Raw genomic sequence first — 72,089 nt, forward strand, 5'->3', positions numbered from 1 at the left:
AAATTAAATATGTTGAGGAATGGCCAACGGTAATGGATAAATGAGACTTGGTATGGTACAGAACACGGGTAGGAGAGTTTTGGACAAGTTGGAGTTTATGAAGCGATAGGAGGCCAGCGATGAAGTGCCAAAAGTGTGTTAAGGATTTCAGGAGAGTGTCTGAGGCAAGGAAGGAGGTGGGCCTTGCTGATTAGGTGAAAGTATGCCATCTTGGTGATGGATAGAAAGTGGGATTTTAAACTTACCTGAGGATCAAATATTCCAACAAAATTATGGTACAATCTACTCAAAGGAGGATGTTGTACTGTGATGGTATTATTCATATAATTTAAATAATGTTCATGTTTTTGATCACTATCAGGAAAAAACATATGGCCAAGTTTGATTCCTTGAAGGACACCACCACTTTGACAATTCTTCCATCCATTTCTATTTGCTGTATTTTATTTATTAAAAAAGGGCCTCGTTCACCAGAAGTGGTTTGGATCGATACTCATATGCCTTTTGTTTTATCCAGGAGGGGTATAATGCTTGATTTGTTGTATATTATCCAGTGATCTTTATAATATATGGATCTGATTGTGTGATCTTGATCAGCACCATGTTTACATCAATGAATATGGAAAAAGTAAACTGCCTGCCCTCAACCAAGGAAAGACCCTAGCAGATCAAATAACTGTCTTTGGGAAAATATTTGCATACTTTAATATATCTTGCAGAAAGATTGGGTCCACTATGCAACTCTTCAGGATTTGAGATGACATTCGTAATTTGTCAATCATTGGGTACATATCTTCCGTCACTGATTTGTTTGCCCTCCCTCCATAATCAAAATTTTACTCAGAGTGTGGTGAGAATGTGGAATTTGCTACCACATGGTTGAGGCGAACAGCATAGATGCATTTAAGGGGAAATTAGATAAGTAAATGAGGGAAAAAGGAATAGAAAGATATGTTGATAGGGTAAGATGAAGGTGGAAAGAAGCTCATGTGCAGCATAAACACCAGCATAGACCAGTTGGGCAGAATGGCCTGTTTCTGTGCTATAAATTCTATGTAATTTTATGCAAGTTGGTCATGATTCCCATATGTCCATCATTGTATCTATAACAGTTTTTAAAAACAGAAATAAAATGGAGGGAAAACAAGACAAGAAGCAGAAAGCACAATAACAAAGTGAAAGAGAAATACAAATAAATATTATTCAAAATCTTGGATTCAAATTTATCCTGGGACTGTACACAGACATGCCAATAGGCCAGTCAAACTGAGTCCATAAATATTCTTGAGTTGTTCGCATTCATGTACAGGAGAGTTGTACAATGTAATGGGAAAGTACAACACAAGAGGTGGTTACTATTCAGCTTCAGCTCAAACATGATTTGCCCACAAAGTTGTTGGAAGTGCGAGCTGATAACAACAGGGCATCTGGGACCTTGGTGAACAATGGAACAAACAATGTATCTCCTTAACCAATGAGATTTAAGGATTGAGAAGTAAACAGAGGAAGGACTGAGAAGGAGGATGAATTAGAGTGGGTGAATTCAGGTACAGACAGAGAAATAAAGAGAGGGAAAGAAAGATCGGATTAAGAGAGAGAGAAAAAAAGTGACAGAAAGGAAAACAAAATTACATTTTAAAATTTGACATTTTTAAAATCGCCATCAACAACCTGAAGGAATGAGACTGCACAATTTTAATTGTTCACTTTCGGGGCTAGAGAGCTTGATTGGCAGTCATGAAGAATTATCACGTCAATAAAAGGGTGCTCTCGCTATTAATTACTAGATTTAATTCTGTGGTGAGTTTAATGGGCAATTAATGTGCAAATATAGCAAATTCATGAAAAACAGGGAGGTTAAGGGCGAGATACCATTTATGCAAAGCTAATGGTGGAGCAGCACAAATCGGCCAGCAACTTATGGCAATTCGCAATTCACGGGGTGTCTCTTCCTCGCCACAAGCTGCTGATGATTTGCACATTGACAAGGGTCTGTCCTCGGCCCCCTCCTATATCTCATCTACATGCTGCCCCTTGGCGACATCATCCGAAAACACAATGTCGGGTTTCGCATGTACGCTGACAACACCCAGCTCTACCTCACCACCTCTCTCAACCCTTCTACTGCCTCTGATTTGTCACAACGCTTGTCCGACATTCAGTACTGGGTGAGCAGAAATTTCCTCCAACTAAATATTGGGAAAACCATTGTCTTTGTTCCCCGCCACAAACTCCGTTCCCTAGCCACTGATTCCATCCCTCTACCTGGCCACTATCCGAGGCTGAACCAGACCGTTCACACCCTTGGTGTCCTGTTTTACCTTCTTTTGACCCCATATATGCACCATCACCAAGACCGCCTACTTCCAACTCCATAACATAGCCCATCTCCGCCCTTGCCTCAGCTCATCTGCTGCTGAAACCCTCATCCATGCCATTGCTACCTCTAGACTTGATTATTCCAATACTCTCCTGGCTGGCCTGCCAACTTGCACCCTCCGTAAACATGAGCTTATCCAAAGCTCTGCAGCCGTATCCAAGCTTGCATCTTCCGATTAGGCACTCTGCAGCCTTCCGGACTCAATATCGAGTTCAACAATTTCAGATCATAACCTCGGCCCCCATTTCATTTTTTCTTGTAATTTTTCCACTCCTTTCCCCCCCCCCTCCTTTCCTTTAGTTTCTCTCTCACACCTGGCAGCTATCTCTTGCCCTGCCAGTACACTTTACACCTAATCTTAGCCTATTACCATCTCGTCTAGCTTCTAATCTCTTTTACTTCTTTTGTTTCTTTTATCCGATCGCAGCCCTGCCTTCGATCTAGTTTCTTTTCTTTCCAGTTTTGAAGAAGGGTTCGACCCGAAACGTCAACTCAAATTTCTCTCCACGGATGTTGCCTGACCTGCTGAGTTTTTCCAGCATTTTCTGTTGTTATTTCGGATTTCCAACATCTGCAGTATTTTGCTATTGCACCAAGTCCTGTTCGCTCACCTATCGCCGCTGTGTTTGCTGACCTACATTGGCACTCGGTTCAACAATGCCTCAATTTTAAAATTCTCGCTTGATTTTAAATCCCTCCCCTCCCCATTATCTCTGCAACCTCCTACAGCCCTCGATCACTGTGCTCCTCCGATTCTGGCCTCTTTCAGCTGCCCGGACCCTAAGGCTCTGGACATCCCTCCCTAAACCTCTCCCCTTTGCTCTCCTCGTTTAAGAGGCCCCTTAAAACCTACCTCTGACCAAGCTATTGGCCACCTGTCCTAATAGCTATAATGTGGCTCGTTTTGTTTGATAACCCTCCTGTGAAGCACCTTGGGACGTTATTGTTGTTCGGATGTTATATTTTCAGCAAACACAGTGCACAGGGGGGGGGGGGGTGGTGTCCCAGGCTGGAAGGGAAAATCACCACATTCAACAGTAACACATTTAGCTGATTTGGAGTTAAATGTTCCGATCTGTGTTTCCCGTTTCAGTGTTTCGCCTGCCATCTTCTCCCCTGATGATGGGACTGTAAGATGACGATGCAAATCACATTTTGCGTGACGGCTCTGGAAAAAAAAATCCATCTCGAGATTTTTGCTGTTAAGAAATTCAACGTTAAAATAATAAAACTAGCTTTTTTTTCTCTTCAGACGAGCAGCCCCTTCCATCAGCCTTTCCCCTACCCTAAATGTGCCGGTTATCCAGCCGCCCCACCCCACCCCACCCCGTTCAGCCGAATCTCTCCACCGGGGGCAGCGAGTGAAGGCGCCTCGGAAAACCCCGGCCAGCGGAATTGCGGCGGAACTCAGCCTGAGCGCCGCAGACAGCGAGCGCCGCCCAGCCCGGCTCACACCGCCAGCTTCCTGCTGCCAGGCCAGCTGCTTGATCCAAGATTTGAAGCTTTTAAAAAACCTGCATCATAAAAATAATACTTTAAAAAAAAATAATGAAACCTGACCGCTTCCGACTTGTCTCCCTGAGCTGGCTGTGTGCGGCCGTCCTACTTGTCGCGTCTTTCACTCTGTTTCTCGTCGCCAAGAAGCAAACCCCAGTTAAACTCCTCTTGGCAAGTTAACCCAGTTTGATCACGTTTTTAAAAAATAATGTTTGCTTATATATATATTTTAAAATATCTTTTATGTAAGGTGCAATGGTTTTTGATGTGTTGAAACAATGGCCTGTTCTCTCTCGCTCTTTTCAGGAAGAGGGAGAAGTCGAAGGCTCGGTTCTGAAAGGTAAGATTTTACTTGAACCGTTTTACATGATCTTGAAATACGTGTTCCTGCTGAAGATCTCCCCAGAAAAGGTTAAAAAGTGTGTTTTGATGATGAGAGGAACGTCTCTTATCACCAAATAACCTTGGAAGAATAAAACATTCTTTCTCGTTGTTGATTTAATAACTTGCTGGGAGGGTGGACACATTTGGGTTTTTTTTCCAAATGGGGGTGGGATGAAAACCAGCTTAAAATTGATTAAGCTGCAGCCGGATTCTGAGCCCCATAAGATGGGCATTTTCTTTGTTGTTTAAATCATAGCTAAGGAGCCAAGGCCCAAAGCGCAGGGCTTCACCAAGAATGGAAAGATAGGGAAGCAAATCAGGAAGTAGAAATGAGGTGATGCCAAACTTTGGTTTTAAAGCCTTTGGATTGTAAGAGTGAGGTAAGGAATGTGAGCGTACTGAGCTCCTGGAAAGGGATAAATTAGGGTAGAAAACAAGAAATGGCTTTCGTTTACATAGTGCCTTTATAGATCAAACAAAAAGATGCTTCACAATGGAAATAGATGTGGGAACAGCTGGCAAACCATGGTGAGATTATGTAGGATAGCAAAATACTGCAGATGTTGGAAATCCGAAATAACAACAGAAAATGCTGGAAAAACTCAGCAGGTCAGGCAACATCCGTGGAGAGAAATTTGAGTTGACGTTTCGGGTTTGACCCTTCTTCAAAACTGGAGAGAAAAGGAACTAGATCGAAGGCAGGGCTGCGATCGGACAAAAGAATAAAAGAACCAAAAGAAGTAAAAGAGATTAGAAGCTAGACGAGATGGTAATAGGCTGGGATTAGGTGTAAAGTGTACTGGCAGGGCAAAAGATAGCTGCCAGGTGTGAGAGAGAAACAAAAGGAAAGGGGGGGGGAGGAAAGGAGTGGAAAAATATAAGTAAAAATGAAATAGGGGCCGAGGTTATGATCTGAAATTGTTGAACTCGATATTGAGACCGGAAGGCTGCAGAGTGCCTAATCGGAAGATGAGGTGCTGTTCCTCGAGTTTACGTTGAGCTTCCGTGGAACAGTACAAGAGGCCAAGGACGGTGAGGTCCGAGTGGGAATGGAGCGGTGAATTGAAATGACAGGCGACCGGAAGCTCGGGGTCACCCTTACGGACTGAACGGAGGTGTTCCGCAAAGCGGTCACCCAATCTGCGTTTGGTCTCCCCAATGTAGAGGAGACCGCATCGTGAGCAGCGAATACAGTATACTAGATTGCGAGAAGTACAAGTAAATCGCTGTTTCACCTGGAAGGGGTGTTTGGGGCCCTGGACAGTGGGGAGGGGGGAGGTATAGGGGCAGGTGTTACACCTCCTCCGCTTGCACGGGAAGGTGCCAGGCGAAGGGGAAGGGCTGTTTGGGGTGATAGAGGAGTGGACTAGGGTGTCTCGGAGAGAGCGGTCCCTGCGGAATGCTGAAAGGGGAGGGGAAGATACGTTTGGTGGTGGGATCACTTTGGAGGTAGCGGAAATGCCGGAGGATGATCCGTTGAATGTGGAGGCTGGTGGGGTGAAAGGTGAGGACAAGGGGAACCCTATCGTGGTTCCGGGAGGGAGGGGCAGGGGTGAGGGCAGAGGTGCGGGAGATAGAACTGACACGGTCATTATGTAGGGTAATCTAAGAGTTGGCTTTTTAAAGGTGGTGAGGCAGAGAAGTTCAGAAGGAGGGAACTCCAGACAGTGGGGCTAATGCAGCAGAGGTCCTGCCACCAATGGTGCAGGGGTGCACAAAAGGTCAGAGTCGAGTCGGGTGCTGAGGGCTGATGTAAGGCTGGAAAAGGTTTCAGAGGTAGGGTGAGAGAGGCGGTGGGGGAATTTGAGGGCAAAGAAAAGGATTTTAAATGTAATTTGTTGAAGGACAGGAAGCCAATATTGGTCAGTGAGGAGGGGGCTGGGTGCTGAATAAGTAGGACTCCTTGAGGGACAGGATAGGATGTGGCAATGAATATTGATTTCAGCAGTGAGGAGAAAATTATTCAGGAGGGAGTATTTGCAGTTTAGAAGAAACAGGAAAAGTAGTTCAGAGCTGCATTGACCGTAATTATATTGCTAAATAAAGATTGTGATAGAGGGGGATTGGAATTGAAAGCAAAATCATCCATCATATGGATAGATCCCTAGATTGGCAAGGAATATGGAGGCATTCCCACACCACTAAACAACTAGGAAAATGGGCAGCAATACTCAGGTCTGCACACACAGGGGTCACTAAGTATGTCACTGTATGATATATCTGCTCTCGTTCAAAGGAATTCATGTAAGCTTTGTGAACAAGTCGTCATATTCTAAAAAAGCTGGAGTTACAAAGATGGTGAATTGTTGATATCAATAATGAATATTTTTCATTATATATAGCTTCAGATCCCATTCAATATCACGCTGAAAGACCTGTGGCCCATCTTACCGGTAAGTGTATCATCCAGACATAAGCAGGACAGAAACATATCTAAGAAAGTATCTAAAATGTGCTGGTATCATTGCATTGAGAAATTGTTTTATGTATTAAAAAGGAAAATTCATATACATGTAACAGTAGAGTATCTTTCTGATATTAAGAATCTTGCATCTGTGTGCACTTCCCGTCAACTTTTTATATTATAAATTTCTATGTCCATATGCTTATGTAACTGCTTATGTAAACTTGTCACACTGTAATTACACCCTCCCACCAGCGGCTGTGCTGTAGAGCCTTGGGTTTGCATCTCTTCGCTCCTCAACCTGTACTGCAAAGAAACTTCTGTGCTCCGATCAACTCTTAACACTTCTTCACAAATTGCTGTATTATTGTTTATTTAACTATAAATATAAAATCAAGTATTATAAAATTAAGGACAGAATGTATGAAGGTGACTGAATTACGTCTGTATGCCCTGGTCCAATTATCTTAGAATCAGAATCATAGAAATTTACAGCACAGAAGGAGGCCATTTGATCCATTGTGGTCAATTTTCCCAAAGCTGTCGGGAAGAAGGCGGGACTACAACTTTTGGGTTTTAGACCTGCCTACTTCGACGTCCGGCCAATCCGCGCGATTTTCCCTTGATTGACCTTGTTGAGCCCGCCCAGCGGGCTCAGCAGGCCAATTAAGGGCCACCCGGCAACAGGTGATGTCACAGACTGCAATTTAATCTGTCAAGAGTTCTTGACAGATGAAATATCAGCGTTTCTCAGCTGTTTGAAGCTGTGAAACACTGACAGTCCGAGTTCTAACATGAGTCCTTCTGCACAGACTCAGTTAGAACTCACACCGGCACTCAAAGCTGAAGGCTGTCACTTTTCACAGATCGCAGCCGTTCAGCTTTAAGTTCCGGCTGAGTGATGGGCTCCCGACGGCTACAGGAAGAAAGGCTGTTAAGGTAAGTACAGGTAAGTAAAAGTTCTTTACACACTTTAGACACACCAAAAACACTTACCTTTGCACTCATGCACCCATCACTCACCTGAACACCGACATCGCTACCCCTCCAACTCCTTCAACCCGACAGCCCGCCTGCTCTAACCTGGCATGGTTTGGAGCCATCGGGAATCCCACACGACACCCCTCAAAATAGGGATTAGGCTAAAAACTGCCTGTTAACTACCTGTTAACAGGCAGTTAATTGGCACTAATCCCTTCCCGCCTGGTTTCGGCGGGTCCCAGTGCAGGGCGGGTACCCGCCGCCTCTGAAAGTTGCGGGATTTTGGGCGGGATGGTGTCGGGACCTCCGAATTCGGGATTTCCCCCCCCCCACATGCCTGAAACCCTGCCTGACGGCTCCACGAAAATCTAGCCCATTGTGTCTGTGGCAGCCGAAAAAGAGCTATCCAGCCTAATCCCAATTTCCAGCTCTTAATCCATAACCTTGTAGGTTATGGCACTTCAAGTGCATATCCAAGTACTTTTTAAATGTGGTGAGGGTTTCTGCCTCTATCACCCTTTCAGACAGTAAGTTCCAGACCCCCACCACCCTCTGGGTGAAAAACGTTCTCCTCAACTCCCCTCTAATCCTTCTACCAATTACTTTAAACCTATGCCCCCTGGTTATTGAACTCTCTGTTAGGGGAAATAGGTCCTTCCTATTCACTATATCTAGGCCCCTCAGAATTTTATACACCTCAATTAAATCTCCCCTCAGCTTCCTCTATGCCAAAGAAAACAACCCCAGCCTATCCAATCTTTTCTCATAGCTAAAATTCTCCAGTCCTGGCAACATCCTCGTGAATCTCCTCTGTACCCTCGCTAGTGCAATCACATCTTTCCTGTAATGTGGTGACCAGAACTGTACGCAGCACTCTAGCTGTGGCCGAATTAGTGTTTTATACAGTTCAAGCATAACCTCCCTGCTCTTATATTCTGTGCCTTGGCTAATAAAGGAAAGTATCCCGTATGCCTTCTTAACTACCTGTCCTGCTATCGTCAGGGATCTGTGGACATGCACTCCAAGGTCCTTCTGTTCCTCTACACTTCAGTATCCTACCATTTATTGTGTATTCCCTTGCCTTGTTAGCCCTCCCCAAATGCATTACCTCACACTTCTCCAGGTTGAATTCTATTTGCCACTTTTCTGCCCACCTGACCAGTCCATTGATATCTTCCTGCAGTCAAAAGCTTTCTTCCTCACCATCAACCACACGGCCAGTTTTTGTATCATCTGAAAACTTCTTAATCATGTCCCATACATTGAAGTCTAAATCATTGATATATACCACAAAAAGCAAAGGGCCTAGTACTGAGCTGTGCAGAACCCCACTGGAAACAACTTTCCAGCTACATAAACATCTGTCGACCATTACCCTTTGCTTCCTGCCACTGAGCCAATTTTGGATCCACCTCGCCACTTTCCCTTGCCATGTGGGACCTTGTCAAAAGCCTTGCTAAAATCCATGTAGACTACATCAAATGCACTACCCTCATCAACCCTCCTTGTTACCTCCTCAAAAAATGTAATCAAGTTAGTCAGACATGCACTTCCCTTAACAAATCCATGCTGACTGTCCTCGATTAATCCGATCCTTTCTAAATGACGATTAATACTGTCACGCAGAATTTTTTCCAACAATTTGCCCACCACTGAGGTTAGGCTGACTGGCCTGTAATTATTCGGTCTATCCCTTTCTCCCTTTTTAAACAACAGTACAACGTTAACAGTCCTCCAGTTCTTCGGCACCACACCTGCAGCCAGAGAGGATTGAAAAATGATGGTCAGAGCTTCCGCTATTTCCTCCCTTGCTTCTCTTAACAGCCTGGGATACATTTCATCCGGGCTTGGTGATTTATCTACTTTCAAAGATGCTAAATCCCTTAATACTTCCTCTCTCACTATATCTTCTGTTGTCTAATCCCCACTTCACATGAGGATTGCAATTGGTCTTGATCCCCCACTTTAATTGCAAGGGGATTGACCAGTTACACAGGAAATACACATTTTCAGTCACAGCTGCAATTCTGTGGAGCAAAATGACGGTCTAACAGAGCATTGTTATACAGTAACTTATCTTGCAAAACAACTTGTATATGGTTAAACAGATTGCTCTGTCAGATGTAAAGTGCTTGAGCACTGGAATGAACTATTATTTTTGAGGCATTGCTTAATGGACCAGCATTTTAAAGTAGTACAGTTTCTCACCACAAATCTATGTGATGATCTGGTTATTTTCAGCATCAGCTTGGCTCAATAGTAGCATTCTCACTTCAGAGTCCGAAGGTTATGAATCCAAGTTCCACTTGAGGACGTGAGCAAATAATCAAGGCTGATACTTCAGTGGAGTACTGCAATGTTGGAGGTGTTGTCTTTCAGATGAGACCTTAAACTGAGGCCCCATCCGCCTGCTCAGGTGGACATAAAAGATCCCAAGGCACTGTTCGTTGAAGAGGAAGGGAGCCCCCCGCCCCCCCCCCCCACCCCATGTCCTAGACAACTTTATCCCTTAAACAACATCACCAAAACAGTTTCACTGTTGGTTTATCTCATTGCTGTTTGTGGGACCTTGCTGTGTGCAAATTGACTGCTGCATTTCTCTACATAAGTGTTTTTGAAAGGAAAACAAAATTCTGTCTGGAGAAGCCATCTTAGCATCACCTCTAGCAATAATGCAATCACCCAGACTAGATTCTGTATAGGGTAACTATTAGATCCGTTCCATATGTAATTGTTGCAGGTTTTACTGTATTTAAAAAAAAAAGTAACTAACACTCACAGCAAATAGATTGATGGAAACATATTTGCCAACGAACTTGTTTTTTTTGTACAGGAATACAATCAAGTGATGGGCATCTCCGATATATGGAATGGGAAACTGAGAAGGGCCTGGCATTCATCAAAAATGGATTCATTTACCAAAATGGCAGTTTGATTGTACCTGTCACTGGGCAGTACTTTGTGCACTCTCAGGTTTACTTACGTGGCATAGACTGTGTGGAAAGTAACTACTTCATCACGTATACAGTCAACAAAAGAACACAAACAGATTCAGCCCCCATGACACTAATCAGCAAGAATGTCCAGTGCCAACCGAACAAAGATCGTATATGGTTTCAAACAAACTATGTAGGAGGAAAATTTACATTGAACAAAGGAGATGAACTGTTTGCCAATATTTCTGATTTGACAGTAGTGGGTTTTGAAGAAAATAAAACATTCTTCGGAGCGCTTTTACTATAAATCAGAAGTGTGCGCAGCTAGACAAAACCACATTGTCAGTGCTATAGCATTGTAAACCAAAACATCTTTTTTATTATTCAGAAGCATTAAACAGTGTTACACATATTGGTTAAGACCCTGAAATCTATGTAATTGAGAAGATTATTATTAGAATGGTTGTTGCGTTTTGTCTTAATTCCTATACCATTTCAAATATTGGTAATTGTATTCTTGGTGATCGCCTGTTGTAAATTTGGTGTAGTGGACTGAAGGAGAAAGCATTTTCAAAATGCCCTGGAGAAGAGGCCTGCACCTAGTGTCCCAAGACAACAGACTGAAAAAACCCCAGAAGATTAAATCACAGTATAGAAATAATGACTGTATTTAGGGGTATAACGTTAAACTGTTTCCCTGACAATTACAGACATAGGCAGCAGCAAGTACTGATCCAAAGGATAGATTTTCTAAGTCCTCACACACAGGCCAGAATTTTAATTGAGAGGCGAATTGGGAGTGCAGTGGGGGGCGGGGGTGGGGGAGCGGCTAGGAAGCGGTTGGGAAACCTGGGAGAATCGGTTTCCTGCAGGCCCTGCCGAATTTAATGACAGACCCTGACTTGCATTTCAAACCTCTGTTTCCCAGCTGCAGCCAGCCAGATGGAGAGGCTGGCTGGCTTCAGGCAGGTAGGCCTGTGGCACTAGGCCGCAGAGAGGAGGGAGAGATCAGGTGGGTGGTCGGGGGACAGAGGAGGATCGGTGGGGAGGGAGAGAAGATCGGGGCCGGAGCATTGGGGCCGGATGATTATTGGGGCTGGAGGGGGGAGTCCGGGAAGGTGATCGGAGGCCTCATGGGGGGGGCATCAGAGGCCGTGGGGGTAGTGTCTGATCGCGGGAGGTGGGCGAGGCAGGAACATTGGATCCAGCAGTCCTTGCCTTACATTAGCCGGCGGGTTCTCCAAGGCCTGCGAAACACGCCCAGCCACAGTTAAATTTTAAATGCTGGTTAAATCTGAGGCATGCCAGCCTCATTTTAATATTTAAATGGGCGACCCACCTCCTGGGAGCGGGTTGGCTGCCCGCTCTCTCTCTCTCTCCCACCACCCCACCCCCCGCCACCCCGGTCCGGCCCCTCTCAAAACCGAAAGTGGGCGGGTTGGGGTTGGGATTCAGTTTTTTTAACACTTTAACCTCCCGCCCGACCCCAACCCACCTGTTTCTTGGGGGTTTAAAAATTCCATCCACAGCGAGGTACCTCGTCTGCTGTGAATGTAGATTGGAACATCACGAGTAGCATGCTCACAGTTTTTAAAGTGGTGGCCGAGGTACCTCGTCACATGTGAGGAGTCAGAAAATCTATCCTCAAAACTTGTAACAGTCAATGAAATGGTTCACCTGTTATAGCCCAAACATTGCTGGCAGAAAACTATTGTAAAGTACTCGTGAGCTACATTTATTGTAAAATATGGGAGACATCTGTGCCTATTTTGGTGAGTACCCATGGAGCATAATCTTTGTAATGAAGCACTCCTGGATTGGCAGGGTTTTCTGAATTTAGCGGGGTCCCTTGGTGCAATACAGATATAGATGGAAAAACAAATCCTGTTAATCGGTGGGGTTTTGTGTTGCGAGGTTACTATTTTAAACTAAGATTCTCAGGATGTGAAATCAAGTACTTTCTGATAATCCTGCCATTCGTATTTAGATAATTAATTCAGATGATTGAAAAAGGACAAAGCGCAAGGAAAATAAAAGGGAACATAGAATCCAGGATAGGGCGCACCCCCATTGATGGATTGATCAATGACCTCAGTCATGTTGCTCATTAATGTCCACGACTTTTTAAACTGTTGTGGCTCATCAGCCAATCAAACCGTTTTTGGCCCAAGAGTGTAATAAATTTACCTTTCAGTATATTATATATAATACATGCATCTATAAAAAAAATTTGAAGTATGTGCTCAAATGTATTTAGAATTTGCTTGTTACAGTACCAGAATTGAAAGCAGTATGTCTTTATATGGGACAATGCTGCACATACAACCATATTTAAAAGCATTTGGATTCCTTTGAACCAATAAATAAAAAATGTATTGTTTCTAAAAGGAAGCTTTCTTTAGCATTGTGGGTGTTTGAAAGAAATATATTTGACAGATAAGTTTTGGGTCAATCTGCTGGTAAAAAATCTCCATATTCCATCCTGATGCTGCTTCTTACACATTAACAAATATTGCATTCAGTATTATTTAGCAATTATTTTCTTGACCATTATTAGTTCCATTATATCTTGTGGATGGGGAAATAGTGATTTGATTGGTGTAGCATGTGTGTAAATATGAAAAGTATTTTCATTTTTGTGGAACAGCTATGTAAATGACAGGTTCCCACATGAATAAAAGTTGTGATCAAAATATTTTTGCTCATGAGAGCAATGGCATTCCATACAAGAGTTGCTATTACAGTGAACCACAGTATTAAAATATTGTCTGAAACCTCTTTAAACAATTCCTGCAACAAAGTGCAGATTTGAAAATTATGCCAAATAAGCTGATCATAAAATTCTGCCTATTATTTTGCACATTTTTTGGTAAGATTTCCAATGCTTAGTTACATAAATTAGCTTGGGTATTTCAAGGTACATTATTGTTCAAAAACTATAATATCATGGATACTACTGTACTTTGTTAATACTACAGACTCTCAAAGTTTGAGAAGAACAAAGTGATTCCAGCAAATATATTTCTTACCATGTTCATAATAAACATTTTAAAATTACTTCTGTATTGGCTGGAGATTTAATTCTCATTAAATAAAAAGTAGCCAAGTTGAGCTTTCTGAACTGCAGTCTGGGAATTAGGCCAATCATAATCAACTTTATTGTCATTGTTAGTGCACAAGTGCAGTACAACGAAATGTAGGCTTGCGGCTCCCGAGAGTGTACATTTAGATTAAGACATTTAAACATTCAACATACATAAGAACATAAGAAATAGGAGCAGGAGTAGGCCAATCGGCCCCTCGAGCCTGCTCCGCCGTTCAATAAGATCATGGCTGATCTGATCCTAACCGCCAATCTACTATCGCAGAACCATCTCCTGAATCTAACAGAATTAGACACACGAAATCGGAGCAGGATCAGGCTACACGGCCCTGGGCCCGCTCCGCTACCCACAGGGTCATGACCGATCCGAACCTAGACTCATGTCCAAATTCCTGCCCGCTCCCCATAACCCTTTATTCCCTTCTAGGAAACTGTCTATTTCTGTTTTAAATTTATGTAATGATGTAGCTTCTACAGCTTTTTGGGGCAGCATATTCCATGGACCTACCACCCTCTGAGTGAAGTAGTTCCTCCTCATCTCAGTTTTGAAAGAGCAGCCCCTTATTCTAAGACTATGCCCCCTAGTTCTAGTTTCACCCATCATCGGGAACATCCTCCCCGCATCCACCCGATCCAACCCCTTCACAATCTTATATGTTTCAATAAGATCGCCTCTCATTCTTCTGAACTCCAATGAGTAGAGTCCCAATCTACTCAACCTCTCCTCATATGTCCATCCCCTCATCCCCGGGATTAACCGAGTGAACCTTCTTTGTACTGACTCGAGAGCAAGTATGTCTTTTCTTAAGTATGGACACCAAAACTGTATGCAGTATTCCATGTGCGGTCTCACCAATACCTTGTACAACTGAAGCAATACCTCCCTATTTTTATATTCTATCCCCCTAGCAATGAAAGCCAACATTCCATTGGCCTTCTTATAAATCTAAATACATTTGGCTTGTAATACATTAACATAAACATAACCATAATAAAGTGCATTGGCAGATGTGCAGGCTTTAGAGTTTATTTGTGGAGTTCAGTAGGATGACAGCCCTGGGAAAGAAGCTGTTCCTAAATCTGGTCGTACGGGTGCGAATGCATCTGTAGCGTCTCCCAGATGGCAGGAGGGCGAACAGACTGTGGCTGGGGTGGGCTAGGGTCTTTGATGATGGACCGTGACCTCCGTAAACAGCGTTTCTGGTATATGTGCTCTATGGTCGGTAGCCGGGTGCCGGTAATGCGTTGGGCAGTTTTGACTACCCGCTGCAGGGCTTTCCGGTCATAGTAGCTACAGCTGCCATACCATACTGTGATACAGTTCGTCAGGATGAAAGTTTATACTGACATTTGGAAATGATAGATTGTGATATCACACAATTTAGCAGAAGGTGATCATTAGATTTTATTTCAAATTCTATATTTATCACAAACTCTCATAAGGAATATGGATACTTTGCCAACTCTTCAGTTGGACCTACATAATGTCACCAATTAGCCAACACAAATATTTACTCACTGTGCTACTTTCTTTGCTAATGATCAGCTACAGATTGTCAGTCAATAAACCTGCAGTGACTCCCATCTGAAACATTAATCACACATCAACTATACATGTGATAAATGCCCATGGTGGATATAAATGACCATCACAAGATCTGACAGGCGTCGAATGCTTTCAATTTAAAGAGATTTTTTTTAAAAAAGCAATAAAGGTAAGCAAGAGGAGTGGGTGGAGGATTCACAAGAGGCTGGAGTCTGAAGAACTGGGAGTTTCGAGGGGATTGTAGAGCTGAAGGAGGTTACCATGGCAGGGTTAAGGCCATGGAAGGATTTAAAGAATTGGACCAGAACCTTAAATCTGCGATATTGGTGGACCAGGAACCAAGGTAGATACGGGAGGATGGGCGGGTTGGGGGAGGAGGGATGGGAGAACAAGGCCCGGTGCAGAACATGATTGGAGCAGCAGAGTTTTGGATGAGTTACAGTTTGTGGAGAGAATGTGATCGGAAGGCAGCAAGGAGAGCATTGGATTAGTCCATTACGGAGGTGACAAAAGTATGAATGAGAGTTTCAGCAGCAGAAGGACTGAGGTAAAGTTCGAGGCGTGCAATGTTACAGAGGTGAAAGTAGACGGCCTTTGTGATGGAGAGGATATAGGGATAGAAACTCAGCTTGGGGACGAACAGGAGTCCGAGGCTTTGAACAGTTTGGTTAAGCCTGAGACAATGGCCAGGGATGGAGCAAGTGTTGAGGAGGTGGCATCTGCCAGATGTTTCAATCTTCCCAGTGTTTAGCTAGAGAAAGTTAAGAGTCATCCAAGATTAGGTGGTAGTTTTACATCTTCACTGCTTGGGCAGTAATCTGGTATCACCCAACCTTTATAGGATCTGCCTGATATTCATTACATTGATTTAATTGGAGTGAAAATTGGGTGGGTTCTGTAAAGGGCGGGCAATCTGCTCCACCAGATTACAACTCAAGTGGTGAAGACAAATATCTAACCTTGGATGCCAGACAAGAAGTCTAACAGCACAGAGGAGAAAAGTGGAGGGACTGTGACAGGCAGGCAGGTAGACCTAGATATCAACATAATGTCGAAGCTGACCCGATATCTGCAGATTAAGTTGCCGAGGGGCAGCATTTAGATGAGGAAGAGGAGAGATTCCAGAGGTGACAGTGTGGGGATCGGAAGAGAAGCCATTGCTAGAGATGATTTGTTTATGATGGGATAGTTATGATTGGAATCAAGCAAGGGCAGACCCACTGAGATGGACAGTGGAGGAAAGGCTTCAATTTTTGCCTCCCCTCCATCCTAGTATTACACTTGAGAATGTCCAAATTGTGATCCATTGGGGAGTAATTTTGGACTAACTCAATTTATTTTAGACCCCAATAGCAAACAAAGAGAGGAAACATTTATCCAGCTTTTCTTAACCTGATTCAAACTTGGTTCATTGCACTACCCAGATCTTTTCTAAATTTTATAATTTATTCTTACTGTATGTATGATTACTGACCATCAATGCAAGCAATATCATCACAGCGCAATTAAAAAGAGTTTTTTTTAAATTATTCGTTCATGGGATGTGGGCATCGATGGTAAGGCCAGCATTTATTGCCCATCCCTAATTGCCCTTGAGAAGGTGGTGGTGAGCCGCCTTCTTGAATCGCTGCAGTCTGTGTGGTGAAGGTACTCCCACAGTGCTGTTAGAGAGGGAATTGCAGGATTTTGGCCCAGCGACGATGAAGGATCGGCGATATGCTTCCAAGTCAGGATGGTGTGTGACTTGGAGGGAAACTTGGAGGTGGTGGTGTTCCCATGCACTTGCTGCCCTTGTCCTCCTCGGTGCTAGGTCACAGGTTTGGGAGGTGCTGCCGAAGAAGCCTTGGCAAGTTGCTGCAGTGCATTTTGTAGATGGTACACACTGCAGACATGGTACGCCAGTGGTTCAGGGAGTGAATGTTTAAGGTGGTGGATGGGGTGCCAATTAAGCGGGCTGCTTTGTCCTGGATGCTGTCGAACCTCTTAAGTGTTGTTGGAACTGCACTCATCCAGGCAAGTGGAGAGTATGCCATCACACTCTTTACTTGAGCCTTGTAGACGGTGGAAAGGTTTTGGGGAGTAAGGAGGTGAGACACTCGCCACTGAATACCTAGCCTCTGACCTGCTCTTGTTGCCACAGTATTTATGTGGCTGGTCCAGTTGAGTTTCTGGTCAATGGTGACCCCCAGGATGTTGATGGTGGGGGATTCGGCGATGGTAATGCCGTTGAATGTCAAGGGGCGGTGGTTAGACTCTCGCTTGTTGGAGATTGACATTGCCTGGCACTTGTGTGGTGCGAATGTTACCTGTCACTTATCAGCCCAAGCCTGAATGTCATCCAAGTCTTGTTACATGTGGGCATGGACTGCTTCATTATCTGAGGAGTTGTGAATGGCACTGAACACTGTGCAGTCATCAGCGAACATCCATATTTATGACCTTATGTTGGAGGGAAGGACATTGATGAAGCAGCTGAAGATGGTTGGGCCTAGGACACTGCTTTGAGGAACTCCTGCAGCAATGTCCTGGGGCTGTGATGATTGACCTTCAATCACCACAACCATCTTCCTATGTGCTAGGTATGACTCCAGCAAGTGGAGAGTTAGTTTCCCCCCCCCCCCCACAATTCCCATTGACTTCAGTTTTACTAGGGCTCTTTGATGCCATACTCAATCAAATGCTGCCTTGTTCTCAAGGGCAGTCACTCTCACCTCACCTCTGGAATTCAACTCTTTTGTCTATGTTTGGACCAAGGCTGTAATGAAGTCTGGTGGAACCCAAACTGGGCATCAGTGAGCAGGGTATTGATGAGTAAGTGCCACTTGATAGCACTGTTGACGACACTTTCCATCACTTTGCTGATGATTGAGAGTAGACTGCCGGGGCGGTAATTGGACGGATTGAATTTGTCCTGCTTTTTGTGGACAGGACATACCTGGGCAGTTTTCCACATTGTTGGATAGATGCCAGTGTTGTAGCTGTACTGAAACAGTTTGGCTAGAGGCGCAGCTAGTTCTGGAGCACAAGTTTTCAGCCCGACAGCTGGGATGTTTTTTGAGCCCATAGCCTTTGCTGTATCCAGTGCGCTCAGGCACTTCTTGATATCACGTGTAGTGAATCGAATTGGCTGAAGGCTGAATTCTGTGATATTGGGGACCTCAGGAGGAGGCCAAGATAGATCATCCACTCGGCACTTTTGGTTGAAGATGATTGCAAACGCTTCAGCCTTGTCTTTTGCACTCACGTGCTGGGCTCCACCATCATTGAGGATGGGGATATTCATGGAGCCTCCTCCTCCCGTTAGTTGTTTAATGGTCCACCACCATTCATGACTGGATGTGGCAGGACTGCAGAGCTTTGATCTGATCTGTTGATTGTGGGATCGTTTAGCCCTGTCTATAGCATGCTGCTTCTGCTTTTTAGCATACATGTAGTCCTGTGTTGCAACATTCCCCAGGTTTGCAGCTCATGGCCCAGAAATTCGGGTCTCCACGGGTGAGTACGCACGGGGTACTCACCCGTAAGCCCAATGGAAGTGCTGGTTTCCTGCATGCACTGCGCATGCGCGGGAAACCGGCTCTTCCGTTCCCCTGAAAACAGGGGTTCAGATGTCGAACGCGTGCGCGGGAGAGGCTGCGCGTGCGCATCGAACTTCGTTTTTTTTTACAGGTTTTCCCAGGAGGGTAAGTCTCCAGAAGTTACACATTTAAAAAGCAGGCATAAGGCCTGCTTTTTACAAGGTAAGTGGTGAATTAATTAAAATTAAAACATTTTTTCCACAGGTTTATTATTTTTAAATAAGTTAAAGAAAGGTAAGTTTATTTTTTAGCCCCATTAGAGAATAAAATTATTTTTTTCAAAAATATAAATAATTGTTTAAAATAGTTATTTCATGTAATTTATAGTTTATTTAAAAAATGTGATGGTTTTTTAAAAATTTATTTGAAGATTTAGTGATGTTTTGGGGCCTGTAGTATTTCTAAGTTTGACAGCATTTCCTGTCAGATTTATGAATGGAGCATTCCCTGCTCTGATTGGCTCCCCATGGCCCACGTGATCCCAGGGGACACATCGAACTAACTGCGCCCCTGGGATACGCAAGCACTGCACGCCGGCAGCTGGAGCAGGCCCAGGATCGGAATCCCACGCGGGCCCAGAGCTCAACGGCCGGCGCGCAAGGTAAGTGCAGGTCGGAGGCTTACACCCGCGGGAAGCTCCCGACCCGAATTTCTGGGCCAATATTCCCAGCTGAGAGCTGTCAATTAGACATACCCTAAGTAGCATATTGCTGAAATCATTACCTATTCCACAAAAGAGTGGGCCTGAAATGATGGTGCTTCTGACAGCGTATGCACAGTGAAGCACATGCGCTCCTGGGATCCCTGGGCCGTTACGCAGGCGTACACCTACAGGCCCAGGACCCGAAGAGTCTGAAGCTCCGGAGACACCGGGTAAGTTCGGATTTATTTTTCACCTCCGACTGCAAATTCAGGGCCAATATATTGGGTTGGAAAAAAGTTTGAATAGTTTACAAGTAGGTCTCCTGTGATTTTACCAACAATATTCTGGCAGCAGCAGCGGCGAGACCGGCCCTGGAGGAGCCTGAGCGACAGCGGGGAGTATAAGGAGCGGGACAGAGAGCGAGGCCCAGACTCACCGGCAGCGGCAGCAGCGAGACCGGCCCTGGAGGAGTCTGAGCGACAGCGGGGGAGTATAAGAAGCGGGACAGAGAGCGAGGCCCAGACTCACCGGCAGCGGCAGCAGCGAGACCGGCCCTGGAGGAGTCTGAGCGACAGCGCGGAGTATAAGAAGCAGGACAGAGAGCGAGGCCCAGACTCACCGGCAGCGGCAGCAGCGAGACCGGCCCTGGAGGAGCCTGAGCGACAATGGGGAGTATAAGGAGTGGGAGAGAGAGCGAGGCCCAGACTCACCGGCAGCGGCAGCAGCGAGACTGGCCCTGGAGGAGCCTGAGCGACAGCGGGGAATATAAGGAGCGGAACAGAGAGCGAGGCCCAGACTCACCGGCAGCGGCAGCAGCAAGACTGGCCCTGGAGGAGCCTGAGCGACAGCGGGGAGTATAAGGAGCGGGACAGAGAGCGAGGCCCAGACTCACCGGCAGCGGCGAGACCGGCCCTCAACAGGCAACATTCGAAAGTGAAGTCAGAGATTAAAAGTGACGTTGGCACAAGGGAAGCAGCTGATTGGTGAGTAGTGGGTGAGTTTTTTTTAAAGTTTAAATCTTGTTCTGTTAAGTTAGTTCTTAGTCTTTAAATAAAGGGTAGTTCTTAGTCTTTTAAATAAAGGTTAGTACTTAGTCTTTTAAAGAGTCTGTTAGATAAAGCGATGACAGGAATGGCAGGGCAGCTCAGTCTAGCGGAGTGCACATCCTGTGGCATGTGGAAAGTCATGGACGCTTCACGTTGCATGGATGACTACATGTGCAGTAAGTGTCACCAGCTGCAACGACTCGAGCGACAGTTTACGGAGCTTGAGCAGTGACTGGAGTCACTGTGGTGCATCCACGAGGCTGAGAGCTACGTGGATAGCACGTTTAGTGAGGTGGTCACCCAGCAGCCTAAGAGAGAGTGGACAGAGAGCAAGTGGGTGACCGCCAGACAGAAGAAGACCAGGCAGGCAGTGCAGGAGGCCCCGGAGTGCATCTCGCTCTGAGTACTGGTGGGGGCGATGGTCCCTCTGAGAAGTGTAGTCACAGCCAAGTCCTCGGCACCATGGGTAGCTCCGCTGCACAAGGGGGGGGAGGAAAACTAGTGGAGGAGCAATAGTGGTAAGGGATTCAACAGTGAGGGGAGCAGGCAGGCGTTTCTGCAGCTGCAGATGTGACTCCAGGATGGTATGTTGCCTCCCTGGTGCCAGGGTCAAGGATGTCACCGAATGGCTGCAGAGCATTCTGGGGGGGAAGAGGGTGAACAGCCAGCTGTCGTGGTCCATATCGGTACCAATGACAGAGTTTAGGGAGCTAGGAGTCAGATTAAAAAACAGGACCTCAAAGGTAGTAATCTCTGGATTACTCCCAGTGCCACGTGCTAGTGAGTCCAGAAATAGGAGGATAGAGCAGATGAATGCGTGGCTGGAAGGATGGTGCAGGAGGGAGGGCTTTAGATTCCTGAGGCATTGGGACCATTTCTGGGGGAGGTGGGACCTGTACAAGATGGACGGGTTGCACCTCAACAGAGCTGGGACCAATATCCTCGCGGGGCGGGGGGGGGTGCGGTTTGCTAGTGCGGTTGGGGAGGGTTTAAACTAGCTTGGCAGGGGGATGGGAACCTAAGAATAGAATCAGGAGGGAGGGAAGAAAAACTGGAATTGGAAAACGAAAACATAGAAAGTAAATTGGAAGGACAGAGGAATCAAGGGCTAGATAGTAGTCAACAAGGAGGTTTGCCTGTACTAAATGGTATATACTTCAATGCAAGGAGTATAGCGAACAAGGCAGATGAGCTGAGGACACAGGTAGATACTTGGGACTATGATATTATAGCTATTACAGAGAGGTGGCTGAAAGAGGGGCCGGTATGGCAGCTCAACATTCCTGGTTACAGGATTTTCAGACAGGATAGAGAGGGAGGTAATAAGGGAGAGGGGGCCACGGTATTGATTAAAGAAACTATTACAGCTGTGAGGAGTGATGATATGTTGGAGGGATCATCAAACAAGGCCATATGAGTCGAATTAAAAAACAAAAAAGGGGTGATCACACTGCTGGGAGTGTACTATAGACCCCCAAACAGTGAGAGGGAGATAGAAGAGCAAAGATGTAGACAAATTTCTGAGAAGTGCAAAAACTATAGGGCAATAATAGTAGGGGATTTGAAATACCCCAATATTAACTGGGATGAAATTTGTGTGAAGGGTATAGAGGGTGCAGAATTCCTAAAATGCATCCATGAGAACTTTTTTAGCCAGTATGTAGCAAGCCCAACAAGGGAGGGGGCTGTTCTGGACATAGTTTTAGGGAATGAAGCTGGGCAGGTAGAAGGTGTATCAGTGGGGGAGCATTTTGGTGCTAGTGACCATAATTCTGTTAGATTTAAGGTAGTTATGGAAAAGGACAAGGATAGACCAGGAATAAAAATTCTAATTTGGGGAAAAGCAAATTTTGCTAAGCTCAGAGGGGATTTAGCCATAGTGGACTGGAAACAGCCACTTGAAGGTAAATCAGTGTCAGAGCAATGGGAGGCATTCAAGGAGGAGATCTGGAGGGTTCAGACCAAATATGTGCCCTTAAAGAAAAAAAGGTGGGACTAACAAATCTAGAGCCCCCTGGATGTTTAGCGACATACAGGGTAGGATAAAGAAAAAAAGGGAGGCTTATGACAATACCAAGGGCTAAATACTGCAGAATCTTTAGAGGAGTACAGAAAGTGCAGGGGTGCAATTAAAAATGATATTAGGAAAGCAAAGAGAGAGCATGAAAAATTCTTGGCAAGTAAAATCAAGGAAAACCCAAAGATGTTTTATAAATATATTAAGAGTAAGAGGATAACTAAAGAAAGGGTAGGGCCTATTAGAGATCATGAGGGTAATCTGTGTGTGGAGGCGGGAGACGTCGGTAGGGTTCTTAATGAATACTTTGCGTCTGTTTTCACAAAGGAGAGGGGCGAAGCAGACATTGCTATCGGGGAGGAAGAGTGTGAAATATTAGATGAAATAAACATAGTGAGAGAGGAAGTATTAAGGGGTTTAGCAGCTTTAAAAGTGGATAAATTCCCAGGCCCAGATGAAATGTATCCCAGGCTGTTAAGTGAAGCAAAAGAGGAACTAGCAGAGGCCTTGACCATACATAAGAACATAAGAAATAGGAGCAGGAGTAGGCCAATCGGCCCCTCGAGCCTGCTCCGCCATTTAATAAGATCATGGCTGATCTGATCCTAACCGCCAATCTACTATCACAGAACCATCTCCTGAATCTAACAGAATTAGACACACAAAATAGGAGCAGGATCAGGCTAGACGGCCCCTGGGCCCGCTCCGCTATCCACAGGGCCATGACCGATCCGAACCTAGACTCATGTCCAAATTCCTGCCCGCTCCCCGTAACCCTTAATTCCCTTTACTTCTAGGAAACTGTCTATTTCTGTTTTAAATTTATGTAATGATGTAGCTTCTACAGCTTTTTGGGGCAGCATATTCCATGGACCTACCACCCTCTGAGTGAAGTAGTTCCTCCTCATCTCAGTTTTGAAAGAGCAGCCCCTTATTCTAAGACTATGCCCCCTAGTTCTAGTTTCACCCATCATCGGGAACATCTTCCCTGCATCCACCCGATCCAACCCCTTCACAATCTTATATGTTTCAATAAGATCGCCTCTCATTCTTCTGAACTCCAATGGGTAGAGTCCCAATCTACTCAACCTCTCCTCATATGTCCATCCCCTCATCCCCGGGATTAACCGAGTGAACCTTCTTTGTACTGACTCGAGAGCAAGTATGTCCTTTCTTAAGTATGGACACCAAAACTGTACGCAGTATTCCGGGTGCGGTCTCACCAATACCTTGTACAACTGAAGCAATACCTCCCTATTTTTATATTCTATCCCCCTAGCAATGAAAGCCAACATTCCATTGGCCTTCTTAATCACTTGCTGCACCTGCATACTAACCTTTTGAGTTTCGTGCACCAGGACCCCCAGATCCCTTTGTACTTCAGTACCTTCCAGTTTCTTGCCATTAAGATAATAACTTGCTCTACGATTTTTCCTGCCAAAGTGCATAACCTCACACTTTCCAGCATTGTATTCCATCTGCCAAATCTCTGCCCACTTACTTAGCCTGTCTATGTCCCCTTGAAGGTTTTTTATGTCCTCCTCACTCACTACTTTCCCCCCCATCTTAGTATCACCTGCAAACTTTGATATGTTACACTCGGTCCCCTCCTCCAAATCGTTAATATAGATTGTAAAGAGTTGGGGACCCAGCACTGACCCCTGCGGAACACCACTAGTTACTGATTGCCAGTCTGAGAATGAACCATTTATCCCAACTCTCTGCCTTCTATTAGATAGCCAATCCTCTATCCATGCCAGAATATTACCCTCAATCCCGTGATTTTTTATCTTAAGCAATAATCTTTTGAGTGGCACCTTGTCAAATGCCTTTTGGAAGTCTAAATACACTACGTCCACTGGTTCCCCTTTATCCACCCTATACGTTACTTCCTCAAAGAACTCCAGCAAATTTGTCAAACATGACTTCCCCTTCATAAAACCATGCTGACTTTGTCCTATTAAATTATGATTATCCAAATGTCCTGTTACTGTCTCCTTAATAATGGACTCCAAAATTTTACCTACTACAGATGTTAGGCTAACCGGTCTATAGCTCCAGCCTTCTGTCTACTGCCCTTTTTAAATAAGGGTGTTACATTAGCAGTTTTCCAGTCTGCCGGGACCATTGCCGAGTCCAGGGAGTTTTGGAAAATTATTACCAATGCATCCACAATCCCTACCGCCACTCCCCTCAAGACCCTAGGATGTAAGCCATCAGGTCCAGGTGATTTATCCGCCTTGAGTCCCATTATTTTACTGAGTACCACTTCCTTAGTGATTTTGATCGTGTTTAGCTCCTCCCCCCCTTTAGCCCCCTGTTTGTCCAGTGTTGGGATATTCTTAGTGTCTTCTGCTGTAAAGACTGATATAAAATATTCATTCAGTGTTTTTGCCATCTCCATATTTCCCACCATTAATTTCCCGGTCTCATCCTCTAAGGGACCAACATTTACTTTAGCCACCCTTTTTCTTTTTATATAACTATAAAAGCTCTTACTATCTGTTTTTATATTTTTTGCTAATTTACTTTCATAATGTCTCTTCCCTTTCTTAATCAATCTTTTTGTTATTTTTTGCTGTCTTTTAAAGTTTTCCCAATCCTCTATCCTCCCACTAGATTTGGCTACCTTATATGCCCTTGTTTTTAGTCGAATACTATCCTTAATTTCTTTACTTAGCCACGGATGGCTGTCTTTTCTTTTACACCCTTTTCTTCTCAGTGGAATATATATTTTTTGGAAGTTCACAGAAATCACAGAAACCCCACAGTGCAGATAGAGGCCATTTTCGGCCCATCGAGCCTGCACCAACACATATCCCACCTGATCCCCGTAACCCCACGTATTTAATCCCCCTAACACTAAGGGTCAATTTATCATAGCCAATCAACCTAACCCGCACATCTTTGGACTGTGGGAGGAAACTGGAGCACCCGGAGGAAACCCACGCAAACACGGGGAGAATGTGCAAACTCCACACAGACAGTCACCCGACGCCGGATTCGAACCCGGGTCCCTGGCGCTGTGAGGCAACAGTGCTAACCACTATGCCATTGTAAAATAACTCCTTAAATGTACACCACTGATCATGTATCGTCTTACCCTTTAATCTATTTTCCCAATCCACTCTACTCAATTCCGCTCTCATACCTTCATAGTCTCCTTTATTCAAGCTTAGCACGCTTGTTTGAGATCCAACCTTCTCACCCTCTAATTGAATATGGAATTCAACCATGTTATGGTCACTCATTCCAAGGGGATCCTTTACTAGGACATTTTTAATTAATCCTGTCTCGTTACACAGGACCAGATCTAAGGTTGCCTGCCCCCTGGTTGGTTCAGTTACATACTGCTTAAGAAACCCATCCCTAATACACTCAATGAACTCATCCTCAAGGCAGCCCTGCCCAATTTGATTTGTCCAATTAATATGATAGTTAAAATCCCCCATAATTATAGATGTTTCCTTATTACAAGCCTCAACTATTTCCTGATTGATACTCCGTCCAACAGAGTTGCCACAGTTCGGAGGCCTATAGACTACGCCCACTAGTGTTTTTTTCCCCTTATTATTCCTTACCTCCACCCAAACTGTTTCATTGTCCTGATCTTTTGACCCAATATCATTTCTCTGTATTACAGTGATTCCTTCCTTTATTAACATAGCCACCCCACCTCCCCTTCCTTCCTGCCTGTCCTTCCTGATTGTTAAATAACCTGGTATGTTTAATTCCCAGGCATTGTCACCCTGCAGCCATGTTTCTGTAATGGCCACAAGATCATACCCATATGTAGTTATTTGTGCCATTAACTCATCTATTTTGTTACGAATGCTACGTGCATTCAGATAGAGAACTTTCAAAGATGTTTTGTGACACTTAGTTCCTGCTTTTGCCCTTTTTATTACTTTACCTTTTACTCCATACCTTCTGCCCCTTCCTGACATGCTCTGGTTTTTAATTTCCCCACTGCTACCTAAGTCTATGACCTTCTCTGTTGTCATTTTTATTATTTGCTCTCTAGGAACCTCCCCCCCCACTAGTTAGTTTAAAGCCCTCTCTACAGCCCTAGCTATATGATCCGCCAGGACTCTAGTCCCAGCACTGGCCAAGTGAAGCCCGTCCCAACGGAACAGCTCCCTCCTGCCCCAGTACTGGTGCCAGTGTCCCAGGAAGCAAAACCCATTTCTCCCACACCAGTCTTTGAGCCACGCATTTAACTCTCTAATTTTATTTGTCCTAGCCAAATTCGCTCGTGGCTCAGGTAATAATCCAGAGATTATTACCCTTATGGTTCTGCTTTTTAATTTGGCCCCTAGCTGCTCAAACTCCCTCAGCAGAACCTCCTTCCTTGTCCTATCTATGTTGTTGGTACCAACATGGACCACGACAACTGGATCCTCCCCCTCCCACTCCAAGTTTCTCTCCAGTCCAGAGGAGATGTCCTTAACCCTGGCACCGGGCAGGCAACACAGCCTTCGGGACTCTCGCTCTCGGCTGCAGAGAACTCTATCTATCCCCCTAACGATACTATCCCCGACCACTACAACATTTCTTTTAACTCCCCCCACTTGAATGGCCCCCCGCTCCACGGTGCTGTGGCCAGGTTGCTCATCCTCCCCGCAGTCCCTGTTCCCATCCTCACAGGGAGTAAGAGCCTCGAACCTGTTGGACAAGTGCAAGGGCTGCGGCTCCTCCAACACTACCTCCTGGATCCCCGTACCTGCCTCACTTCTAGTTACACCATCCTGACCCTGGCCACGGACTACATCTGAATTAATTAATCTAATTGGTGTGACTACCTCCTGATACACAGAGTCCAGGTAACTCTCCCCCTCAGAGAAATGTGCAAATAATAGGGTAATAATAATGGGGGATTTCAACTTCCCCAATATTAACTGGGATAGTCAGAGTGTGAAAGGCACAGAGGGTGTAGAATTCTTACAGTGCATCCAGGAGAGCTTTTTGAGCCAACATGTAGAAGGTCCTACAAGAGAGGGGGCGGTACTGGACCTAATTCTAGGGAATGTGGCCGGCCAAGTGGAAGAAGTGCTAGTAGGTGAGCACTTTGGTGACAGTGACCATAATATGGTGAGATTTAAGGTGGTCATGGAAAAGGACAGGGATGGGCCGGAAATAAAGGTTCTAAATTGGGGGAAGGCCGATTTTAATAGGATAAGGCAGGATCTGGCCAAAATGGACTGGGATCAGCTACTTGTAGGAAAATCCGCATCGGAGCAATGGGAGGCTTTCAGAAGGGAGATTGAGATCATACAATGGCAACATGTTCCCGTAAAGGTCAAGGGTGGTTCCAAAAACCACAGGGAACCTTGGATGTCAGGGGATATACGAGAATGGATTAGAAAAAAAGGAGGGCTTTTGGCAGATACAAAAGGCTAAAGACGGAGGAAGCCCTAGAGGAGTACATAAAGTGCAGGGGGATACTTAAAAAAGAAATTAGGAGATCAAGGAGGAGCCATGAAATAACACTGGTGAGCAAAATAAAGGAAAATCCTAAGATGTTTTATAAGTATATTAAAGGTAAGAGGATAACTAGGGAAAAAATAGGGCCCATTAGGGACAAAAGTGGCAATCTGTGTGTGGAGCCGGAAGATGTAGGAGGGGTTCTAAATGAATTTTTTGCATCTGTTTTCACTATGGAGAGGGACGATGTAGACATAGAAATAGGGCGGGGGGACTGTGATATGCTCGAACACATTAACATCGAGAGGGAGGAGGTATTGGCGGTTTTAGCAGGCCTAAAAATGGATAAATCCCCAGGCCCGGACGAAATGTATCCCAGGCTGCTGTGTGAGGCAAAGGAAGAGATTGCGGGGGCTCTAACACACATATTCAGAACCTCTCTGGCCACAGGGGATGTGCCAGAGGACTGGAGAACCGCTAATGTAGTTCCATTATTCAAGAAGGGGAGTAGGGAAAAACCGGGGAACTACAGGCCAGTGAGCCTAACATCAGTGGTAGGAAAATTATTGGAAAAAATTCTGAGGGACAAAATCAGTCTCCACTTGGAGAGGCAAGGATTAATCAGGGATAGTCAACATGGCTTTGTCAAGGGAAGATCATGTCTGACTAATTTGATTGAATTTTTTGAGGGGGTGACTAGGTGTGTGGATGAGGGCAACGCAGTGGATGTGGTATACATGGATTTCAGTAAGGCCTTCGATAAAGTCCCGCACAGGAGACTGGTCAAGAAGGTAAGAGCCCATGGAATCCAGGGTGCCTTGGCACGTTGGATAAAAAACTGGCTTAGTGGCAGAAGGCAGAGGGTGATGGTCGAAGGTTGTTTTTGTGACTGGAAGCCTGTGGCCAGTGGGGTACCACAGGGATCGGTGCTGGGTCCCTTGCTGTTTGTGGTCTATATTAATGACTTGGATATGAATGTAAAAGGTATGATCAGTAAGTTCGCGGATGATACAAAAATTGGTAGGGTGGTAAATAGCAAGGAGGGTAGTCTCAGTCTGCAGGACGATATCGATGGGTTGGTCAGATGGGCGGAACAGTGGTAAATGGAATTTAACCCGGAAAAGTGCGAGGTGATGCACTTTGGGGGGACTAACAAGGCAAGGGAATACACAATGAATGGTAAGACCCTAGGCAAGACGGAGGGTCAGAGGGATCTGGGTGTGCAAGTACACAGATCCCTGAAGGCGGCGGAACAGGTGGATAAGGTGGTAAAAAAGGCATATGGGATACTTGCCTTCATTAGCCGAGGCATAGAATATAAGAGCAAGGAGGTTATGATGGAGCTGTATAAAACACTGGTTAGGCCACAGCTGGAATACTGTGTGCAGTTCTGGTCGCCACACTACAGGAAGGATGTGATAGCTTTGGAGAGGGTGCAGAGGAGATTCACCAGAATGCTACCAGGGCTGGAACGCTTCAGCTATGAAGAGAGACTGGGCAGATTGGGTTTGTTTTCCTTGGAGCAGAGGAGGCTGAGGGGGGACATGATTGAGGTGTACAAAATTATGAGGGGCATAGATAGGATGGATACTAAGGAGCTTTTTCCCTTAGTAGAAGGGTCAATAACTAGGGGGCATAGATTCAAGGTAAAGGGCGGGAGGTTTAGAGGGGATTTGAGAAAGAACTTTTTCACCCAGAGGGTGGTTGGAGTCTGGAACTCACTGCCCGAAAGGGTTGTGGAGGCTGGAAGCCTCACAACATTCAAGAAGCATTTGGATGAGCACTTGAAATGCCATAGCATACAAGGCTACGGACCAAATGCTGGAATATGGGATTAGATTAGACAGGGCGTGATGGCCGGCGCGGACACGATGGGCCGAAGGGCCTCTATCCGTGCTGTATAACTCTATGACTCCCTGATGTGTCTCAGTATTTGAAGCTCGGACTCCAGCTCTTCAACACGAAGCCGGAATTCCTCGAGCAGCCAACACTTACTGCAAATGTGATCACCGTGAGCATCAATGGTGTCCACCAGCTCCCACATATTGCAGCAGCAACACATCGCCTGATCTCCCATTCTATGTAATTAATTAAATTTATTAATATTATTCTTAAATACACTCTGCCTCAATTCTAGATGGTGAATATCACACCTTAGAAACTATAAACCAAGGAGATTTAAGCTTAAAAAGGGAGAAATACTTACCAACCAATCACTTACCCGCTTTGTGGTGACGTCACACCTTGAATACTTTTTACCTCTCTCCTTCCCTGAGATTGGAGATTGGTGAGGCCTACCTGAGCCTCTGGGGCCTCTTGTAGTCGCTCTGCTGCTCAGCTCCGCCTCCACCCGCTGCCGATGCCGCACTGGGGCCTACCTGAGCCTCTGGGGCCTCTTGTAGTCGCTCTGCCACTCAGCTCTGCCTCCACCCGCTGCCGATGCCGCACTGGGGCCTACCTGAGCCTCTGGGGCCTCTTGTAGTCGCTCTGCCGCTCAGCTCCGCCTCCACCCGCTGCCGATGCCGCACTGGGGCCTACCTGAGCCTCTGGGGCCTCTTGTAGTCGCTCTGCCGCTCAGCTCCGCCTCCACCCGCTGCCGATGCCGCACTGGGGCCTACCTGAGCCTCTGGGGCCTCTTGTAGTCGCTCTGCCGCTCAGCTCCGCCTCCACCCGCTGCCGATGCCACACTGGGGCCTACCTGAGCCTCTTGTAGTCGCTCTGCCGCTCAGCTCCGCCTCCACCCGCTGCCGATGCCGCACTGGGGCCTACCTGAGCCTCTGGGGCCTCTTGTAGTCGCTCTGCCGCTCAGCTCCGCCTCCACCCGCTGCCGATGCCGCACTGGGGCCTACCTGAGCCTCTGGGGCCTCTTGTAGTCGCTCTGCCGCTCAGTTCCGCCTCCACCCGCTGCCGGAGGACAGCTAATGTGGTACCCTTGTTTAAAAAGGGAGAAAAGGATAGACCGAGTAATTACAGGCCAGTCAGCCTTACCTCGGTGGTGGGAAAATTATTGGAAAGAATTCTGAAGGACAGGATAAATCTTCATTTAGAAAGACGGATTAATCAAGGATAGTCAGCATGGATTTGTTAAGGGAAGGTCTTGTCTGACAAACTTGATTAAATCTTTGGAGGAGGTAACAAGGAGGGTAGATGAGTGTAGTGTGTTTGATGTAGTGTACATGGACTTTAGCAAGGCTTTTGATAAGGTTCCACATGACAGACTGGTCACAAAGTTAAAAGCCCATGGGATCCAGGGCAAAGTGTCAAGTTGGATTCAAAACTGGCTCGGAGGCAGGAAGCAGAGGGCAATGGTTGATGTGTGTTTTTGTGACTGGAAGGCTGTTTCCAGTGGGGTTCCGCAGGGCTCAGTACTAGGTCTCTTGCTTTTTGTGGTATATATCAATGATCTAGACTTGAATATAGAGGGTATGATTAAGAAGTTTGCAGATGATACTAAAATTGGCTGTGTGGTTGATACTGAAGAAGGAAGCTGTAGACTGCAGGAAGATATCAATAAATTGGTCAGGTGGGCAGAATAGTGGCAAATGGAATTCAATCCAGAGAAGTGTGAGGTAATGCATTTGGGGAGGGCTAACAAGGAAAGGGAATGCACATTAAATGGTAGGACACTGAGTAGTGTAGAGGAACAAAGGGACCTTGGAGTGCATGTCCATACAATCCCTGAAGGTAGCAGGCCAGGTAGATAAGGTGGTTAAGAAGGCATATGGAATGCTTGCCTTTATTAGCCATGGCGTAGAATACAAGAGCCGAGGGGGAATTCAGAAATTTGAATGACGACCAAAAACTCCCATACCTACTAGGGGAAGAGAGAAATTGCGTAACACTAGCGGCACACTATGTTACAGCTTGCCATAAACAGAGGGACAACCACTAAAGATAAGATAAGAGTATATATAAATTATATGAAAGTATATTTATACACTCAGGGATATATCTGTTTATACACTGTATGGATAGATCTGTATTTTTGTGAACAAACATGAATGTTTTCCGATGCTTTGGCAACATAAGATGTAACTTGTCATGCCAATAAAGCGATTTGAATTGAAAAAAAAAAAGGGTGGTTATGCTTCAACTGTATAAAACACTAGTTAGGCCTCAGCTGCAGTACTGCATGCAGTTCTGGTCACCACATTACAGGAAAGATGTGTTTGCACCAGAGAGGGTACAAAGGAGATTTACAAGGATGTTGCTGGGAGTAGAGAATCTTAGCTATGAGGAAAGACCGGATAGGCTGGGTTAGTTTTCCTTGGAACAGAGGAGGCTGAGGGGAGACCTTATTGAGGTGTATAAAATTATGAGGGGCCTAGATAAAGTGGATAGAAAGGACCTATTTCCCTTAGCAGAGGGGTCAAAAACCAGGGGGCACAGATTCAAAGTAATTGGTGGAAGGTTTATAGGGGATTTGAGGGGAATTTTCTTCACCCGGAGGGTTGTGGGGGTCTGGAACTCACTGCCTGAAAGGGTGGTAGAGGCAGAAACCCTAACCACGTTTAAAAAGTACTTGGATGTGCACTTGGGATGCTGTAACCTGCAGGGCTACAGACCAAGAGCTGGGAAGTGGGATTAGGCTGGATAGCTCTTTGTTGGCCGGCGCGGACACGATGGGCTGAAATGGCCTCCTACCGTGCTGTAACTTTCTATGATTCTATTCTATGATTAATCCTGGAATTCATATAGAACAATTAATTGTACTCCAAAAAGGAAATGCTCTTTGTGTTGGAAGTTTACATTTCTTCAATGACATCTGCAGTGCCTGTTTGAATATCACCATGATGTCGTTAACTGTGTGAGGCATACTTTAACTCTTGGTTACCGTACTTCAGATCAAAACAGCTCTACTGTGTATTACAGGACTAGAGTCAATGGAGTATAAAGTGCAAAGATAATGAAGCTGTCCATGCCCGCATGCAACCAGACCTGGACGACGTTCAGGCTTGGGCTGATATGTGGCAGGTAACATTCACGCCACAGAAGTGCCAGGCAATGATTATCTCCAACAAGTGAGAGCCTAACCACCTCCCCTTGACATTCAACAGCATTACCATCACCGAATCCCCCACCATCAACATCCTGGGGGTCACCGTTGACCATAAACTTAACTGGATCAGCCACATAAATACTGTGGCAACAAGAGCAGGTCAGAGGCTAGATATTCTGTGGCGAGTATCTCACCTCCTGACTCCCCAAAGCCTTTCCACCATCTACAAGGTACAAGTAAGGAATGTGATGGAATACTCTCCACTTGCCTGGATGAGTGCAATACCAACAACACTCAAGAAGCTCGACACCATCCAGGACAAAGCAGCCCGCTTGATTGGCACCCCATCCACCACCTTAAACATTCACTCCCTCCACCACCGGCGTACCATGGTTGCAGTGTGTACCATCTACAAGCTGCACTGCAGCAACTCGCCAAGGCTTCTTCGGCAGCACCTCCTAAAACCGCGACCTCTACCACCAAGAAGGACAAGGGCAGCAGGCGCATGGGAACACCACTACTTCCAAGTTCCCCTCCAAGTCACACATCATCCTGACTTAGAAGTATATCTCCGATCCGTCATCGTCGCTGGGTCAAAATCCTGGAACTCCCTACCTAACAGCACTGTGGGAGTACCTTCATCACATGGACTGCAGTGGTTCAAGAAGGCGACTCACCACCATCTTCTCAAGGGCAATTAAGGATGGAAACCAACTGTAAATGTGCTTGGGCTAATGATCCTGCTATAACAGGACTTCTGCGTCACATTAATATTGTTATGTTCGTAAATATGGCACAAAAATTCCAGTTCATATTGTAAGAATAGACAGGTCATAGCTATTGTAGTCCTAGGTAATGGGGGCGATTTTCTCACCTGGAGGCGAGATGGAGGCGGGTTTCGGCTTGGGTGTGTCAGAAACTCGCCTCCACTGCTAGTTTTCAAATAATTGCGATTTTCCCATGATTGGCCACTTAATTTCAGAGGTGTGGGATGCCTTGCTCAATTAGTGTTTTGGGACTGACACTCGCCTCTGTTGACAGTACTTTTCCAGTCTGATTTGATGGCTTCTTGCTCCCTTGGCTCATTCCACAGCATTTCTGCTTCTCCTGCACCACCTCCAGCATCTTTTGAGAGATGAATATCCAAATCCAAGGCAAGGGCCTACCCGAGGCTCTCAGATGAGGTGCAGAAAATGTTGTTTGAGGGGGTGAGAACTAGCATGGTGGTGCTCTTCCACTCATCTTGGAGGAAGAGGCCTGCCAAAGAAACCAAGGCTGTGTGGGTGCAGCTGGCAAGGGAAATAACCTCCAGACCAGTGTGTAGATTGGGAGACTGTTTCTGTGTATTGATGAAATGCCATCCCTTTTGAAAAGCATTAACATGATTTGATGCCAAAATGTTGGCATTATGCCATCTGTTACTTAGCCTTAGGCAGCTCCACATTGCGGGTAATGCCACACTTGCGTTGTCAGGTTGGTGGCCTGACTGAAAGGAGGCCAGAGAGTCATGTCCATTGTCAATGAAGTCCTGGCATAGAGCCAAGGACATGTGCCAACTTGGCCAACCTATACAAATCTGGCCATGATAAGTTAATCCCTTGCATCCCTGGCAGCCATGTGCTCGCGTGCTGCCACTGCCGCTGGTCGAAACACCGGCGCTCTGACCTCCTCCTGCTCCTCCTCCTCCAGATCATCCTCCTCCTCCTCAGCTTCCTCCTCCTCAGCTTCCTCATCTGAGGTCCAGGGTGAAAGGAAATGAATGTTTCCCATTCTGCTTGCAGATGCCTCCTCTGGGGAAGCGCTCATTGTAAGCAGGGCGAGGTTCTTCCCAGGAGGTCCCACAGTTGATGGAGTCAAGCTGTTCCACCTCTGACTTCGGAAGGCCTTCTAAAAGTGCTCAGAAACCTTTTAAAGCCAAGGCCTGGCACCTGCAAGTAATCCTTGCTGCAGTGAACGAGGTCTTGTTAGACCTGCAGCAGTGAGGAGGCCACCCACGAGTCAACCCGCCAGGTTTACCTGGCATGGTTCAGAAGTTGCGTGAAGCACGCCGAAATGATGCTAAATTCAAGAGGGCCTCTCAAAATAGGATTAGAGAGGCCCTTAACGAGCATTTGCAGTAGTTAATTAACGCTATGGCCAGCTGGAGGCGGGAGCGTTTCCCAACCGCCAAAACCGGCACCGGCAAAATCCCATGGAGGCGGGTCGGAGTCGGGTTTCTGACCCGACCTTAGTAATTTGAATTTTCCCGCCTTTCCCGACTCCAAACCCGCCTCCTCCAGTGTCAGAAAATCGCCCCCAATATCTTTAAAAGATTTTAGTAGAATGCTTTGTTGCGATAAACTGCTCATGGTCAACCAGCATTATCTTAGTCTCTGTAGCTCTGGACAATGTCCTGTCTCTTAAAGAATTTAGCCTGTTGAGATTACTCACTCATGGCTGATCAACCTTGCCCTGACCAATCTAAACTCATCAAGCTGACAATAACCCATTAACCTTACCTTCTCTGACCTTGTTTTGTTGGAAAAACAACTTCACATTTCGAGGCTCAAAGTGCAAGGGTTGGGCGGTACCAATTACAAGAATTATAAGTACAGATGTTTGTAAGAGGTCCATTGTAGAGGTAAAGCTGTGGAGGAGAAGAGAATACTGGTCGGATAATGACTCTACTCAAGGGAATGAGCTTATATTGTTCTATTCTTATAACTATCGCTCAAGCATTGTAATTGACTTAATTTGTGCTTGGTTTGATCAACTCAATAAAAAACCTTGTCACCACCCATAACATGTGAGGGTTTGATATATTACAATAAGCTTGTTCCAAACTATGACTAATTGTGTGATTTTCCAATGAGTTCTATGAAAGTGGGCAGTCTGGAATGAAGGAACCTTGCCTAATGAAAGACAAGGTGTATGCTGATTTTAGTGAAAAATCAGGTGACACCATGAACCAGTGTCTCTCCCCCTTTATATTTTTCTGCTTAAATTAGAGAATTGACTAAAATATATTTGATAAAGGCAACTCAGTCCACTATAATCCAGTGCTCATCATGATCGACATCATTTAGACCTACCGACAAATCTGCTTTCCAAGGTTGGCAGATGATGGACTGTCGGTAACTATAAACTGTGCTACCTTGGTTGTTGTACTGGCCAGGCACAATGATGATCTGCTTCCTCTGAACTTGTATCACTATCACAGATGTACAGATATGTGTGTGGCATTTTATACGCATATAGCATACGTGTTCTGGCTTTCAGAAGAAACCCTAGCTTCCATTGTGCAATCAGTAAAAAGTCTGCTGATACAATTGAGGGAGGTGAAATAATGTCACCTTAGGAGTCTGGATTCACAACTGCAACAGAGGTTTTACAGTATGGGCTGTAGTCCTGATTGCATCAGCTAAATGCTGATCATTTCCTTATGTGACTGCTGTTGGTCAGGAAACACCATGACGTGTTATGATCAACGTTAGAAAACACCACTATCATTATCATCATTATTTCCTTCATGTAATTCCAATTATGAGGTCGGTTCAAATAATTACCAAAATGCGCAAAGGTTCTTTTACCACTAATTCCCCTGTATGGCCGGTTAGGAAGCCAGATGAATCCTGGAGGCTTACTATTGATTACCAGGCCCTAAACAAAGCTTACCCACATCAAAGACCGACCGTTAGCCATGCCCCTTCGCTACTGACATCCGTACCCCCCAAAGCTACTGTTTTTTCTACCCTTGACATAGCGAATGTTTTTTTTGGAGTATCCCAGTTGTTCAGGAGGACCAGTACAAATTTGCTTTTACATTTGCGGGGCAGGGCTACACGTTTACGTGCTTACTGCAAGGGTTTCATAACTCGCCATCGATCTTTCATCAATATATGGCACAAGCAGTTAAAGACTTTTCTAAACCATCAGCCCTCCTCCAGTATGTTGACGACCTGCCCCTTGCTACCGAAACAATGGAGGAACACTTAGAACTTCTAGATGAGTTGATAGGGTTATTACAGAAGGCAGGGCTGAAAATAAATCCAAAAAAGGCAGAGCTGGCACAAGACGAGGTTACCTTTCCAGGAATAAAGATATCCGCGACTGGCCTCAGTCCGGACCACCGACTATTCAGCGACTTCCACTGCCAGTTTCGAAAACTGCACTGCGATCCTTTTTAGGTTTGGTTGGATATCAGCAAAATTTTATTCCTAACTTTGCGGACTTGGCTAAACCTCTGTATGATCTTTTAAAAGGCAATGAGGAAGAGATACAACCCATATGGGAGGACCACCATACTACTGCAGTTAGTGCTTTGAAACAAGCCACGATGCAGGCTGCTGCCCTCATTTCCCCGGACCACAGCCAGCCCTTCCCTCTTGAAGTGGGCTCCACCCCCACCAGGGTAAAGGACATCTCCTCCGGTCTGGAGAAGAACTTGCAGTGGGAGGGGGAGGATCCAGTTGTTGTGGTCCACATAGGTACCAACGACATAGGTAGGACAAAGAAAGAGGCTCTGCTGAGAGAGTTTGAGCAGTTAGGGACTAAATTAAAAAGCAGAACCACAAAGGTCATAATCTCTGGATTATTACCGGAGGCACGAGCAAATTGGCATAGGGTCAATAGGATCAGAGAGATGAATGCGTGGCTCAAAGATTGGTGTGGGAGAAGTGGGTTTCGATTCTTGGGGCACTGGCACCAGTACTGGGGAAAGAGAGAGCTGTTCCGTTGGGACAGATTACACCTGAACCATGCTGGAACCAGAGTTCTAGCTAATCGAATAACTAGGGAGGTAGATAGGGCTTTAAACTAAATAATTTGGGGGGGGGGGGGGGCGGTCCTGGTGGAGAGAAATCTAGAATGCTAAAGAGAAAAGACAAGGAATCAGTGTAGGAAAGGGATTGGCGTAAGGATAACCAGATTGTGTCAGGAATGAACAGAGCGTACAAACAAAAGAGTGCACTAACAAATAGGGTCCGGGTAAGAAAAAATGGTAATAAGACAAATAGGGCCATAGTACAAAAAAATGTTAAGATGTCTAAAAATGTTAAGACGACAAATCTAAAGGCACTGTACCTGAATGCACAAAGCATTTGTAATAAGGTAGATGAATTAACAGCACAAATAGATGTAAACGGATATGATATAATACAATTATGGAGACATGGCTGCAGGGTGACCAAGGCTGGGAGCTGAATATCCAAGGATATTTGATATTTAGGAAGGACAGGCAAAAAGGAAAAGGAGGTGGGGTGGCCTTGTTAGTAAAGGATGAAATCAGAGCAATAGTGAGAAAGGATATTGGCTCAGAAAATCAAGATGCAGAATCAGTCTGGGTGGAGCTAAGAAGCACCAAGGGGCAGAAAACATTGGTGGGAGTTGTCTATAGGCCTCCAAACAGTAGTGGTAATGTAGGGGATGGCATCAAACAGGAAATTAGAGATGCATGTAACAAGGGTACTACAGTAATCATGGGTGACTTTAATCTACATATAGACTGGCCAAACCAAATTAGCAATAATACTGTGGAGGATGAATTCCTGGAGTGTGTACAAGATGGTTTTTTAGACCAGTACATTGAGGAGCCAACTAGGGAACAGGCTATCCTAGATTGGGTATTGTGCAATGAGAAGGGGTTAATGAATAATCTTGTTGTGCGGAGTCCTTTAGGGAAGAGTGACCATAACATGATCGAATTCTTCATTAAAATGGAAAGTGAAGAAGTCCAATCTGAAACTAGGGTCCTAAATCTAAACAAAGGAAGCTACGAAGGTATGAGGAGTGAGTTGGCTATGATAGATTGGGGAGCTTCATTAAAAGGCATGATGGTGGGTAGGCAATGGCTAACATTTAAGGAATGAATGCATGAATTGTAACAGTTATACTTTCCTTTCTAGCGCAAAAACACAAAAGGAAAAGTGGCCCAACCATGGCTAACAAAAGAAATTAAGGGTAGTATTAGATCCAAAGAGGAGTCATATAAAGTTGCCAGAAAAAGTAGCAAGCCTGAGGATTGGGAGCAGTTTAGAGTTCAGCAAAAAAGGACCAAGAGATTGATTATTCTTCATTAAGATGGAGAATGAAGTTGTTGACTCAGAGACTAGGGTCCTGAATTTAAATAAAGGAAACCACGATGGTCTGATGCGCACGTTGGGTAGGATTGATTGGGGAATGTCACTCAAAGGGTTGACGGTGGATAGGCAAACATTCAAAGACCGCATGGATGAACTACAGAATTTGTTCATCCCAGTTTGGCATAAAAATAAAACAAAAAAGGTGACTCAACCGTGGCTAACAAGGGAAATTAGGGATAGCATAAGATCCAAGGAGAGGACATATAAATTGGCCAGAAAAAGCAGTAAACCTGAGGATTGGGAGTGGTTTAGGATTCAACAAAGGAGGACAAAGGGAATAATTATGAAGGGGAAAATAGAATATGAGAGTAAGCTTGCAGGGAACATAAAAACTGACTGTAAAAGCTTTTGTAGATATGTGAAGAGAAAAAGATTGGTGAAGTCAAGCGTAGGTCCCTTGCAGTCAGAATCAGGGGAATTTATAATGGGGAACAAAGAAATGGCAGACCAATTAAATATATATTTTGGTTCTGTCTTCACAAAGGAGGACACAAATAACCTCCCAGAGATGTCGGGGAACATAGGGTCTGATGAAATGGAGGAACTGAAAGAAATCAGTATTTGTAGGGAAATGGTGTTAAGGAAATTGATGGGATTGAAGGCCGATAAATCCCCAGGGCCTGATAATCTACATCCTAGGGTACTTAAGGAAGTGGCCCTAGAAATAGTAGATGCATTGCTGATCACCTTCCAACATTCGATGGAATCTGGAAGAGTACCCATGCATTGGAGGATAGCAAATGTTACCCCACTATTCAAAAAAGGTGGTAGAGAGAAAACGGGGAATTACAGACCGGTAAGCCTGACATCGGTAGTGGGGAAAATGCTAGAGTCCATTATAAAAGATGTAATAGCAGAGCACTTGGAAAACAGTGACAGGATCGGACAAAGTCAACATGGATTTACAAAGGGTAAATTGTGCTTGACTAATCTACTGGAATTTTTTGAGGAGGTAACTGGTAAAATAGATAAGGGAGAACCAGTGGATGTGGTGTATTTGGACTTTCAGAAGGCTTTCGATAAGGTCCCGCATAAGAGATTAGCGTGTAAAGTTAAGGCACATGGGATTGGGGGCAAGGTACTGACTTGGATAGAGAACTGGTTGGCAGACAGAAAGCAAAGAGTTGGAATAAACGGGTCTTTTTCCGAGTGGCAGGCAGTGACTAGTGGGGTACCGCAGGGATCGGTCCTTGGACCCCAGCTATTCACAATATATATTAATGATCTAGACAAGGAAACTAGATGTAATATCTCCAAATTTGCAGACGACACAAAGCTGGGTGGGCGTGTGCATTGTGAGGAGGATGCCGAGAAACTCCAGTATGATTTGGACAGGTTGGGTAATTGGGCAGAAGCATGGCAGATGCAATATAACGTGGATAAATGTGAGGTTATCCACTTTGGTAGCAAAAACAGGAAGGCAGATTATTATCTGAATGGCAATAGATTGGGAGAAGGGGAAGTGCAACGAGACCTGGGTGTCCTTGTGCGCCAGTCGCTGAAGGTAAGCATACAGGTGCAGCAGGTGGTTAAGAAGGCAAATGGTATGTTGGCCTTTGTAGCGAGAGGGTTTGAGCACAGGAACAAGGATGTCTTGCTGCAGTTGTACAGGGCCTTGGTGAGACCACATCTTGAGTATTGTGCACAGTTTTGGTCACCTTATCTGAGGAAGGATGTTCTTGCCATGGAAGGAGTTCAACGAAGATTCACCAGGCTGATACCTGGGATGGCAGGAATGACGTATGAGGAGAGATTGGATCGATTGGGCTTGTACTCGCTGGAGTTTAGAAGAATGAGAGGGGATCTCATTGAAACTTATAAAATTCTGACAGGTCTGGACAGACTAGATGCAGGAAGAATGGTTCCGATGGTTGGAGAGTCCAGAACCAGGGGTCACAGTCTAAGGATAAGGGGTAGGCCATTTAGGACAGAAATGAGGAGGAATTTCTTCACCCAGAGAGTGGTGAACCTGTGGAATTCTCTACCACAGAAGGCAGTAGAGGCCAATTCATTAAATATATTCAAGAAGGAGTTGGATATATTTCTCAAGGCTAAAGGGATCAAGGGGTATGGGGAGAAAGCAGGAACCGGATATTGAATTTGTATGATCAGCCATGATCACATTGAATGGCGGAGCAGGCTCGAGGGGCCGAATGGCCTACTCCTGCTCCTATCTTCTATGTTTCTATGATTAAGAGGGGAAAAATAGAGTTTGAGAGTAAACTTGCAAGGAACATAAAAGCGAATTGTAAAAGGTTCTATAAGTAAAAAGAAAAAGATTAGTGAAGAGAAATGTAGGTCCCTTACAGTCAGAAACGGGAGAATTTATAATGGGGAACAAAGAAATGGCAGAGCAATTAAACAAATACTTTGGATCTGTCTTCACAGAAGAGGACACAAATAACTTCCCAGAAATGCTAGGGAACCAAGGGTCTAGTGAGAAGGAGGAATTCAGGGAATTAGTATGGTAAAAAAAGTAGTGCTGGAGAAATTAATGGGACCGAAAGCTGATAAATCCCCAGGACCTGATAATCTGCATCCCAGAGTACTAAAAGAGGTAGCCATGGAAATAGTGGATGCATTGGTTGTCATCTTCCAAAATTCTATAGATTATGGAAGAGTTCCTGCAGATTGGAGGGTGGCAAATGTAACCGCACTATTTAAAAAAGGAGGGAGAGAGAAATGAGGGAACTACAGACTTTAGCCTATATAACTATAGTCTAACATCAATAGTAGGGAAAATGCTAGTCTATTATAAAGGATGTGATAACAGGACACTTATAAAATATCAACGGGATTAGACAAAGTTAACATGGATTTATGAAAGGGAAATAGTGTTTGACAAACCTACTGGAGTTTTTTGAGGATGTAACTGGTAGAATAGATAAGGGAAAACCAGTGGGTGTGGTGTATTTGGATTTTCAGAAGGCCTTTGATAAAGTCCCACATAAGAGGTTAGTGTGCAAAATTAAAGCACATGGGATTGGGGGTAATATACTGGCATGGATTGAAAATTGGTTAATAGACAGGAAACAGAGCGTAGGAATAAATAGGTTTTTACGGGGTGGCAGGCAGTGACTAGTGGGGTACCACAGGGATCAGTGCTTGGGCCCCAGCTATTCACAATATATATCAATGATTTGGATGAGGGAACCAAATGTAATATTTCCAAGTTTGCTGATGACACAAAACTAGGTGGGATTGTGAGTTGTGAGGAAGATGCAAAGAGGCTTCAAGGCAATTTAGACAAGTTGAGTGAGTGGGCAAATACATGGCAGATGCAGTGTAATGTGGATAAATGTGAAGTTATCCACTTCGGTAGGAAAAACAGAAAGGTAGAGTATTATTTAAATGGTGCTAGATTGGGAAATGCTGATGTACAAAGTGTTAAGTCTGTGTGTTATATTGCGAATTACTACACAGACCACAAGAGTAAACTTTAACAGGTCTTTACTAGTTGAAGGTCAGGGCGGAACTGCCCAATAAATCATTACACAGCACTTATATACCGGTGTGGTCACCACCGGTATTACAGTATACAGCAGCCAAGATAAAGTAGTGCAACCCTTAAAATAGTTCTCTTAAAGGTGGAATGGTTACATACACTACAATCCTCCCTTTTTAGGTTAACAGTATATCTTCCCATTAAACATAACATCATAACATATATACACAACTTAATGTAAAAACAGTTCACAGATTCAGTCTCTCTGGAGGCTTCCTGACTCGGTCCGGATAACGCCTCGGTGGTGTAGTAGTTTTCGGTGGTGTAGTAGGTTCTTTTGGCAAGGTCGATTCGGCTTGAATGTCAGTGTCGGGTTCATCTGGTTCCAGTATCACTGGACCGGAGGTAGATACTATGGGTATCTCTGCTTCATCATTAGGCGTATAGAGTTGTGGTGTAGGTTGTCCCCTTTCGGATGGTGCCTTATTATGCTTTCACCAATGTCCACGGTATACATCAGCGGTCCCAGTCGTGTGCAAATAGTTCCAGGCTGCCATTTCTCGGTACGGTAGTCCCGGGCCAAAACTTGTTGACCTATCTGGAAGGTTCTAGTTGGCCTTTCATTCATGCCTTGAAATTGCCGGTTTGCTACGTCCCTTCTGATGTTTGGCTTGATCAAATCCAGCCGGCATCTTAGACTTCTATTGAAAAACATCATGGCGGGAGTTTGGTTTGTGACCGCATGTGTTGCATTCCTGTACGCCAACAAGAAGTTATCTACCTTATGTTGTAGATTTATGTCTTCATTACCCATGGCCTTTATGGCCTTCTTGAAGGTCTGGACAAACCTTTCAGCTAATCCATTGGTGGCGGGATGGTATGGGGCGGACGTGTAGTGCTTAACCCCATTGTTTTTTAAGAACTTCCTGAATTCTTCGGACACAAATTGCGGTCCATTATCAGAACAGATCTGTTCCAGCAGCCCATTCCTGGCAAATATGGTCCTTAATACTGTGATGGTTTTTTCCGTGGTGGTGGAGGACATCTTTATTACCTCCGGCCACTTGGAGTGTGCATCCACCGCGATTAAGAACATTGAGTCCATAAATGGACCTGCAAAGTCGATATGTACCCTTTGCCATGGAGATGAGGGCCACTCCCATGGATGCAGAGGAGCTTGTGGTGGGGCGTTTTGGACCTTCTGGCATCCTAAACAGCTCTTGGACATTTCTTCGATGTCTCCATCGATACCTGGCCACCACACGAACGCTCTGGCTAGGTTCTTCATTTTCACTCCCCCCAGATGCCCCTCGTGAAGCTCCTTTAGCACTTTTTGCTGGAGTTTGGGTGGAATCACCACTCTGGATCCACACATCAAAGTTCCTCGGCACACTGACAGCTGTTCTCTTCTTTGCGAAAATGCTGGCAACAGTGGTTCGCCATGTGCTGGCCATCCCTTCACCGTTAAATCGTAGACTCGTGAGAGAGTCGGGTCATTTCTTGTTTCCTTTTCGATCGTAGAATTTGTTACTGGTAGACATTCCACTATGGTTGAGTGGAACATCTCCACTGGGTCCACTGTAGGCGCCTCTTCTACCGTTGGCAACGGTAGGCGCGATAAACCATCAGCATTCCCATGCTGTTTTGATCCTTTGTATTCTATTTCATATTGGTGTGCCCCTAGGAAAAGGGACCACCTCTGTAGCCTTTGCACTGTCATAATGGAAACGCCCTTTTTAGGGTTGAATATGGATACCAACGGCTGGTGGTCTGTCAGCAGTGTAAACTTCTGGCCCTGCAGGTAATGATGAAACTTCTTTACTCCCCACACCAGGCTGAGAGCCTCCCTATCTATCTGAGCATAGTCGCGCTCAGCGGAGGTCAATGATCTGGATGCAAATGCGACTGGCCTTTCCGAGCCATTTGGCAACTTGTGTGAGAGTACTGCTCCAATACCATAAGGAGAAGCATCACAAGCTAAACGAATAGGTAGCGTTGGGTTGAAGTGAGCCAACACTTCCTCTGAGGTGATCAATGTCTTGCTTTTGCGAAAGGCCTTCTTATAATCCTCGCTCCACTTCCATGGTACTTCTTTCTGCAAAAGAGCATTCAGCGGGTGCAGCACTGTGGATAGATTTGGCAGAAACTTATGGTAATAGTTAATCAACCCTAGGAACGATCTCAACTGGGATACATTTTCCGGAGCGGGAGCCTTCACAACAGCTTCGATCTTGTCAGGTGACTTGTGCAGCCCCTCCTGGTCAATGACATGACCACAGTACGATATCCGTTCCTGAAAGAACTCACATTTCTGGCGATTAACGTGAAGGCCATATTCCTTCAACCTGGTGAGCACCAGTTTCAAATTTGCAAGGTGTTCCTCATCGTCATCTCCTGTAATCAGGATATCGTCCAAGTAACATTGAGTGCTTGGAATTCCCTGTAATACCTGCTCCATGGCCCTCTGCCAAATTGCCGGAGCCGAAGCCACTCCAAAAACCAGTCTATTATATCGATACAAGCCTCTGTGTGTGCTGATTGTGAGATACTGGCGCGACTCTTCCTCAACTTCCATCTAAGTACGCTTGCGCCAGGTCTATCTTGGTGAAGCGTTTCCCGCCAGACAATGAAGCAAAGATATCCTCAATCCGCGGAAGCGGATATTGCACCGTGTGAAGCACCGGATTAACTGTGATCTTGAAGTCTCCACAGATGCGGACCTTCCCCGGTTCCCCTGGCTTGTTACTCGATGAACGCTTCATGACGGGAACAATGGGCGTGGCCCACTCACTCCAGTCCACCTTAGACAGTACTCCTGACCGTTCCAGCCCTTCCAGCTCAGCTTCCACAGCAGGTCGTATCGCATACGGTACCGGTCTGGCTTTGAAAAATTTTGGGTTTGCATGTTCTGCAATCTTGATTTTTGCCTTAATTCCTCTGTGTTCCCAGTCCCTGTTGGAACACCTCTTTAGCCTCATCCAATATTCTGGACAATCGTTCAGGTTTGACATGTTTTTTTCTGGAATCTACCGTTATTGCGTTTAGGGAGTGCCAGTCCATATTTATTTTCCTGATCCACTCCCGTCCCAGAAGTGGTGGACCTCCCTCGGGTAGTACATATAAGTCCATTCCTTGGTGTTCTTTGCCCTTGTGTATCACCTTGACTTTTATCTTTCCGATGGGGTATACTTTTTGCCCCGTGTATGTCTGCAATACTATCTCCGTATCCCGTAGGGGAATATGTTTGAATAACTTTTTGTAATCTTGCTTATTCATGACCGTCAACGCCGATCCGGTGTCCAATTCCATCTTCACTTGGACTCCTGCTATCTGCAGTGTGACCCAGATAGTTTGTCGGTCAGCTTCCTTACTCACGTCGTGAATTCTCAGACTACCCAGTTCCTTGCTGTTGGAGTCTGAATCCGAATTCTGTTCATCCGATCTCTTCTCAGCCACCTTATGTACCTTTCTGCACTTTTCCTGTGGTGACTTTTTGTTGCTGATCTTCTTTCCTGACCGGCATACTTTAGCTATGTGACCAAGCTTGCCACATTTTCTACATTCCTGGTTTTTAAACCAGCATTGGTTCTGATCGTGTGTTGTCTTCCCACAACGATAACATTTCGTTGAACCCGAAGCCATTTGATCTACGCTGAGTACCGCTGCCTTCAGCTGCATTTCCACGGTGCCTCTCGCTGCGGCTTCGTGCGATGCTGCAATAGTGACAGCCTTATCAAGTGTAAGATCATTCTCTTCAAGCAACCGCTTTTGTGTTCCTTCTTTCGACAATCCACACACAAATTTGTCTCTCAGTGCCTCTGTCAGGCTTTCCCCAAACTGGCAGTATTTCGCTAGCTTACGCAGTTCAATTAAGTACTCCGCGTTGCTTTCCTCTTTCAGTTGCGTTCTCGCATAAAATTTAAACCGTTCCGCTAACATCAGCGGTGTGGGGTTCAAATGATCCTTCAGGACAGCAACAATATTAGCGAAAGTCTGATCCGCCGGTTTAGCTGGTGATAGAAGATGCTTCAATAGCCCGTATGTCTTCGCACCCATTGAGTTTAGTAAGGTTAGTGCTTTATCTTCATTTGATATTTTATTTGCCTTACAATATATCTCTATGCGTTCTACATACGTGGCCCAATCTTCAACATCGGGATCGAAATCGTTGATGTTACCACGCTTAGGCATCTTCGCAACCTTTTTGAGAGACAAAAGAAATTATTTTTTTTTTCTTTACAAAATGGCGGTTTCCCGCGCTCGTCTTCTTCCCGCGCCTCCGAAAATGGCGGCTTCCCGCCTTTGCCTTTCGCCCCCGCTGGCTGTAATGGCGATTGCCGTATTGCTGCGTTCGCCCTCCCCCAGCGGTTTTCAAATCGCGCTTCCCAGCCCCTCTTGTAGTCCGGTCCTTTCCCCCCCGGCTGTGGCTGAGTTCTCCGCGTTTTTTTTTTTTAAATTTTCTCCCGCGCTTACGCTGTCCCAGTCGCTGCGCCTCGCGGCCTCGGTAGCTGCCCGGCCTTTTTCACCGGTCGCGGTCGAGCTCTCTCTCGACGCTGTTGCGTCTCCCAGCCCGCTTGTAGCCCGGTCTCTCACACCGGCTGCGTTCCCGCTTGTAGCCCGGTCTCTCACACCGGCTGCGTTCCCGCTTGTATTCACCGCGGCTTCCGTGCCTTACGCTGCCCCAGTCTCAGCGCCTCTGGCCCCGACTTCTGTCCGGCTCTTTTCCCCGGCCGTGGTCGAGTTCTCCACCCTTATATCCTCCGTTACTTTATTTTCTCCCCTACTCACAGTCAACGTGGCCGACTTGCTGCTCGTCGCTGATCGGCTTACCCACCACCGTGATAGAAGGGATGATCACTGCCTGTTGCTGATGGAAGGCTTCGTGTCAGAATTCTTCCTTTGTTCTGCAGACCCGAGTCTTTTCTCAGCAGAATGATGAGGGCGGATGCCTCCTCTCGACGCCCGTTAAACTGCCTTGGATGTATCTCTGCCGCAGGGTAAGATCGTATTCGTCGCCACTGTTAAGTCTGTGTGTTATATTGCGAATTACTACACAGACCACAAGAGTAAACTTTAACAGGTCTTTACTAGTTGAAGGTCAGGGCAGAACTGCCCAATAAATCATTACACAGCACTTATATACCGGTGTGGTCACCACCGGTATTACAGTATACAGCAGCCAAGATAAAGTAGTGCAACCCTTAAAATAGTTCTCTTAAAGGTGGAACGGTTACATACACTACACAAAGGGACCTGGGTGTCCTTGTACACCAGTCACTGAAAGCAAACATGCAGGTGCAGCAAGCAGTTAGGAAGGCAAATGGTATGTTGGCCTTCAGTGCAAGAGAATTTGAGTACAGGAGCAAGGATATCTTACTACAGTTGTACAGGGCCTTGGTGAGACCACACCTGGAGTACTGTGTGCAGTTTTGGTCTCCTTACCTAAGAAAGGATATACTTGCCATAGAGGGAGTGCAGCGAAGGTTCACCAGACTGATTCCTGGAATGGCAGGACTGTCGTATGAGGGGAGATTGGGTCGACTAGGCCTGTATTCACTAGAGATTAGAAGAATGAGGGGGGCTCTCATTGAGACATGTAAAATTCTGACAGGGCTAGACAGACTGGATGCAGGGAGGATGTTTCCCCCGGCTGGGGGGGGTCTAGAACGAGGGCTCACAGTCTCAGGATACGGGGTAGGACATTTAGGACTGAGATGAGGAGAAATTTCTTCACTCAGAGGGTGGTGAACCTGTGGAATTCTCTACCACAGAAGACTGTGGAGGCCAAGTCACTGAATATATTTAAGAAGGAGATAGATAGATTTATAGACACAAAAGGCATCAAGGGGTATGGAGAGAGAGGGGTAATATGGCATTGAGATAGAGGATCAGCCATGATCATATTGAATGGCAGAGCAGGCTCGAAGGGCCGAATGACCTACTCCTGCTCCTATTTTTCTATGTTTCTATGTTTCTAACTGCCGTTTTAAGTCAGATCCAAGCAATAAGTGAGACACGACGCCACGTCGCGTATGCCTCACGTATCCTATGGGGGGGTAGAAAGTACGTTCTCTGTGTGCAAGCACCACCTACTGGCCACTTTTTGGGCAGCCAATTACTTTACTTACATCACCAGACTACAGAAAGTGATTTTGCATTCGCCACACACGCCCCTTAACCTGTTTCTGAAACCGAGCGAGACTAAGGTGTCCTCTCAACGGATCAGTAAATGGACACTTGAATTGTTGCAGCGAGATCTGGACATCACTCCTAAATGGACTACACTATTACCTCTTATGCTCGCCTATGAGGGAAGCCCACACCAGTGTCCACTACCAGTCCTGGAAATGGAACCAAACCCAGTAAAGGCCAATGCCATACCTGGAGCTCGAAATGTGTACGTAGGCGGATCACCGTGTTATGTAGACGGCCATCCCAGAACTGGATATGCCCTCATTGATATGGACGCTCCCGATTAGTCAGTGGGATTCCAGGTTCCCGCCCACTCGTCCCAACAAGCAGAACTAATAGCTGTAATTCTCGCCGCCCACTAGAATATCTGGTCTGACAGTAGCTACGTCTGTAATGCGGTTATGGCCCTTCCCCTATACCATAGAAATGAGCATTGTTCATCCGATGGTAAACCCTTATTACACTCTGGTCTCCTCCGTAAGCTATGGGTAGTGCTCCAGGAGTGAGTGACATCCTGTCATATTGGTAAGGTAACGGCCCACCAGAAAGTTACATCACCACATACAATGGGTAACAACGGAACCGATCGGCTTGCTAAGGAAGCTGCCGAAAACGGCTGCCTATTGCCTTGGTGGGTAATGAATGACACCCAGACACCTGTAGTGGAGGCAGTCACAAAGAGTAAAAACATTGATCTCTTAGGCCTCCAGGATTCGCACGTTCCCTACGCGCAAGTGATAGCCTGGCATGAACAGGGACGCCCGCTACCAGAACCCACCCCATGGGCAAACTCATGGTGCGGATAAAAACCCTCCCCTGCTAATGGTTAGAAATAAAGAGGGAGGCTTGGTAGTCTGTATTCCTCCTCAGGAAATTCTGGCCCTCTTCCATTCTCAGCTGGCGGAGGGACATTACTCGCTGGCCACTACGCTACAAAAGCTAATGCAGGAAACTCTTTTTTATCCGGCACCTAAATAACCAGAAATCTCTGTTAACCGGCAAAATTCAGGAGTAGGTTCAGGTAAGTTTTACTTCATATTAGTGCCCTGTTCCTGGATCTGTGGTTGGGTTCCTGCACCTGTTGCTAAGCAACAGGGGTGCTTGGATCTTGTGGTCGGGTTCCTGCACCTGTTGCTAAGCAACAGGGACGCTTGGATCTTGTGGTTGGAGTTCCTGCACCTGTTGCTAAGCAACAGGGAAGCCTGGATTTGTTGCTGTGTACGGAGCTCTCGTACCTTTTACTATACCTCTCTGTAATCCGGACTTTTTGATAAACCGGCACCACGCTGGTCCCGTTGGTGCCAGATAAAAAAGAGTTTCCTGTACCAGTTTGCTGGTGGCCTGAAATGGAACAGCATGTGGAACATGTTAATCGCTGCCTGCCATGCTTACAAACAAACCCTCCTTCATGTTCTAATCATGCCTTGCTTAGGTCACAGCCCGCTCCCGAGGGACCATGGACACACCTACAGATTGACTTTATTGGCCCTTTCACGAAATCCCAGGGTAACTACGAGTACGCGCTCGTGGTAATTGATCAATTCACTAAATGGATAGAGGCATTTCCCACAAGAAACAATAAAGGCGTGCACCGCAGCACAAATTCTCATGAGTGAGGGTTTCTGTAGGTGGGGACTACCACTACAAGTGGATAGCGATCAGGGTCCACACTTCACGGGGGAAATTTTCACAACTCTACAAGAAATACTACAGATAAAACATAAATTGCACATCGCGCACCATCCACAATCATCAGGGATTGTAGAAAGGGGGAATCGAACTCCCAAAAAGCTGTGTACAGAACACCCCACTCAGTTGGCTAACATCCTGCCCTTATGTTTGATGGCAATACGTTCTACTCCACACGGGACTACAGGAATAAGTCCCTATGAGGCCATGACTGGGAGACAAATGCAGATACCAGGACACGTAACATGGGGAAATAACACACCACTAAAATTACAACCCTGTAGCCAAAAATGGTTACAAACCTTGATAGATCATATGGATGAGGTGAACAGACTGGTTGCCAACAACATAGGCAAATCACGTGAACAAATCAAGCGATATTATGATAAGAGGGTTAAACCATTTGAGTACGAGGTTGGGGACCGGGTGATGTTACAAAACTTCTCTCCAAAGAAACACCGTTTGATGTAAAGTGGACGGGCCCTCATACCATAGTTGACAAATTAAATCCAGCCATGTATCTAATGAATGTTCCATATGGTTTGAAGGGAGAACCTAAACTAAAATGGTTCCATGTCAATCAGAGGAAAACTGTTAAGAATTAAGATGTCGCATTTTGGTCTATCCACAGGTTAAAGATGTGGGACTGTATACTGGTATCGATGCTTGGATGCGCAGCGAGCTCTACGGATATAACAAAAACTTTTGACATTACTATCAACATCTGTACATTGGATAAAGGAGGCGAATGCACTCCACTTCCCATCTATGGAACGGAACCTCAAATCCTCGGTGGACATTAACAATTAAAAAACCATCGTGGTTCACCTGAGACATATGATGGGGATGTTCTGATTTGGATCAGAAACAGTACAAAAGATAATGTAACAACAACATATGTGATGGGGTTGAGGTACAGTACAAGGAAAAGTATATAGTTGGGAAATAAAAGAAGGGTATGGTGTGTATTAGATGCGGGATAAGGGACAGAAAAGGCCCAAATGTGTGGAAATTCCTGAAGCAAGATAATGGAATCTGGGAACAGGTACAAGAATCAAACCAGGGCCCAGTAGCTTCAGAGAGCAAGGAATACGTCCAATTATGTTGGCCTCGGTGGTGGAAGAAACATTTCCTGTATTGGGTGTAATATAAGATCAGACCTTAAAAACCAGGGGGGTGATAACTATTGGCCTCCCACCCCGAAGGTGCTACATGGATTACCACAGCAGGGAATGAACCCTTTATGACAACCTTTAAATGTTGGGGAAATTATAGGGACCCCGAGAATGAGGAAAGCGGCATAGTATAATTCAAAAACACAATAACCGGATGTGTAATGGAGGACAGGTAGTTCCATAGCATTAGGCTTGCACCGTATGAGAAAACAAACTGTTCAGAACCGCAAGAGGGAGTAATGGAGAAACAATGGCCCAGAAATTCGGGTCGGGGGCTTCCCGCGGGTGCAAGCCCCCGACCTGCACTTACCTAACGCGCCGGCCGTTGTGCTGTGGGCCCCCGTGGGATTCCGATCCTGGGCCTACTCCATCTGCCGGCGCGCAGTGCTTGCGTATCCCAGGGGCGCAGTTAGTTTGATGCATCCCCTGGGATCACGTGGGCCATGGGGAGCCAATCGAAGCAGGGAATGCTCCATTCATAAGATTGACAGGAAGAGCTGTCAAAACTTATAAATACTACGGCCCCAAAACAGCACTAAATCTTCAAATAAATTTTAAAAAACCATCACATTTTTTAAATAAACTATAAATTACATGAAATAACTATTTTAAACTATAATTTAAATTTTTGAAAAAAATAATTTTATTTTCTAACAGGGCTAAAAATAAACTTACCTTGCTTTAAAGTATTTAAAAATAATAAACCTGTGGAAAAAATGTTTTAATTTTAATTAATTCACCATTTACCTTGTTAAAAGCAAGCCTTACGCCTGCTTTTTAAATGTGTAACTTCTGGAGACTTACCCTCCCGGGAAAACCGGCAAAAAAAAACGAAGTTCGATGTGCACGCGCAGCCTCTCCCGCGCACGCGTTCGACCTCTGAACCCCTTCTTTCAGGGGATCGGAAGTGCCGGTTTCCCGTGCATGCGCAGTGCATGCAGGTAACCGGCACTTCCATTGGGCTTACGGGTGAGTACCCCGAGTGTACTCACCCGTGGAGACCCGAATTTCTGGGCCAATTAGCAGCAGGTTTCTAGCCAGTAGTGGGAGAAGGCGATTTTGTTGACGAGCATAGAGAAAAAACAAGGGGCTTTCCGCCACGAGCTTAGCACCACTCAAGAGGAGAGCCAGGGAAAGAGTAGGCGGAGAAGAGGATTGAAAAATGATATACTCAAATCCTCTTGTAATAAAGGCCAACATACCATTTGCTTTCCTAATTGCTTACTGTACCTATATGTTAACTTTCAGTGATTCATGTACAAGGTCACCCAGCTCCCTCTGAACACCAACATGTCCCAATCTCTCACCATTTAAAAAACTCTATTTTTCTTACCAAAGTGGATAATTTCACATTTCTCCACATTATATTCCATTTGCCATGTTCTTGCCCACTCACTTAGCCTGTCTATATCCCCTTGAAGCCTCTTTGCATCCTCCTCATAACTTACATTCCCACCCAGCTTTGTATTATCAGCAAACTTGGATATATTACATTTGATCCCTCATCCAAATCATTGATGTAGATTGTGAATAGCCGAGGCCCAAGCACTGATCCTTGAAGTACCCCACCAGTTACAGCCTGCCAACCCGAAAATGACCAGTTTATTCCTACACTCTGTTTTCTGTCCATTAACCAATCCTCAATACATGCTAGTATATTACCCCCAATCCCACGAGCCCTAATTTTGTTTAATAACCTCTTGTGTGGCACCTTATCGAATGTTTTCTGAAAATCCAATACACCACATCTACTGGTTCTCCCTTATCTATTCTGCTAGTTACAACCTCAAAAAATTCTAACAGATTTGTCAGACATGATTTCCCTTTCATAAATCCGTGTTGACTCTGCCCAATCCTATTATTATTTTTTAAGCGCCCTGTACCACGTCCTTAATAATAGATCTAGCATTTTCCCTACTACTGATATCAGGCTAACTGCTCTGTAGTTCCCCATTTTCTCTCTCCCTCCTTTCTTAAATAGTGGGGTTACATTTGCTACCTTCCATTCCGCGGGAACCGTTCTAGAATCTATGGAATTTTGGAAGATAACAACGAAGGTATCCACTATCTCTATAGCCACCTATTTCAAAACCCTAGGGTGTAGGCCATCAGGGCCAGGAGATTTATTGGCTTTCAGTCCCATTAATTTCTCCAATACTATTTTTTTACTAATACTAATTTCTTTAATTTCCTCATTCTCACTAGACCCTTGGTTCTCCACTATTTCCGGCAAGTTTTTTGCATCTTCTGCCGCGAAGACAGACACAAAGGGCTGGATTTTCATTGAGGAGGCGGGACTACAAATTTCGGGGTTGTAGTCCCGCCTCCATCGAGTTGTAGCCAACCCACGTGATTTTGACTTGATTGACCTTGTTGAGCCCGCCCAGCGGGCTCAGCAGGCCAATTAAGGGCCACCCGGCAACAGGTAACATCACAGATTGACATTTCACCTGTCAAGATCTTTTGACAGATGAAATATCAGCATTTGACAACACTGACAAGCTGTACTCCAAGTTAATTCCTTCCTCTCAGGATGATTTAGAGATCTCTCTGGAACAGAAAGCTGCAATTTTTGACAGATCGCGGCCATTCTGCTTTCTGTGCCGGTGAGATGAGGGACTCCCGAGACCTGAAGGAAGGAAGGCTGTACAGGTAAGTAAAATTTCTTTAAACACTTTAAACACACCAAACACACTTGCCTCTGCACTCATGCACCCATCACTCACCTGAACACCGGACATCTCGACCCCTCCAAGCCCTTCAGCCCGACGGCCCACCTCGCTAACTTGGTGTGGTCTGGAGCCATCGGGAATCCCACACTTCAAGAATGAAAATAGGGATTAGGCTAAAAACTGCCTGTTAACTACCTGTTAACAGGCAGTTAATTGGCACTAATCCCCTTCCCGCCTCGGGGAGGCGGGTCCCAGTGCGGGTCGGGTACTCTCCTCCTTTGAAACTGGCATGGGGGCGGGATGGGTTTGTGCCCCCCGATTTTGAGATTTTAACCCCCCACATGCCTCCAATCCCACCTCCACGGCCCAATGAAAATCCTGCCCAAAGTATTTGTTTAATTTCTCTGCTATTTTCTTGTTCCCCATTATATTTTCTCCTGTCTCAGCCTGTAAGGGACCCACATTTACTTCCACTTATCTTTTCCTTTTTACATACCTATAGAAGCTTTTACAGTCTGTTTTTATGTTTCTCGCTAGTTTACTCCCATATTCTATTTTCCCTTTCTTTATCAATTTCTTGGTCCTCCTTTGCTGAATTATAAAATCCTCCCAATCCTCAGGCTTAGTGCTCTGTTTGGCAACATTATAAGTCTCTTCCTTTGATCTAATGCTAACTTTAACTTCTCTTGTTAGGCATGGTTGGACCACTTTTCCTGTGGGGTTTTTGTGCCTTAATGGAATGTATATTTGTTAAAAATTATGTATTAATTCTTTAAATGCTAGCCATTGCTTGTCTACCATCATACCTTTTAATGTAGTTTCCCAATCTACCTCAGCCAACTCGCCCCGCATACTTACATAGTTTGTTTTGTTTAGATTTCAGATCCTAGTCTCGAATTTAACTAATTCACTTTCAAACTCAATATGGTCACTCTTCCATAAAGGCCCCTTTACTACAAGGTAATTAATTAAACCTTTCACATTGCACAATACTTGATCCAAAATAGCCTGTTCCCTACTACAATAGCAAAATACTGCGGATGCTGGAAATCGCCTGTTCCCTAGTTGGTTCCTCAACATACTGACCTAGAAAACTATCTTGCACACATTCCATTAATTTGTCCTCCACACTATTACTGCAAATTTGGTTTGCCCAGTCTATATGTAGATTAAAGACCCCCATAAATACTGTATTACCCTTGTTACATGCGCCTCTAATTTCCTGATTTATACTTTGCCCTACATTACAGCTACTGTTTGGGGAACTATAAACAACTCCCGCCAATGTTTTCTGCCCTTTGCTGTTTCTTAGCTCCACCTAAACTGATTCTACTTCTTGATTTTTGGTGCTAAGATCCTTTCTCTCTACTGTCTTTATCCCATCCTTTATTATCAAGGCTACCCCTCCTCCTTTTCCATTTTGCCTATCTCTTCTGAAAGTTAAGTATCCTGGAATATTTTGTTCCCAACCTTGGCCACTTTGTAACTACGTCTCTGTTATGGTAATTAGATCAAACCTGATCATTTCTATCTGCGTTATTAATTCATCTATTTTGTTGCGAATGCATCGCGCAGATATAGTGCCTTTAGCTTTGACTTATTTCTATTTTTCCCTGATGTCACCTTAGTCACTGATGCCTTATTACCTTTGTTACTCTCTCTGTCCCTTCCTGACCCCACTCTGTTTATTTTTAGTCAAAACTCTACTCTGCTCTAGAGCCTTGATATTTCTCTCACTGCTTTTAAGTTTACGTGTTCCAGAATCCTCACCACCACCCCCCACCCCATCCCCCCCATTAGTTTAGAGCCCTGTCTACTGCCCTAGTTATTCGTTTTGCCAGTACACTGGTCCCAGCCCGGCTTAAACGGAGCCCATGCCAACGGAACAGCTCCCTCTTTCTCCAGTACTGGTGCCAGTGCCCCATGAACTGAAACCCCTTCCTCCCACACCACTCTCTGAGCCACGCATTTAAACCTCTAATCTGTTTTTCCCTATGCCAAATTGCACGTGGCTCAGGTAACAATCCAGAGATTAATTTGGATCGTAGCTCCTCAAGCTCCCTCAGCAGAACCTCATTCCTAGTTCTACCTATGTCGTTGGTACCTACATGGACCTCACTCTCCCAGTCCAAGTTCTTCTCCAGCCATGTCTTTAACCCTGGCAGGCAACACCACCTTTGGAACTCTCGGCCACGGCTACAGACAACAGTATCAATCCCCCTGATTATACTGTCCCCTACCACAACTACATTCCCTTTCACTCCCCCCACTTGAATGGCCTCCTGCACCATGGTGCCATGGTCAGCTTGCTCATCCATCCTGCAGGCTTTTCCGTCATTCACACAGGCAGCAAGAACCTCATACCTGTTGGACAAGGGCAAAAGCTGAGGCTCATCCAGCACTGCACCTGGGGTCCCCTTACTTGCCTGAGTTACAGTCACAGCCTCCTGTCCCTGACCACTAACCAGACCTGTACCACTACCTAATCTAAGGGATGTGACTGCCTCCTGGATCAAAGTGTCCAGGTAACTCTCCTCATCCCTGATGCCCCACAATGTCTGCAACTCAGATTCCAGCTCAAAAACTCTGAGCTGAAGTTCCTCAGGATGCAGGCACTTACTGCAAACGTGGTTGTCCAGGATCACAATGCTCTCCACAAACTCCCACATGCTGAAGTTGCGGCACACCACCTGCACTGCCATTCCTATTTGACCTTGTTTTATTTAATTAAATTTAATTAAATTTGTATTTAAATAACTTAGTTTACAGTGTAGTTCCTTGACTACTTTCTTGATCTAGATTAAGTGATGGGTAATGAAATTAAATATCTACCTGTAACACAAAGCACTACAAGCAGTGTAGGCAAAAAGCAGCAACTCCTTCCCCCTCTTCTCCGAATTCCCACTCTTTCTAAATTCCCAACTAAAACACTCTGTTCAAGTCCACTCTGTTTAATCCCGCTCTGCGCAGACCACGCTGTTATTATGGACTTACTTTATCACTTAAACCCAGTACCATAAAAGGAGTTGGAAATACAGATATACCATACCATTAAAATTTTCTCCCAGATTTCCTAGTAGTTCAGGGAGGCTGATGAATTAGCCTACATTATTTGAGTCAGTTCTTGAGTCTTTATGCCAATTAATAAGCTTAAAGCAAGGTAAGTGTTTATTTTGCCTTAATTACAAATGTACTGATTACAAATGTAGCACTGTTAACGCAGAAAATATTCCAAGGCATTTCACAGAGGCATTGCGATAAACAAATGCTGAGCCAACTAAGAGAAATTTAGGATGAGTGACCAAAAGTTTGGTCAAAGAGAAGGGGGATGATTTTGGCCAAAGGGTGAAAACAGCCGTGAAATGGGCGCATTACGAATAAGACTAGCTTGTTTGAAAGTCTGGATTTAGCACATAGTTTTGGTCCTAATTGCTGCTTACCATAATTTGAATTTGCCTGGAGGTGCTAAATAGATACCTGCAGGTTTAGCACTTGTGCTGATTAGACGATATTTTCATGGAGCAGTATATGTGGGCTCCTCACATCCGCTTCCACTGAAAGTGTGGGGTGCTCTTGTGCAAGAATAAGCCATATAACCTATTCAGAAAAATACACTATCTTATGAAAGAATTCTGGCTTTATTAAAACATGACAAACTGGGTTTGGAAATTTAGAAACCTAACGATGAAATAACTAGGAACGAATTCTGGCTATTGAGATAAGACAGTTGTTGACCCTGAATAAATAACCTTATTGAAACAGAAGGTGCATGGCTCCGACAGGCTGACCTTTGAGAACAAAAACAATGGTTCACCCTGGATAAGGTGTTCTAATTTAAACTTTGTGAAGATGGCACATAAGATAAGAAACATCTGCCCTCATAAAGATGTCATAAAATAAGGAACACCTGTCCTTCACACCGTTCTATATGGTAAACCCAAAACACCTGGAGATAGAAACATAGAGATAGGAACAGGAGTAGGCCATTCGGCCCCTCGAGCCTGCTCCGCCATTCAATGAGATCATGGCTGATCTTCGTCTGAGATCTTAGCTGATCTTACCAGTTCAGTACCCCGTCCCCGCCTTTTCTCCGTAACCCTTAATCCCCTTAGCCTTCAGAAATATATCCAATTCTCTCTTGAAAATATTTATTGAATTAGCCTTCACAGCCCTCTGTGGCAGGGAATTCCACAGGCTCACCACTCTTTGAGTGAAGAAATTCTTCCTCATCTCTGTTTTAAATGATTTGCCCGCTATTTTTAGACTGTGGCCCCTGGTTCTGTGCTCCCCTGCCATTGGAAACATTCTCTCTGAATTCAGCCTGTCCAGGCCTGCCATAATTTTATATGTTTCGATGAGATCCCCTCTCAATCTTCTAAACTCCAGTGAGTACAAGCCCAAACTATTCAATCTCTCCTCGTAGGTCATTCCCGCCATTCCAGGTATCAGCCTGGTGAATCGCCGCTGCACTCTTTCCATGGCAAGAACATCCTTCCGCAGATGGGGCGACCAAAACTGTACACAATACTCCAGATGCGGTCTCACCAGCACCTTGTACAGCTGTAGTAAGGTATCCCTATTCCTATACTCGAACCCCCTTGATATGAAGGCCAACATACCATTTGCCTTCTTAATCGCCTGTTGCACCTGCATGCTCTCCTTCAGTGACTGGTGCACAAGAACACCCAGGTCCCTCTGCACTTCCCCATCTCCCAATCTATTGCCATTTAGATAATAATCTACCCTCCTGTTTTTACCCCCAAAGTGGATAACCTCGCATTTATCCACATTATAGTGCATCTGCCACGTATCCGCCCATTCCCCCAACCTGTCCAAATCGCACTGTAGCCTCCTGACATCCTCATCAGAGCCCACCCCTCCTCCTAGTTTAGTGTCGTCAGCGAATTTGGAAATATTGCATCCAATTCCCTGATCCAGATCATTTATATATATTGTGAACAGCTGGGGTCCCAGGACAGATCCTTGCGGCACCCCGCTGGTCACTGCCTGCCACTCCGAAAACGAGCCGTTTATTCCAACTCTCTGTTTTCTATCCGCCAGCCAGTTCTCTATCCACGTTAATACTTTGCCCCCAATCCCATGAGCCTTCATTTTGCATGATAATCTTTTGTGTGGAACCTTATCGAAGGCTTTCTGGAAGTCAAGGTACACCACATCCACTGGCTCTCCCCCATCTATTTTACCAGTTACTTCCTCAAAAAATTCCAGCAGATTAGTCAAACACGATTTACCCTTTGTAAATCCATGTTGACTCTGTCCGATCCTTTCCCCATTTGTCAAGTGCTCCGCTATTTTATCCTTAATAATGGACTCTAGCATTTTGCCCACAACCGATGTAAGGCTTACTGGTCTATAATTCCCTGCTTTCTCTCTACCCCCCTTTTTAAATATTGGGGTAACATTAGCTACCCTCCAATCCACGGGTACTGTTCCCGAGTCAATGGAGTTCCGGAAGATGATCCTTAGAGCATCTGCTATCTCCAGGGCCACCTCCTTAAGTACCCTAGGATGTAGTTTATCAGGCCCCGGGGATTTGTCGGCCTTCAGTCCCCTCAACTTACCCAACACCATATCCCTAGAGATACTAATTTCTGTCAGCTCCTCCCTCTCATTAGTCCCTATGTTTGCCGATATTCCTGGGAGGTTATTTGTGTCCTCCTTTGTGAATACAGAACCAAAGTATGAGTTTAATTGGTCTGCCATTTCCTTATTCTCCATTATATATTCTCCCGAATCGGACTGCAAGGGACCAACTTGGGATTTTACCAGTCTTTTCCTCCTGATATACCGATAAAAGCTTTTGCAGTCTGTCTTTATGTTTGCTGCAAGTTTACTTTCGTATTCTATTTTCCCCTTCCTGATTAATCCCTTTGTCCTCTTTTGCTGTATCCTGTACTGCCCCCAATCTTCCGGTCTGCTGCTTTTTTTTGCCAGTTGATATGCCCTTTTTTTTGATTTTATGCTGTCCCTAATTTCCCTCGTTATCCACGGTTGAGCCACCTTTTTAGGTTTATTTTTATGCCAAACCGGTATAAACATGTTCTGGAATTCTTCCATTCTATCTTTGAATGCTTGCCATTGTCTATCCACTGTCAATCCCCCCAGAAACACCACCCAATCAATCTTACCCAATTCCCGTCTCATACCCTCGTAATTCCCTTTATTTAAGTTCTGGACCTTAGTCTCTGATTCAATTTCCTCACTCTCCATCTCGACTGAGAGCTCGATCATATTATGATCGCTCTGACCCAAGGGGCCTCGTACAAGAAGATTGTTGATAAGTCCCTTCTCATTGCACAATACCCAGTCTAAAATGGCCTGATCTCGAGTCGGCTCCTCGACATATTGGTCCAGATAACCGTCCCGAAAACATTCCAGGAATTCCTCCTCCTCAGAATTTTTACTAATTTGGGTAGTCCAATCAATATGTAAATTAAAGTCACCCATGATGACAGCTGTGCTCTTATCGCACGCTTCTCTAATTTCCCTTTTTATGCCTTCCCTCACCTCCATATTACTATTTGGAGGCCTATATATCACACCCACTAACGTTTTCCTCCCCTTGCTATTTCTCATTTCTACCCATACAGATTCCGTTTCATCCGAGTTAATATCCTTCCTTTCCATTGCATTAATCCCCTCCTTTACCAGCAATGCTACCCCACCTCCCCTACCTTTTTGCCGATCCTTCCTAAATATTGTATATCCCTGGATGTTAAGTTCCCAGCCTTGCCCACCCTGCAGCCACGTTTCTGTAATCCCAATCAAATCATACTTGTTTACCTCTATTTCCACAACTAATTCATCCACCTTGTTCCTAATGCTTCTAGCATTAAGATACAAAGCCTTCAGGCTTGCTTTTTTCACACTCTCATTATGAATTAGTTTGGCCCTTTGTGTTTCTCTCCTTTGCTTATTGCTTCTCACCTTTCTACCATCTATTTCTGACTTCATATGACTTCCCTCTTTTCCACTACCTAGGTTCCCATCCCCCTGCCAAATTAGTTTAAATCCTCCCGAACCGCCCTAGAAAATATTACCCCGAGGACATCGGCTCCCTCACAGTTCAGGTGTAGACCGTCCCCTTGGTACAGGTCACTCCTCCCCAAGAACTGGTTCCAATGCCTCAAGAATTTAAATCCCTCTCCCTTGCACCACTGCTCAAGCCACGTATTTAGCTTATCTATCTTACTCTCTCTAAACTTATTAGCTCGTGGCACTGGTAGCAATCCAGAGATTACTACCTTTGAGACAAGATTCTGGAATATTACAAGCTAATGTGGCAGTAAGAATTGCAGAGGTCGGCAGAAAGATGAATAGGGATAATTGACTTGCATCAGCAGAAAACCTTAAAGGAAATACAACTGGAAAAGGGTATAAATATTGAACTCTCAAATGAGATAGCAGACTCGCTTTAATCAGGCAAAGCAATTCTCGACCACAGAGGTGGCTCTGTGGTCTCCAAAGCTTTGTACCTCTATGATCAAAGGTATTTGATATTGATGAAAACTTTAAGAATTGTAATACTGTAGTGAAGTTAAGATTTAAAAGTAAGATTCTCTGTTAATAATAAGATAGTACTTTTTTCTCTTTTTAGAACTGTTAACGTTGTGATTGACTGATTCACCAACTGTAAATTGCATGTTGGTTCTTTTAATAAATCTCTATATTTTTAAAATTGTCTCACATAAGTCTTCTGTATCAATAACTCACAAATTCAATCTCTGTACACTCTTTGGTGAAGAGTTACAGAATTCTGAGGGAGTTTTCCGGACCCTCATAATATCCGGGACGTTACAGTCTAGCTAAACTTATAGGGGTAGATTTTCCTGAAGCTGTCGGGGAGAAGGCGGGATTTCTCCTTTCGGGTTTTTGACCCGCCTACTTCGACGTCCGGCCAATCCGCGCGATTTTCCCTTGATTGACCTTGTTGAGCCCGCCCAGCGGGCTCAGCAGGCCAATTAAGGGCCACCCGGCAACAGGTGACGTCACAGACTGAAATTTCATCTGTCAAGAGTTCTTGACAGATGAAATAACAGTGTCTCACAGCTGTTTGAAGCTGTGAAACACTGACAGTCTGAGTTCTGACATGAGTCCTTCTGCACAGACTCAGTTAGAACTCTCACCGGCACTCAAAGCTGAAGGCTGTCACTTTTCACAGATCGCAGCCGTTCAGCTTTAAGTTCTGGGTGAGTGATGCGCTCCCGACGGCTACAGGAAGAAAGGCTGTTAAGGTAAGTACAGGTGAGTAAAAGTTCTTTACACACTTTAGACACACCAAACACACTTACCTTTGCACTCATGCACCCATCGCTCACCTGAGCACCGACATCGCGACCCCTCCAACTCCTTCAACCCGACGGCCCGCCTGCTCTAACCTGGCATGGTTTGGAGCCGTCGGGAAACCCACACGAAACCCCTCAAAATAGGGATTAGGCTAAAAACTGCCTGTTAACTACCTGTTAACAGGCAGTTAATTGGCACGAATCCCTTCCCGTCTGGTTTCAGCGGGTCCCAATGTGGGGTGGGTACCCGCCGCCCCTGAAACTTACGTGGTGCGGGGTTTTGGGCGGGATGGTGACGTGACCTCCAAATTCAGGATTTCCACCCCCCCCCACATACCTGAAACCCCGCCTGATGGCTCCAGGAAAATCTAGCCCATAAAAAGTGCCAGCTGGAGAAAGGTAACATTCTCGGGTTGTTCCTTTCCTTTAGGGAGAGATAGCCCGGACCTTTAGACCCAATTAAGCGTCTTTAGGATTCGGCTATCTCAAACTTTAGTTGAAAATGAATGTCTGAGAAATACGCCTGACCCGGGGTAGCCCTAAAGAGGCTAGGACTAGTAAAAATCCCTTCATTCTGGCTGTCCTCCAGCTGCACATTGCAGGATGGCTCAGGGACCAAGCGAGAGGGCACACAGATTCTTGGATGCGGTACTGGAGGTCCTGGTGGAGGAGGTTCAGAGGAGGAGGGATGTCCACCCACAGGGGGGATGGACTCCAGTACGCCTTCCTCACCCTCCTGTCCCTCTCTCCTACAGCAGCTGGTGCTGCTCTGCCTGGCCTTATGTCCTCCTATCATTCATCATCCAGACCAAGGGGGACCCCTAGTAAGAATCATAGAAATTTACAGCACAGAAGGAGGCCATTCAGCCCATCTTGTCCATGACAGCTGACAAAGAGCTATCCACCATAATCCCACTTTCCAGCACTTGGTCTGTAGCATTATAGGTTACGGCACTTCAAGTGCATATCCAAGTACTTTTTAAATGTAATGAGGGTCTCTGCCTCTACCGCCCTATCAGGCAGTGAGTTTCAGACCCCCACCACCCTCTGGGTGAAATATTTTCTCCTCAAATCCCCTTTACTCCTCCGACCAATTACTTTAAATCTATACCCCCTGGTTATTGACCCTTCTGCTAAGGAAATAGGTCCTTTATATCCACTCTCTCTAGACCCCTCATAATTTTATACACCTCAATTAGGTCTCCCCTCAGCCTCCTCTGTTCCAAAGAAAACAGCCCCAGCCTATCCAATCTTTCCTCATAGCTAAAATTCCCCAACCCAGGCAACATCCTTGTAAGTCTCTTCTGCACACCCTCTAGTGCAATCACATCCTTCCTGTAATGTGGTGACCAGAACTGCACGCAGTATTCTAGCTGCGGCCTAACTCGTGTTTTATACAGTTCAAGCATAACCTCCCTGCTGTTATATTCTATGCCTTGGCTAATAAAGGCAAGTATCCCGTATGGCTTCTTAACCATCTTATCTACCTGTCCTGCTACCTTCAGGGATCTGAGGACATGCACTCCAAGGTCCCTCTGATATTCTGCACCTCAGTGGCCTACCATTTATAGTGTACTCCCTTGCCTTGTTAGCCCTCCCCAAATGTGTTACCTCACACTTCTCCAGATTGAATTCCATTTGCCACTGTTCTGCCCACCTGACCAGTCTGTTAGATCCGTGATTCTGAGAGTAGGATGTTTTCAAATAACTACACGGATGCTGTAACTTAACAATCAACAGGTGTTTACTGGAGTAGGGTAGTCTCAAGACCGGGGGTACAGAGGCATGCTCAAGGCTTATAGACAGGTGTGGTCACTGCCGGTACTACAGTATACAGGAGCTGTAAAAGTAGTTCTCTCTTAAAGGTACATACACTACAATTCCTCCCCTTTTAGATTAGCAGTACCCATAATATTCAAATCACAATTAACACTTTAACATGCACATTAAACAAAAATAGTCCATTTATAGATTCAGTCTTTGGGGCGGCTTCCTGATCCTTTCTGGATAGCGCCTTTCCTCAGGTTCTTGTTATTGGTGCGGAGGCGACTCTGGCCCCTTTTCGTCGGTTAGTTCATCAGTTTCCACTACTACTGGTTCTGAGGTAGATGCTACCGGTATGTCGGGTTAATCCCCAGGTACTCGAGACATGGGGTTGACTCGTTCCTGTGACGCTAAGATCTGATCGACGTGGCGTCTCACAATGTTCTCCCCGACATCCACTGTGTACATTAATGGCCCCTGCCTTGTGCATATCGTTCCGGGTTGCCATTTCTCTGTTCGGTAGTCACGGGCCAAGACTGGTTGTCCTACATTGAAGCTCCTTGTCGGCTTCTCATTGATGTGCTGGAATTGCTTATCCTCAACATTTCTTCGCACATTTGGTCTGAGCAAATCCAGACGAGATCTCAACCTTCGGTTAAAGAACATCATGGCCGGGGTCTGGTTGGTAACTGCATGTGTCACATTTCTGTAGGCTAACAGGAAATTGTCCACCTTATGCTGTAGTGGAATTTCATCATCGCACATAGCCTTTATCGCCTTTTTAAAGGTTTGTACGAACCTCTCAGCCAATCCATTTGTGGCTGGATGATACGGGGCGGATGTGTAATGCCTTACCCCATTCCTTCTCATAAATTTCCGAAACTCTTCGGACACAAACTGTGGTCCATTATCAGAGCAAATCTGCTCTGGCAAGCCGTTCCTGGCAAATATGGTCCGTAGGACTGCAATCGTTTTCTCTGTAGTGGTTGAGGACATTTTTATCACCTCAGGCCATTTCGAGTGAGCATCCACTGCTATTAAGAACATTGAGTCCATGAATGGACCAGCAAAATCAATATGCACCCGTTGCCATGGAGAGGAGGGCCACTCCCATGGGTGTAGAGGGGCATGTGGTGGTGCATTTTGGACCTTCTGGCATCCTGAGCAGCTCTTGGTTAGGTCCTCGATTTGCTGATCGATCCCCGTCCACCACACATAAGCCCTAGCAAGGTTTTTCATTTTCACCCCTCACATAAGACCTTCATGAAGCTCATTTAGCACTCTCTCCCTTAACTTGGGTGGAATCACCACTCGGGATCCACACATCACTGTCTCCTGGCATACTGACAGCTGTTCTCTTCTGGATGAGAATGCTGGCAACAGTGAGTCGCCATGTGTTGGCCATCCCCTCACCGTCAAATGATACACCCGAGACAGTGTCGGATCATTGCGTTTCTCCTTCTCTATATCCGTGTTAGTTACTGGCAATCGTTCAATTATTGACGAATAAAATATCTCGATAGGGTCCACTGCTGGTGCTTCCTCCACAGTAGGCAGTGGCAAGCGTGATAGCCCATCAGCATTTCCATGCTGTTTCGTGCCTTTATATTCTATTTCATATTGGTTCGCCCCTAGAAAAAGGGACCATCTTTGTAACCGTTGTGCAGTCATCACCGGAACGCCCTTCTTTGGATTAAAGATGGAGACAAGTGGTTGGGGGTCAGTCAGCAAGGTGAACTTCTGCCCATGCAGATAGTGGTTGAATTTTTTTACTCCCCATACTAGGCTGAGGGCCTCCCTGTCAATCTGGGCGTAGTTGCGCTCGGCTGAGGTTAGTGACCGAGACGCAAAGGCTACTGGCCTCTCCAACCCGTCTGGGAATTTGTGCGACAGTACCGCTCCAATACCGTAGGGTGATGCATCACATGCCAAACGAATTGGTAGTGCTGGGTTGAAATGGGCCAACACCTCTTTTGATGTGATCAATTCTTTGCACTTCTGGAAAGCTCGTTTACGTTCGTCATTCCACTGCCATGCTACCCCTGTTTGCAGTAGGGTGTTCAGTGGGTGTAATACCGTAGACAAATTTGGCAAGAACTTATGGTAGTAGTTTACCAGCCCGAGGAACGACCTCAGTTGTGACACATTTTCCGGTGCTGGAGCCTTGACTACTGCCTCAATCTTTTCAGGGGACTTATGTAACCCCTCTTCACCGATAACGTGGTCACAATACGAGATCTGCTTCTGGAAAAACTCGCACTTGTGGCGATTAGCTCGTAGCCCATATTCCTTTAATCTAGTGAGCACCTTCTCCAGGTTGGCGAGGTGATCACTGTCATTTTCGCCCGTGACCAGGATGTCGTCCAAATAACACTGGGTCCCTGGAATCCCTTGCAGGACTTGATCCATCGCCCTTTGCCAAATAGCCGGAGCCGATGCTACCCCGAAAACCAGCCGATTGCACTGGTAGAGACCTTTATGAGTGTTGATCGTGAGGTATTGTTTCGAGGCTTCTTCTACCTCCATTTGCAAGTACGCCTGGGCTAGATCAATTTTGGTGAAGCGTTTACCTCCAGATAGCAAGGCGAAAATATCCTCAATTCGCGGAAGCGGATATTGTAGCGTGTGAAGGACTGGGTTCACTGTCACCTTAAAATCCCCACAGATGCGGACCTTCTTTGGTTCCCCAGACGTATTACTCAACGACATCTTCATTACAGGAACGATGGTGTAGCCCACTCGCTCCAGTCTACTTTGGACAGTACTCCTGAACGTTCCAACCCTTCCAGCTCTGCTTCGATGGCTGGTCTGATCGCATAAGGTACTGGTCTGGCCTTAAGAAACTTTGGGCTTGCACTTTCCTCTATTTTAATCGTTGCTGTTATGCCTTTTAGTGTTCCGAATCCCTCCTGGAACACTTCTTTTGCGTCAGTTAGCATTTTTGACAGTCGTCCAGGTGTGACGTCGTCATCCTTTTTGGCCTCAACCTTCAGTGCCTGTATGGAATGCCAATCTAATTGTATCTTCCGGATCCATTCACGTCCTAGTAGTGGTGGTCCTCCATCTGGCATTACATATAGGTCCATTTTAGGTATTTCCTGGCCTTTGTATATCACTTTCACCCTTATTTTTCCTTTGGGGTAGACTTTTTGCCCCATGTACATCTTCAAGACATTCTCTGTAGCTTTCAAGGGTATGTGTGAAAATAGCCGCTTGTAGTCCCTTCGGTTTATGACTGTTAGGGCTGATCCTGTGTCCAATTCCATTTTCACTTGGACTCTGTCTATCTTGAGTGTGACCCAGATAGTCTGGTGATCCTCCATTTTGGTTACCTTATGTAGTTTCAGACAACCCAGCTCCTTGCTTCCGGAGTCTGTATCACTTTTCTGTTCGTCTGAACTACTGTCCATCACCTTATGTACCTTTTTGTACTTCTCCTGTGGAGATTTCTTGCTGTTGGTTTTCTTCCCTGACCTGCAGACTCTTGCTATGTGTCCTGCTTTTCCACACTGTCTGCACACTTGGTCCTTGAACCAACAATCTTTCTGGTCATGTGTTGTTCTGCCGCAGCGATAACACTTCCCTGTTCCATATGACATTTCATTGGTGCCATATTTTTGTGGTCTCCGTTGTATCTCTGCAGCGCCCCTTGCGGCTGCTTCGTGTGATACTGCCATGCTGAAAGCCTTGTCCAGCGTAAGATCCTTTTCTGATAGAAGCCGTTTCTGGGTTCCTTCACATTGAAGCCCACACACAAACTTGTCCCTTAACGTATCTGCTAGTCCCACTCCAAACTGGCAGTTTTTCGATAGCTTGTGCAGTTCCATTAAGTACTCAGCATTACTTTCGTCTTTATGCTGGTTCCTTTTGTGGAACTTAAATCTTTCTGCTATCAGCAGCGGTGTGGGGTTTAAGTAGTCCTGTAAGATTTCTACTACGCTTTCGAAATTCTTATTCACGGGCTTCTCTTGGGTTATTAGGTTTCGCAGTAAGCAATAAGTTTTTGCACCCATGGAATTTAACAAAACCAGTGCTTTCCTAGCATCTGGCACTTCATTCGCCCTGCAGTACACCTCAATGCGTTCCACATATGTCGCCCAATCTTCAACTTCATTGTCGAACGCAGAGATACTGCCACTCTTCGGCATCCCTGGGTGTGATTTAACTGTCAACAATGGCGCTCTCCCTTCTTCTCCGCTGGCACAAAATGGCGTCTCCCGCGCTTCCCTTTCTTCCCGCGCTCGCCCTTCTTCTCCGCTGCGGCTTCTAAAAATGGCGTCTCCCGCACTCTTCCTTCTTCTCCGTGGCTCAATGGCGTCTCCCACACTCTCCCTTCTTCTCCCCGCAGACACTGTTCAGCCCTTGAGCCCTGGCTGTGCTCTGCGCGTTTTTTTTTTGTGCGCCTTCCCCATTTCCGCCGCTCGGTCCTGAACCCGGCTGCTGCTTTACCCTCTTTATCTCCGTTTTGTTTTTCCTCGACGCCGCTCGGTTTTCAACCCCCTGCTGCACCCTGTGCGCTTCACCCTCTCTCTTACCCCGTCGACGCTGCTCGGCTTTTTCTCTGCCGTCGGTCGGCTCCAGCCGCCGCTGTCCGGGAAGGGTCTGCGCTGTACCTGTTGTCAGTCTGTTGCTGGATCGTCATGGCTGGGGAACCAAGCCCGGCTCTCAACAGCCTCCCGTGTGATTTTCACTCTCTGCCGGACGACTGGGCGGTTGCTCGTGGTCGACGCCCGTGCGTCTGGCCTCGACTTTCTTCCACCGCCCTCCCGGAGCGAATCCTTGAAGGGAAATGCAGAGTTGCAGGTAGATTCGAATCGACACTCGTCGCCACTGTTAGATCCGTGATTCTGAGAGTATGATGTTTTCAAATAACTACACAGATGCTGTAACTTAACAATCAACAGGTGTTTCCTGGAGTAGGGTAGTCTCAAGACTGGGGGTACAGAGGCATGCTCAAGGCTTATATACAGGTGTGGTCACTGCCGATACTACAGTATACAGGAGCTGTAAAAGTAGTTCTCTCTTAAAGGTACATACACTACACAGTCCATTGATATCTTCCTGTAGTCTGCAGCTTACTTCTTCATTATCAACCACACGGCCAATTGTTGTATCATCTGCAAACTTCTTAATCATACTTCCTACATTCAAGTCCAAATCATTGATATATACCACAAAAAGCAAAGGACCCAGTACTGAGCCCTGTGAAACCCCACTGGAAACAGCCTTCCAGTCACAAAAACACCCTTCGACCATTACCCTTTGTTTCCTGCCTGAGCCAATTTTGGATCCAACTTGCCACTTTGCCTTGGAACCCATGGGCTTTTACTTTCGTGACCAGTCTGCCATGCGGGACCTTATCAAAAGACTTGCCAAAATCCATATAGACTACATCAAATGCACTACCCTCATCAACCCTCCTTGTTACCTCATCAAAACATTCAATCAAGTTAGTCAGACACGACCTTCCCTTGACAAATCCATGCTGACTATCCCCAAATAATCCATGTCTTTCTAAATGAAGATTTATCCTGTCCCTCAGAATATTTTTCAATAATTTTCCCACCACCAAGGTTAGGCTGACTGGCCTGTAATTACTCAGTCTATCCCTTTCTCCCTTTTTAAACAACGATACCAAGTTAGCAATCCTGCAGTCCTCTGGCACCACACCTGTAGCCAGAGAGGATTGGAAAATGATGGTCAGAGCCTATACTATTTCCTCTCTTACTTCTCTTAACAGTCTGGGATACATTTCATCTGGGTCTGGGGATTTATCCACTTTCAAAGATGCAAAACCCCTTAATACTTCCTCTTTCACTATGTTTATTTCATCTAATATTTCAAGATGCCCATGACCAAGCACTCCCTTTCTTCTGGTGTCTCCTAAAGGTCTCCAATAAGGTGGAGTAGCACAGCACTTACTGTTTTTAGGTGAAGTCCTCAGAGAATTTCTGGAGTAAATGTTGCTCGAGTGTTGGTGAAGTCTTGACAAAGTGTCCCAGAAAGTCTACTGATGTGTTTGAGAGGTCCTCTTCACGACAGTGACCATGAAATGGTGAGTATCGCTTTAAGTGGTGAGTTTAAGTAGCTCTTGAAATCAACATCAATGCCGTGTTTACTCCCAAACAGCTGGTTGCTGTTAGGAGAGGGGGGGTTAGTACAAGCACTAGCAACATAAAGCCATGCAGTCACTTTAATGAGGGCTAGCAGGCATTTTAAGTGGCTGTTTAACAAGCCTCCAGGTGGCCATTTCTAGCACTGGCTTCAACTCCTTTACCAAGATGGTGTCTTGCACTAAATGCGGCCTAAACCTACCTTTGGCATTTCTTTAGCGCCTAAAGTATTCGGCAAAAATTGCCCCAAGGGCTTTAAGGAAGATCTTAAAGGAGTGGAAGGCGATGGCGAGGTGCAAGAATTTGGTGAGGGAATTCCTGAAAGTGGGAGCTGAGCGACTATAGAAATGCAGCTTCTTACAGCCTCTGGGGGGCAAGGTTGTGGAGTTTGCAAGGAATTGTGGGCAATTAAAAGGGCTATGAATTAAAAGGGCAATGCATTCAGAGCTAATAAAAAATAAAATACAGTGAAAAAATGCAGTTTTCAGCCCTTACCACCTTTCAAAAATAAATGTACCATCAAAACGTCCCAAATGGGAGTCTTCAGCACTTAAAGCTGAATTCTCTTCCAGACCTCAAAAATGGGAAAAGTGCTTCAGCACTAACACAAATGGCTCAGCAAGCCAGGGAAGGGTTTCACACAGAGCATACCAGCTTTGTGCAGGGGGGTCAACACTGCAAGAGAGGTCCTCTACCCACAGGGCTCAGGAGGCCTTCCAGAAAGAAGGATGTGGATCCACATCAACGAGGTCATCACTGCCAGCAGTGTCGCCCCACCACCTGGCTCCAGTGCCCAAAGAAGCTTCATGGACTCAGGCCACTGGTCAAGGTCAGTGAATGCATCTTCAAAAGCTGTCTCCTACCAACTGCATCACTAGCCTCACACACTTCTCAATGCACCACACCCCCATCACTCACCTACCAACAATCTGTGCCAATCATGAGGCACAGTTCCCATTCCTAGTCTCACCTCATCACCTTGGAGGAGATGGTCCAGGCCATTCTTGGCAGGGGCATGGCTGAGCCCTTGGCCAACGGCGGGATGAAAGGATACAAGATGCGGGTATCCTCATATGTTATCCTTCTTCTCGCATGCACCACTTGCTTTCCCACCCTCCCCTCACAACAACTCCACCCTTGTGCCTTCCTAATTTCACACTCCCAAGAAATGCAGCCTGCCCAGCCAGTGGTTGGCCAAGAAGTGGGAGAGGAGAGTGAAGAAGAAAAAGATGTATTTAACACTCCCAACCACCAGCTCCTTAAGGTCAACCAGCAAGGCCATTTGCAGTGTCCCCCACTGACAGTCAGCAGCCTTCCTCCAGCCATGCTGCAGCCACTGGGGTAGCACTGAGTGACATCAGTAGGATAGATAAGGCACACACAAGACAGTCACTAAAATAATGCATAAAGGTGATGAGTCTAGATGTCATATTGGATGGATAGATATATAAAGTTGGATTGGAAAGTTTCCTTTGTGGTGGCTTTTATTTCAGCATCATGGCCAAGAGGATGCTGTGATGGTCAGTAACAGAGAGATGGTAACATGTGGGACACGTGTTAAAAGGGGAATTGGGGTTGTGGCAGATGATTCCATCCCGGATATCCCGGCCAGAAAGGGGCTGTCTGGGTTGCATCCTTCCTTCTACTTCCTCCTCTTCTGCTTCCTCCTCCTTGGC

At 45.5% G+C, this 72,089-nt stretch overlaps 1 protein-coding gene across 1 annotated transcript; it reads left to right on the forward strand.

Moving 5' to 3' along the window:
* The first annotated feature begins 3,371 nt into the window (after nt 1-3,371).
* On the forward strand, nt 3,372-13,361 carry LOC147101803 (tumor necrosis factor ligand superfamily member 15-like). The gene is made up of 4 exons (XM_085965762.1): nt 3,372-4,052; nt 4,188-4,217; nt 6,604-6,654; nt 10,480-13,361. Exons 1-4 carry the CDS (start codon nt 3,929-3,931, stop codon nt 10,887-10,889), a joined length of 615 nt encoding a protein of 204 aa, XP_085821888.1. The 5' UTR covers nt 3,372-3,928; the 3' UTR covers nt 10,890-13,361.
* The last annotated feature ends 58,728 nt before the right edge of the window (nt 13,362-72,089 follow it).

This window comes from Somniosus microcephalus, chromosome 23 (assembly GCF_052327205.1).
Source record: "Somniosus microcephalus isolate GS21.2 chromosome 23, FLI_Smic_1.0, whole genome shotgun sequence".
Lineage (NCBI taxonomy): Eukaryota > Metazoa > Chordata > Chondrichthyes > Squaliformes > Somniosidae > Somniosus > Somniosus microcephalus.

Excerpts from the sequence above, each read along its gene's own strand:
- LOC147101803 (XM_085965762.1), top strand. The coding sequence starts at position 3,929 with ATGAAACCTGACCGCTTCCGACTTGTCTCCCTGAGCTGGCTGTGTGCG. Across the intron at positions 4,218-6,603 it reads CGAAGGCTCGGTTCTGAAAG|CTTCAGATCCCATTCAATAT; the intron begins GTAAGATTTTAC and ends CATTATATATAG. Across the intron at positions 6,655-10,479 it reads ACCTGTGGCCCATCTTACCG|GAATACAATCAAGTGATGGG; the intron begins GTAAGTGTATCA and ends TTTTTTGTACAG.